This window comes from Triturus cristatus, chromosome 5_1 (assembly GCF_964204655.1).
Source record: "Triturus cristatus chromosome 5_1, aTriCri1.1, whole genome shotgun sequence".
NCBI lineage: Eukaryota > Metazoa > Chordata > Amphibia > Caudata > Salamandridae > Triturus > Triturus cristatus.
This window is the reverse complement of record NC_140587.1, coordinates 386,412,015-386,484,103: the sequence shown is the minus strand read 5'-3', so window position 1 is coordinate 386,484,103 and position 72,089 is coordinate 386,412,015. Positions and strand designations below refer to the sequence as shown.

At 44.1% G+C, this 72,089-nt stretch overlaps 1 protein-coding gene across 1 annotated transcript; it reads right to left on the bottom strand.

The window, feature by feature from the left end:
* Window positions 1-55,560: 55,560 nt before the first annotated feature.
* ABRA (actin binding Rho activating protein) lies at window positions 55,561-64,485 on the bottom strand. The gene is made up of 2 exons (XM_085605098.1): window positions 63,682-64,485; window positions 55,561-56,457 (listed from the first exon to the last, which is right to left on the bottom strand). Exons 1-2 carry the CDS (start codon window positions 64,392-64,394, stop codon window positions 55,983-55,985), a joined length of 1,188 nt encoding a protein of 395 aa, XP_085461224.1. The 5' UTR covers window positions 64,395-64,485; the 3' UTR covers window positions 55,561-55,982.
* Between the last annotated feature and the right edge of the window lie 7,604 nt (window positions 64,486-72,089).

The window sequence follows — 72,089 nt, the reverse complement described above, 5'->3', positions numbered from 1 at the left end:
GGAGATTGACGCTGCCCGGGCTAAAATCGCCCGCCGGGGACCGGAGTTGTGGACGACGGCGGATTGCGGCCTACCTCCGAGGGATGCCAGGAGCTCGCGTTGGGAAGATGCCCGGCCTCTAATTGAACAACAGCGGGCCTGTGGGGCGTGAACGGGCGGGTGGAGACCGCCGCACTTTCACTTTCACTTTCTCGCCCTATGTTGGCTCCGGCCTGAGAGCGCTTCCTGAGGCTCCACGGACATCTGGAGGACTTGCGCCTGACCCTGGTCGTTGAGTGACGGTCCGGCCTGTCTCATTTAGCTGGGTGAGGGACGTTTCTCCGTAACTGCCTACATCGAGTCTGCAATGTCGGCCAAAGCAGAGGCTGACAAGCCGAAATTCAAGGCTACCAGGCGGGGAGGCTATACCCAATCCAACAATATGGATCGATATGCCCAGCAGAAGGGGTCGCCTGGTGGATCGGGACAGTCGCTGGAAGTACAGAAAGCTGACTCGTCCCCGGCCTCGGAGCTGTCGTTGCAGGATGTCATGGGGGCTATTGAGGGGATGCAAACATCGATCGGGCGACAGTTTGATGCCTTGGCACAAAAAGTGGACACGATCTTGGTCGATGTTAACTTGATACGCGCGGATTTGGCCAAAACCAATGAGCAGGTCAAGTCCCTGGACTTCAAGACTACTGGCCTTGCGGATGATGTTTTGGGACTGCAGGCGAAGGTCGAGAAGCTGCGGACTGCTAGTGCCCTCTCCGCCTGTCGGCTGGAGGAATTTGAAGGTCGGGCCAGGCGCAACAACGTGCGCATTACTGGAGTCCCGGAATCCTCGGAAGAGCGCTCAGTGGACCTACTCGTTGAAGACTTGGTGGTGAACCATCTTGGGCCTAAGGGCCTTGGAAAGTTTTTTGCCGTAGAACGGGCTCACAGGGTGCCTGGCGGGAGGCCTAAGGCGGGAGCTCCCCCGAGACCGATTGTCACCCGGATCTTCCATTTTCGAGATCGGGACGCTATCCTACAAGCATCGAGGGTGACGGGCCCGGTTCCTTTTCAGAATGCCTCTGTGAGCTTCTATCCTGACTTCACCCAGATGGTGCAGAAGCAAAGGCAGTGTTTCCTGGGGGTTAAGAGACGCCTTAGGGAGATGGATTTGAAGTACGCCATGCTTTTCCCTGCCAGACTACGTGTGGTGTATGAGGATCGGACTTTCTTCTTCGACTCGCCTGAAATGGCCGGGGATTGGTTGGGCGCTCTGCCACGGAGACGGACCGGCGGGGACTGTGTCACGGGAGTGGACAGTGACCGGGCTGAGCAGGAGTGATGCCCGGGTGTTAGGTCATTTTATTTTGCCCCGGACAATGACTTGTGGCTAACTGCAGTAATGGGGGGGTGGCGGAGGGCCGCTCGGAGCTCTTTCCTCCCTCGGGGTTCTTTTTGTAGATTTGTTTTTGATAGGGCGACAGGCACACTGCAAGTTGGGGGGGCTTTGTAAGCTGACGCAGGGGTGCAGGGAGGGGGGAGGATTTGGGATGTTGGGGTGGTTGTTGGGGGAGTTTTTCTTGCAAGGCGTAGTAATGGTTGTCAGGATGGTTTGGTGGTGGCTTTTCGGGGGGGTGGAGGTCTCTTGGTGTTTGGGGATGTGGGGTAGGGGCCTAAATATAATTAGCTGGAATGTTAATGGCTTGGGTGATCGTATTAAGCGGGGGATCGTCTTACAATTCCTGAAGCGGGCCTCGCCTGATGTTGCCCTATTGCAGGAGACACATCTTATAGGGAATATGTGTTATGCACTTAATAGAAAGGGCTACAAATTCATTGCTCACTCTGGCTTTTCATCGGGCTCCAGGGGGGCGGGCATACTTGTTCGAGCCTCACTGCCACTCGAGGTTGATTCCACCATTGTTGACGATAGGGGGCGGTTCGTAGCTGTGGCGGGGAGATGGGAGGGTAGAAAGTTGGTATTGGTTTCTGTGTATGTTCCTCCGGCCCTGCAGGCCTCCACATTTGCGGATCTGGGCAGGGCATTGTTGGAACTCCCTGAGGGGCTGCTAGTGGTGGGGGGAGATTTCAATGCTGTTGGTTCTGGGCTGCTCGATAGGCACCCGCCCAGGGATACCCGGGGGGCTAAGAAGTGGCTTCCTGATTTCATAGACACCTTTGGTTTGGTGGACTGCTGGAGACTCCGGCACCCCACTCAGAGTCAGTATACCTTCCACTCCGGGGCACATGGTAGTCTCTCCCGGATTGATTACGTGCTCACCCTGGCTGCGCATGCCTCGCTAGTTTCTGAGGCTAGGCATATGGCACGTGGCATATCTGACCACTCGCCGGTGTGGGTCCGTTTCGACGTTGGCCGGGTAGGAGGGGGTAGGGTGGCTCCCATTAACCCCTGGTACTTTCGTGACCCCAAGACGCGCAGGGCGTTGCTGAAGGCAGTTGATCACTATTTCCAGGACAATCAGGATTCGGTTGATTCAGCGGTGTCTCTGTGGGAGGCGTTTAAGACCGTATTGAGAGGGGAGGCCCTCTCATTGGTGGTGGCCGCCAAGCGACGGAGAGACGCCGAGGTGATGCAGATTGAGGATGAGATCGCGGCTCTAGAGGTGACCCTGGAGGAGGAAGTTACAGCGAACACTCTGCATAATCTGAGTTTGAAGCAATCAGAGTACAGGGATCTGGCGGAGAATGCTGCCAAGACCCTTAGCAGGGAGCAGCAGGGCCGTCTGTATGATGTTGGGGATAAGGCCGGGAAACTGCTAGCTTGGTTGGACAAAAAAGAGCGGGTCAATAGAGTGGTGCCGGAGTTAACGATGGAGGAGGGAGAGGTTGTTACTGACCCCGAAGGTATAGTCCAGTGTTTCTCGGATTATTTCCGCGTAGTGTACACCTCGGTTTCGGACAGGCCGACTGCGGACTCGTGTGACCTTTTGCGTGATATTGCTCTGCCCTGCCTTTCTGTCGTAGATAGGGACGACCTAGATGGTGATATAACGGTTGATGAAGTAGCGGGTGCTATTCGGGCGTTGAACTCGGGTAAGGCCTCCGGTCCGAATGGTTTGCCTATCGAATTGTACAAGCTTTGTCCGGATAAGGTCGCTCCTCACCTGCGCGCCATGTTCGTGGAGGCGCAGGTGAATGGGTCTCTGCCGCTTGATCAACGACTGGCAACCATAGTGGTGATACACAAGGACGGTAAGCCTCGGGACAAGTGTAGTTCCTATCGGCCGATATTGCTTCTCAATGCTGAGCCGAAAATCCTCGCTAAGATCCTGGCGAACCGCTTGGTCCGAGTGCTTGAGGATTTGATCCACCCGGACCAATCGGGCTTCATTCCGCATCGTAACACTGCATTAAACCTTAGGCGTCTCCATGGGGTGATTGCTAGGGCGGGCACGCTGTGGGAGCCGGCTATTGTGGCGTCTCTTGACGCCACAATGGCGTTTGATACGGTGGAGTGGGCATACCTGTGGGCGGTGCTAGCCAAGTTCGGCTTCGGGGCTGGTTTTGTGGACTGGGTGAGGTTGCTTTACAAGGATCCCCTTGCTAGTGTTGTGGTGAACGGGAGGGCGTCCAAGCCGTTCAAGCTTGGGAGGGGCACCCGGCAGGGTTGCCCCCTGTTGCCTTTGTTGTTCGCCCTTGCTCTTGAACCGCTGGCAGCGTGGATACGGTGGCATCCGAGTATACGTGGCCGTCGATGGTCGCCCGACCACGAGGACCGTATCTCACTTTACGCCGACGATATCCTATTATACCTCGCCTCGCCCCAGAAGTCTCTCATAGTGGTTTGCGACGTCTTGACTTCTTTTGGTAGGAACTCGGGCCTTGTTATCAATTGGGGTAAGTCATATCTGTATGTTTTGTGTGGCGATGTCCCGCCTGTCCCCCGAAACTGTTCGATCCAGATCGCCCAGCAGGGCTTCCGGTATCTAGGGATTTACATCTCCACTGACTCCATCCAGCGATATGAGCAGAATCTGCTCCCCCCCCTGGCGCGTCTGCGGCGGGATGCGGCGGGCTGGAGGCGGTTGCCACTTTCCCTCCTCGGGCGCGCCGCGTTGTTTAAAATGATGTCTCTTCCCCGTTTCCTCTATGCCTTGCAGAATACCCTTGAATGGGTCCCGACTAGTTACTTTCGAGAGGTCGAGAACCTCCAGCGTTCGCTGTTGTGGGACGGGCGACCGCGCATAGCGATCGCTAAGTTGGCGCTCCCGTGGTACGATGGTGGTATTGCGCTTCCGGACATTCGAAGGTACTACTGGGCCACCCAGTTGTGCGCGATTAATCATGGCGTCTATGGCTCGGCGTTGAACCCCGGCTATGCCATGGATCGGTGGTTACTGCGTGGCGGTAATTACCACATAGCCTTGTACTCGAAGTCGTTGGACTCGTCCCTTACGGGGCCCACCGGGGTGGCGGTGCGGGTGTGGAGGTTGGCGACGGACTCTCTGGGTTGGAGGGGCAAGCTTACCCTCGCTACCCCGTTGTTTGATTCTGATATCCTGGGGAAGCTTTGGCATACAAAAGGGTTCGAGAAATGGGATTTGATCGGTATCTCCAGGGTCGGAGACTTGCTGGCTCAGGGCAGGGTGAAGTCCTTTGAGGAGCTGCAGAAGGAGTATGAGCTGGGGAGCACTGAGTTTTTCCGCTATGCCCAGGTGCGTCACGCCTTGCGGTCGGTCCTTGTAGAAGGTGAGAAGGTGCCTGCGTCCTCTCCGTTGGAGGACCGTCTTCTGGATGGCCATATGCCGGAGAGCGCGATCTCTCTCATCTATAAGAAGTTGATTAATGTCCGGGCTGACCTTCTTCGTGGGTTGCGGGATCAATGGACTAGGGATGGCCTCGAACTGGATGACGAAGACTGGCAATATGCAGTTTCTTCTCCTAGGGAGGTTGCGATTCCGTCGCGTCTGCGGCTGGTGCAGCTCAAAATACTCCATCGAGTCTACGTGACAGGTCCTAGGTTGGTCCGTATGGGTTTTTCTGAGGAGGGTTTATGTAAGCGAGGCTGCGGCATGGTGGGTACCTTCTTGCATATCATCTGGGAATGCGGCGTGATCGTGGAGTTTTGGAGGCGAGTCCATGCAGTGATGGGGGAGGTGACGGGCATTGTCATGCAGCCGGAGGCGCGGTGCTGCCTCTTGAACGTCTGGGGTCCTACCGATCTTGATGACGCGCAGACTCAGTGGGTGACCCTGGGGAACATGGTGGCTAAGCGGGACATCGCGCGCTTGTGGGGCTCGGCTGGGCCTCCTACGCTGGCAGCGTGGAAGGAAAATATGGATTGGAGCATGCTCAGGGAAAAGACAGTGTATTGTGCTAGAGGGCGCCCGTGGAAATGGCATGCAGTATGGGGGCGATGGAACCACTACAGGGGGGACATATGTCTGCCCCCTGATCCGGATCCGCCTGAGGAGCAACTTTCCCCTTGACATTCTTTCCGGCTATGTATTTACTGTTGATGACTGCTTGCCTTTTATGGGTCTCTGCTTTCCCCCTCCCTCCTCTCATTATAGTGTTGTCTCTGGTGGACGAAATGGGACTAGCTCCCCCTGATGGGCACCCCTCATGTGCATTCAAAGCTTATCGCCTTGCAAGTGTTCGGTTTGTGTTTGTGTTTATGTAAAACTGAACCTTTTTTGATTCTCCTTTCGGTGCAGTGCGAACGCTTTTCTGTGTTGCTCAACTTAAGCTGCCGAACCTCCGGGTTGTCGGCTGAATAGCTGTGTTCCGGATTTACTGAATAAAGGTTTTAAAAAAAAGAAAAAAAAAAAAAAAACCTCGATAAAACACCGCTGCTCTCTTACTCTCAGGCCAGTTGGTTTCCACCACTAGTTTATTGAATTGAGCCAAATAAGAGACCACATCGCAGTTCCCCTGTTTCAGGTCAAGTAGCTCGTTGTCTACGGCTTGGGATATCCGCCTTCTGTCAAATATTCGAAGGAACTCTTCTTTGAAGTTCTCATAATTCCGCAATATGGGATCGTCCTTTGAAATCAGAGGCAAAGACCAGGATGCTGCATCCCCACTTAAGTATGACAACACAAAGGCCACTCGAGACTGAGCATCTGGAAAAATGGAAGGGCGGCACATGAAGTGTAATGAGCACTTCGTAATGAATATTTGAGCCTTCTGCGGATCCCCACTAAAACGCTCGGGTGCCGCTAATGGAATGACAGGTGAGAGGGAGTGAATCACCTGAGTTGTCAACCTATTAGTCCCTTCTGTCAATGAAGCTTGAGCGTCCGACCCTGAACCAAAAGGTTGTCTAAGCCTTTGCGCCAATTCTGCGGTATCCGCCTTCTGTCAAATATTCGAAGGGACTCTTCTTTGAAGTTCTCATAATTCCGCAATATGGGATCGTCCTTTGAAATCAGAGGCAAAGACCAGGATGCTGCATCCCCACTTAAGTATGACAACACAAAGGCCACTCGAGACTGAGCATCTGGAAAAATGGAAGGGCGGCACATGAAGTGTAATGAGCACTGCGTAATGAATATTTGAGCCTTCTGCGGATCCCCACTAAAACGCTTGGGTGCCGCTAATGGAATGACAGGTGAGAGGGAGTGAATCACCTGAGTTGTCAACCTATTAGTCCCTTCTGTCAATGAAGCTTGAGCGTCCGACCCTGAACCAAAAGGTTGTCTAAGCCTTTGCGCCAATTCTGCGGTTTCTTTTCTAGAATTTACTACTTCTAATCTGAGGCTCTGGTTTTCCTCTCGGACTGCACTTAACTCTTTTTGTATGGTATCTAATATTGTTCCTAAACCTTGTACGTCTATTCCCTCAGCCATCTCTGTTCGGGTGTAAAATGCAACGTGGGCACTTCACTCTGTCAGACTCTAATTACGGTACTCAACTTACACAGGAACAGAGATGCTAGTTCCCAAATCCACCCCGACAGCCATCCAGAGCTTAGTGTGACAAGTCTCTAGAGTGGCTATTTAGGGGGAAGGGGGAAAATGGATAAAATAACAAAAGAGAGAAGAGACTGTTCTGCGGCTTCCTTCAGGAGTCCGTCCAGCAGACTTCTATTGCTGAAGAGATAACCTGTAGACAAGAGTTATTGTTATCATAAACTTTTAGTCCTTAACCCCTCTTATCTCTTAACCCCTATTGCCTTATTTCCTTACCATGCCAATGTCAGAACTCAGCTTCTCTTCTATTTCTTTTCTGTGTGTGCTTTTACTCCTTAACTATATTCTTCTTCTGCAATTAAAAAGGAAATAGCTAGAACCCAAGGTTTATCTGCCTCATATAAATCTTTCTCTCTGTGCTTCTTACTTACTTTCCTATTTTTCTTTTCACTCTCCTATGTTTTATCTTCCTTGGTATCTGCCTTAGTTCACAGTTTCTTTTTCTTTTTGCACACCTGCAATATATTTACATTTATCTGTTAAGAACTTCTGCTTTCTTTTTAACTAGGAGTTATCTATTTTAATTTGGTATTCTACTTACTGAGTTTGAGGTCTTTTCCTATTGGTAATTATTCATCTGTGTATTTAATGCTTTCTCTTCTTTTCGTGGTGGTATTTTACTCTCTGTACCTTGCTACTATTTGTCGACTTATTTCTGTGGTAAGTATGGTTTTATCTTATTCTATTATTTGTAGTTGCTCAAGCGTTCTAACCTGTATTGCAATTCTCTTTTCGTTTTTTCAGGACTTGCCGTTAAAACTCGTTACCTCTGTGAAGAATTACAGTACGGCCACTTGCCTCACAGTAAGTTCTATGACTCTATTGATATCAGTAATTTACTTCAGTTCTCTGACGTGACAAATATGCATTCGTTAACTTAGCTTTGTTTTTCTTTTTCGCTTCCTTCAGATGCTCCTGTTGACGCTGCTTCCTCTCCCTGACGACTCGGTGCGAAATCTTCACAAACTGAGATTTGCTGTTCTCCTCAAACGTCACCTTACTTCATGGAACTCGGATTTCGAACTTGTATCTACTGACTTCCGAAAGCCCTTCAGTTTAGATTCTGAAAAGCCTTCAAACGAAACCTGAAACACTTTTAGTCAGTGCGCTCTGAAGTGCGCACCTGACTCTCTAGAATTCTTGGTGAAGTGCGCAGTTCCTAAGCCTCACTTAGGATTCCAGCGCGTTCTCTGCTAAACACTAGAACGCTAACAGCTACTCGGTTCTGGTGGCCTCTTCTGGCGCCATTTCCGAGTCAGCTCCACCCATGTACCTTCCATTGCTCGGGGTGTACAAACTTTGAATCTTCGATGCGCAATTAAACCTATCTGTAATCTTGGGGTCCTGACAGCTTGATAGAACCTATATATGAACTATTAGGTAGGTTAAAACCGTCACTCCCGCTATCTGGAAACAAGAGTGAGGGTAATATAAGCACTAAAAAGGCGACTCAATCATAAGACCAAACATTAGGTGCGCCATGTAGCAGGGATTCTGCTCATGCACATTTAACTATGCACAGGAAACCAGGACCTCAGTGAATTGTGGTGTACCAGAAACTCACCTCAGTACCCAGAACCCCTATCTGACTAGCATCAGTGTCTCATTCGTTCTCCGTATCATCTCGAAGCTACCAATGATTAGACAACCCAGAACAAGCGACTTAGAGTACTCTCAGGAATGGTGGGAATCAGAAACACCTTTTCGTTATTATTCTCATATCAGTCAAAAACAAGAGTAATCAGAGACACAGTAAAGTTTAAAAAGTTTATTTTTAACTACGTGCCCTAAGATGCAGTACTTTGGCTAACATAAGAAGACAAATGATTAAAATTAAAACCATCAGCATTGTTACAATACCATAGAAAATGAAGGGAGAAATCATGTTATAAATGATAGTGGAATAAAGCCACCCTCCCTTCACAAGTAAGCTAGCATTATGAAACTAATAGAAGGTCTCTAGGTTTGAATGGGGAACACCATACCGTAAATATCAGCTTAGGTGAATCACATCACAGGATCAGCTCTGCTCTGTGTCTGGAAAAGGTCTTCTCCAAAGTGTCTGAATCATGCATGCAAAATGCATTATTAAAGGTACCCGAGTTTCAGATATTTGCAGCTGTGTGCGTGTTATGGCTAGAGCGTGGGCCGATCAACATGAATTCAAAAGCATACATTGTTATTTGACCTTGACAGTTTCTGCACACAGTGTTCAGACTAAGGTCGGGGTGCACGTCTAGGGTGTGAACAACAGACCGTTCTCATGTGAAGAAAAAGCAAGCACGCAGTTTTTCACATAACAGCTACCTGCGGTGTTGTGTGCAAAAGCAGCAAAAGTGACAAGATGGCGTTTTACATCTAAGACGCTTATGATAGCATAGCAATGTGTGTACATGGAACTCTGTCTCCACTACACAACAATACAACTGGAGGTCTGGTAAGCCCATGCCCCCTTGCAATAATTTGCGCCTAAGTTTTTTCCAGGACAATCTGATCCCTTTACCTGCCCAGATAAAGGAAGATATCTTGCCCTGGATTTTAAGAATATCGGCTTTTGCAAATTCTATGGGGATATTATTGAACAGATAGGTGTATTTTGGGAGGACACACATCTTAATTAAGTTAACCTGACCATAATGGGAGAGTGGGATGTTCTGCCATCTTTTTAATAAGACATCAACCTCTTTCGAGACTCTGTCTAAGTTAATTTTGGGAATTGGAGTAAGGTCCTGAGTTATTATAACTCGAAAGTATCTGAGCTCCCTAGCGAAGATCCCCTCCTTGTCAATGATATTCCATAACATAATGTCAATTTTACCGTTGCTTATTTCGTAACCCGATAATTTCCCAAAAATCTGGGCTTCAACAAGAAGCTCCGGGAGTGTAATGTTAACGTTAGAGGATAATAAGATCAAATCATCCGCGTATAGCGCTAATTTCCTTACAAACCCATTTACTTGAAAGGGAGCGATCTTCTGGTTTAGTCTTAAACTCTGGGCTAAAGGTTCTATGTATAAATCGAACAAAATGGGGGACAACGGGCATCCCTGTCTAGTGCCACGCCCTATTTTAATAACAGGAGAGAGGCTACCGTTAACCACAATCCGAGCCCGGGGGGGACTTATATATTTTTTTAAGGACTTCTCTAAAACCGTCGACGAAGCCAAATATCTTCAGAGTCCTATCCAGGAAACGCCAATTCATGCGGTCAAAGGCTTTGGCTGCGTCAACAGTAATAATTAAAAGAGGTAGACCCTGTGATGAGGCCAGATCGACCGCCCCGATTAAGGTATGTACCAGATCCAACATCTGCCGTCCCGGTAGAGAACCCTTTTGGTCCTCATGAATTATTGGCCCTATGATCTTACAGAGCCGATTATTCAAAATCCCAGCAAAGACTTTATAGTCAGCATTTAATAACGATATTGGCCGGTATGACTGGCACTGAGTTGGATCCTTACCTGGCTTCAGGATCAAACCAATAACTGCATTGCTCCAGGAGTCAGGCAGAGGGGATGTACCATCCAAGATCTCATTATACAATTTCAGCCAGACTGGGATAACCTCCTCCTTCAATATAGAGTAAACCTCTTTCGGGATCGCATCGGGGCCTGCCGCTTTCCCTTTCTTAGCTGTGTCTAAAACAGTTAATATCTCACACCCTGTTTTTTCTAGTGTGAGGATTCCCCGACTGGCCTCAGTTAATTTTGGAAGCTGTTTCTCTTTGAGCCACCCATCAATATGTTCCTCTACCACCTGAAAGTCTTCTCGGTATAACTCCTGAAAAAATTGCGCGAAGGCTTGTTCTATATTCCCTTTATCCTCTATGATTTGTGTACCAACTTTAATCCTAGTAATATAGTTGTTAGATCTATCAACCCTACTCTTCATAGCAAGAAGCTTGCCACAATTCTCCCCTTGCTCAAAGTCCCTCATTTTACTTGCCTCCCATTTTTGGAGTAAGATCTCTTCAGACTTAAGTCTAAACTTCAGCTGCAACTCTTAAACTCTCTTTATTAGGTTGTCGTTTTCTGTTTTGAGAGGACAGCTCGCCTTTAAATCTGTTTCTGCCCCTGCTATCTGTAGTTCTACGTTGGCCAGTTCTTTCCTCTCAGCCCTAGCCCACCCCAAAACCACCCCTTTTAGTATCCCTCTCAACCAGGCCTCAAAATATCCCAAACCACGTGCAAGGGGGCTGACCCCAGATTGTCCTGAAAGAAGCTAGCTGTTTCAGACTTCAGAAAGCCAGGAGTTGAAGATTGCTGAAGGAATCTCCTATTTAAAGTCCTCCTCCTCAGAGTAGGCTCTAGGGGGAGTTCCAGATTAAGAGCTATGGCACCATGGTCAGATAGATGACTTTATCGAGATCAGAGTACTCCATAAATATATAATCGATTCTGGAATAATGAGAATTCTTCTTGCTATAAAAGGAGTATTCCCTACTCGCTCCCATTTTTTTCCGCCATACATCACAGAGGTTAACATTTTTTAATATAGTCAAAAGTTGGTCTTTAACACGCGGAACTGCTACCTGCATTCTAGGGGAGGACCTATCTAGCTTGTTATTTAAAAACACATTGAAATCTCCTCCCAGAATCAGAGGAGCCTCACAGTCGGCCAAGGCAAGACAGAGATTATTCAGAGGGGTTATATCGTCCTCATTGGGCCCTTAGTAACTAGCAAGTGTGTATTTAGACTCCTGACATTTGATTTCCGCAATAACCCAGCGCCCTCTATCGTCTACCTGAGACTTAATGAGCTCGACTCACGAATTCACTTTAAGTATAACAGCAACCCCCTTCGAGCAGCATTGCTGATCTGTGGCAATGATCTTATCAACCCATCTTAGTTTTCCAAATAATGCCTTGCACTCTGATCGTAGAAGATGGGTCACCTGGATCATAAAGAGCCTAGCTGAACTGTTTTTTAGGTACTGAAGAATAAGGCTCTGTCTTCCTTTAACCCTTAAACCGTTAACATTCCAACTTAGGAATTCAAGATGCCGCTTCCCTCACCGAACAGGTCTATCCCCCATCATTATCCTGACTCCACCCTCTGCTATAACTAATGGAGGTTATTATGTCACATGATATTGTTGTTACGCTTTTTTTTTCTTTTTTTTTTCCCAATGCTCCCCACCAACAAACATGAAAACCCTCACTACCCCCCAAACTCCCCCAACCCACCCATGGGAACCCTCCCTGAGTACCCATTGGCAATAAACTATTGCCTTTCGAGCCGGAGCCCTCCAGCCTCCAAAAATAAAAAGAAACCAATAATAATAGGTGCTGAATTCCCTTAAACTGTAAACTATACGCTAGATTTAGTTTGTGCCAAGAAGCTATCTACTTCCTCCGGAAATCTAAAATTTTACATTTTGTTAGCCCATACAACTTACAGAAAGGCAGGAAATCGCAGCTGAACTTGAGCTCCCTGGTCCCTTAATGCATCCATTCTCTTACCCAGTTCCCATCTTCTATCTTCTGTGACCCGAGAGATATCGGACCGTATTCTAAAGGAGGCATCCTGAACCTGGATGGACTTAAGTTTAAGGGCCGCCCCCAATAGTTGCTCCTTAAGAAGATAGGATTGAATATAAACTAGGATTTTCCTGGGCTTTTTCCAGGTGGGATTCAACTGAAAGGGGTTCCTGTGGACTCGCTGGATCTCAGTTTCCAAAACATGGGCTGCAGCAATCTGGGGGAAGGCTTAAGTCAAAATGTCTATAACAGAGGCTATTAAATTATCACCTTCCAGTCCTTCTTTCAGGTCTAAGATCCTGATGTTGTTCCTTCTCGAAATATGCGAGTTTTGTAGTTAGTGCAGTGTTTTGGTTTGAAGCTTACTTACATTCTTTTGTGTAAAAGGAGTGGAACATGACTAGTACCAATATAGTTCTTTGATGGAAAGGTTTGAGTTGGATCCCTCGACTCAGTGGCTTAATGTTTTCTGTGGGATAGTTTGACCACTATTCTAGAACAATTAATGGATCTGTATTTTCATTGGCTCAATATTAGCAGTGTATCAGTATTATGAAAGGCACACTACCAGTAGTGACTCTGTATCATGAATGTCCTGGTAAATTGATCCCTGCATATATTCAGTGACTCATTGTTATTAATGACTCAGCAATACCACTTATTGCTATTATCAGTGTGTTAGACCTGACATCCTTTGCGATTTATTCCCCCAAGCTTTTTGCCTTCACCACTCCTTTGTGCTGATTTCGTTTTTGTTGGCTTTAGGACTCTGTGCACTTTACCACTGCTAACTGGTGCTAAAGTGCTTGCACTCTTTCCTTCAAGCATGGTAACTTAGGTCTACACCTAATTGGCACATATAATTTACTTGTAAGTCACTAGTAAAGGGCATTACATGTACTAAAGACCTGGTCTGATAGCAGTACATGACGGGACCTTTAAGTGAATTGATTTCCCCAGGGCTTAAATTGTGAATTGCCTTGACATTTATATGCACTGACGGAATTGATTTTTTTCCTACATCAGAGTAATCTTTTGTACATGTGATGATACAGAAACATTGTTTCCTCGAAACTATTAGACTTAGATGGGAGGGATTGCTTTGTTGTTATTTTGTTAATGTATTGGATTTTGCTTAGTATTGTCTGTTCTGAAAAGAATACCTTAAACTAAAAAAAAAACTTTTCATTTTGAAATAAGTTTTGTTTGGGTACCTTGGTTTTTGTCCTTTGTCTCCACATCTCTGGGTCTATTAAGTTAGTATATTTGGTTTTCTTTATAATGGTATCCCTGAACCATTGTGGTTGGTATATTAAACTTTCTAAAAGTGGCATTTCAGAAATGTAACTTAAATTTCGACGTCACCATTAAAGAGGAATTTAAATAACGCCATTTTTTACACTGTGACTCAGTAACCTTACCAGTGGCTGGTGTTAATAGTGGCACAGTCAAGACAGTGATTTTGTTTCTTAAGGGTTCAGCATTAACAGTGTTCCAGTAATTTTTTGTAGTCAGTATTGCTCATTGTTAGGCTATATTAAAGTACAATTATTTATATAGTGCCCAATTACTACAAAACGTCTTTGCATAGTGTTTCTGAATAATAGCATAAATACCCTTAATGCTTACAACAGAGTGACATTAGAGCCTAAACAGGTATTGGTTTGACATTTACTAAAATATAGGTAATGAGCTATAACTTTAAGCTGAAACAAAAATGCGTTCGAGGCCTGGGTTACTTGAACAGAAATGGGGTCTCTCCTAGTTATGTTATGTTATGTTGATTTGTATAGCACACTAATCACCCAAGAGGGTATTCAGGTGCGTGGGCAAGGTGTCTAGGTGTGTGGTCCCCAGGTGCTTATATGAAGAGCTAGGTCTTCAGCTTCTTGCTGAACTCAAGAAGTAATGAGAAGGTTCTGATGTGTTGAGAGTGGTTGTTCCATATCTTGGGTGCCATGTAGGAGTAAGAGTCACCTCCATATTTGCTTTTACGGATGCAGAGAGTGTGTGAGAGTGTGAGTGCAGCAGAGCATTGGTGTCTGGTAAGTTGGTGAAAGTGTATGCGTCCATTCAGGTATTCATGTCTTAATTTGTGTAGGGCTTTGTATGTGTGCGTGAGAAATTTGAATTGGCTGTGCTTGTGAATGGGGATCCATTGAAGATTCCGGAAGTGTTGTGTGATATCAGTGTGGCATAGGAGATCAAGAATGAGTCTTGCGTCTGCGTCCTGGATGATCTGGACTTGTGTAAGAGTTGCTTGGAGAGTCCGGCATAGAGAGTGTTGCCATAGTCCAGCCTGCTGGTGATGAGTGCTTGTGTGATGTTCTGTCTACAGTTCAGAGGCAACCATTTGAAGATCATTCACAGTCTCCCAAGCTACATTTATGAATATAAATCTGGCAACAGACACCTGGGTGCAAGGCTCTAGATGGAGCAAAAAGTCTCAGGTTCCTTCTCAGGAATGTAGAGCCATTCCAATGTAAAGTTTTATGCACTGTTCATAGTATCTTAAAGTATACCCTCTTCATTGGCAACCAATCTAGTTTGACAGGGAAGGAGTTTCCTTTTCTTGGGAACTGTCATTCCTCATGTTGCTGTATTTTGCATGAATTGCAATTGAAAAGATATATAGCTAGAAATATTGGTATACACTGCATTTATTTATTCACATAACTATTGTAGGCATTGCCTGTACCATGGGTGGAAAAAGAAGGAGAGGGCCATCTAATTAAACTCATTTGTGGAAGCCTGTGCTCATTATCTTTGAGATCTGTGGCTCTAAGACTATATTCAGTCTACCAGGAAACCTGAGTTCTTCACACTTGAAAAAGAGGCATAATACATATATGTGATCTGTTCTAGTGCATCACACATCATCTAATTCCCATTCATCAAAGACTGGAAGTAAGAAAGTTATGGTAGAAAGTTTTGAATGCTGTTGACATATGCAACAGTGAGAAGATCAAAAAGTGATGAATGAAATGCTTGAATTCATCTCAGCGCTAGTAATCACACTGCATGCTTTCCAGCCCATCTCAATTTTGCTCAGTGTACCACTAGAGATGGGAAACAACCATGTGCAAACTTTTATTTTTTTTGCCCTAAAAGGGACAGTCCAACCGACACTGCTAGGCCATATCCCCTCTTAATGTGATAACAAGCAACACAGGTCTAACGTCAGTGCTCCCACACTGCCACCATTTGATTCCAGTCTGAAATCATCAATGGAGACAATAACCAACTCGTGCTGTGGATAGATCTAAACCCATTTTGAACTTTGTCCAAGATGCTGTTCATTTTGTCAAATGGATGCAATTGTCTTCTTATTGCTTGCACTGAGAATCCGGCTGTGTATGGCATGTTGAGAACCCAGTGTAAGTTTGAGATGTCAAATTAGTTTTTTGGACTACAGCCCGTACAGAGAGAATTATTCAGTGTATGAATATACAGTTCGTGTCAGAAGTGGGGTCGGAGGAAGTGGAGGCAGTAGTTTCCAAAATGGCGTAGAGTCAGGAGAAATTAGGGAAAGTAATGAAGGAAATTCCCAGCTGTGGCCGAAAAAGGTAGAGGAAAGCTACATGAAGCCTAATCCGAGCAAACTCACACACAGGAGACTGTTAATGGAAAATTTGCAGAGGCTCTCAGCCAACAGAGGAGCCATGCAACCCTGCCCTCAGTGGTTATGCAGAAGGATGTCACCGGGGAGGATCCTGAATTTTTCTTCTCGAATTTCGAAAGAATGGCAAGAGCCGCAGCATGGCCCATGGACAGATGGGAACAATACTTAGGTCCACTCCTTTCCGGTGACCACCAGGCCACATATCAAGCTGTCAATCCTTTGGAAATTACCCCATACGAGGACATCAAGAAGAGTGTTTTGAAAAGAATGGGGGTGGATGAGGAAAGGTATTGAATAAGGCTCAGATAAATTAAGGATGGCCCTCAAGAAACTCCTAGAGTCCTATATTATAGACTAAGAGACATGACCGATTGGTGGCTAAAACTTCTCACATCTTCTAAAGAAGATATCATGGATAAGATTTATTTAGAACAATATCCTACATCATTCCCATTCCTCCCATTCAGAGGTGAGTTTGCCAGAATACTAATCTCTCCTTAGAAAGGGCCTTAGAGATAGCGAGCACTTTTAGTAGAGCTCAAGAATTACAAAAAGGTCAATAGGAAAGTACTTGGAAAAATACTTATGGAAATTTGTCAAAAACCCAGAAAACACTTCCCCCTAGAAAGACTGAAACAGTAACTTTAATGCCAGGACCCCTGCCTACACCTCCCTGTCCTCCTCCTACTCCGGGTTCCCAGTGATTTCAATGCGGCATGTTTGGACATATTCTTCAGATTTGTCCCCAAAAGGAAGAACCCATTGAGGTGGGACTTAACACATCTCTGTATTGTATGTGGTCAGGGGATAAGCCTTCTTATCATTGTCAACTATCGGTAAATGGGGAGCCCAGCACAGCATTAATCAACACAGGAGTTTATAGAGTGTTATAAGACCCCAAGCTGCTCCAGGAGGTGTAACACACACGTCAGGGGTTGTCAATATTCACTGTGTTAATGGAGACAGTAAACAGTATCCCACCACATAGGTGTATCCAACACCAATTGTCAATTCCACCTGTTCCTTTGCGTGTAGGATTTATTCCAAGGCTGCCTGAACTATTACTTGTGGGCAATGATTATCCCCACCTGGACAGCCTGGTTCATGATATGTGGAAAGAAGAAAAGGAATGGAGGGAAATGGAGAAGAGAAGCGAAGAAAAACTTGTTCCAAGTAGCTCTATCCAATTCTAAGAATGATACTATATGGGAATATGATAGGAGTTTTCATACAGCTCAGAGAGAGGACCAGACCCTACGTGAGGCGAGGAACAGAGCTAATGAAGCAGAAGATCCTAATCAAGTAGGTTCACAATTCTATATGCCAAAGGGTTTGTTATGTAGAAAAGGAGGGAAAAACTCAACCTTCACAACTATTAGTGCCACAGCAGTTCAGGGAAAAGGTTTTGTTTTTGGCCGATAACCACCTGTTAGGAGGTCACTTGGGGTTGAGAAAACAGAGAAGGCTATACTAGACAAATGTATTGACCTGGGTTTATCATCAGATCCAGAAGAATGCCCTTTTTTTGTAAAAGAAAACAGTCGATCCTTACCAGCATGAGTCCCCATGAGACCTTTCCCAGTAATTGATGAACCCTTCTCTCGTGTAGGCATAAACATAATTGGATCCCTTCTACCTTCTCGTAGTGGGTGCTGCTATGTATTAGTATTGTGGGGCTATTCCACCCAGTTCCCTGAGACAACTTAATACCACTCAAGTAGCTAAAACAATGACTAATATCTCTTCCAGAGTTTTTTTTTTAATGTGAAATCATAACTGATCTGGGGACTCCTTTAATTTCAAAATGAATTAAACAGATCTGCCAACAGCTTAAGATTAAACAGATTTGAACAGCTGCTTATCATCCACAAACAGATGGTTTGGTGGAAAGGAAAAACTTCACTTTAAAGACTACACTGAAAAGATTATTAGAGATAGAGACTAGAAAATGGGAGGAAATGTTGCCCTTAGCATAGTTTACCATATGATGCAGACAAAACACCACACTGAAAAAAATATTAGAATAAGACACTAGGAAATGGGAGGATATGTTGCCCTTAGTATTGTTTGCCATACGATGCAGACAACAAAAAAGTATGGGTTATTCTCCGTATGAGCGATTATATGGCAGACAATGCCGTACTTTATTAGTTATGGCAAAAGAGGAATGGGAGGAAGAGAAGGATCAGGCCAAACCCTTACTGGAGTACGTAACTAGTCAGAAATCACAATTGAATAAAGTCTGAAACATTCTGAAACATAATCTAGAGCAGGCTTAAGCCGCTCAGAAAAGACAATATGACAAGAAAGCCAAGGAACGATCCTTGGAGGTACGGGATTTAGTGCTATTGATGATGACTTCCTCTGATCACAAGTTGTTGGGCCAAGGGCAAGGGCACTTTAAAGTCATGTTATGTTATATGAATTTATTACGCGCACGGTGAAAGAAAGTAACCCCAGTGACTTATCGTTTAGAAATTGATCCAGAAAGAAAGAATACCCAGATATTCCACATTAATATACTGACAAAATGGGAAGGAGCTAGGCCAGCCTTGTTACGAAAAGTTGAGGTGTCCCCACCCTTGTATGAACAGACTATAGATTGAGAATTAAATTTTTCCCAAGAAAGCACCTAGAGATTCGCTCACAACTTATCCAGAACATTTTTTCATTAACATCTGGGAGAACGACAGTAATAGAACACGCAATACACACTCTTCCCAGACAAAATGTTCAGCTACATCCTTACCGCTTTCCAGAATCCCAAAGAGAGTCAATTGAAAAAGAAGTACAAACTTTTTTTAAATGGGAGTAATAGAACCTTCCACCAGTGAGTGGAATTCCCCCATTGTAATCGTCCCAAAACCCGATGAGTCCATTCGGTTTTGTATTGATTTTCAATTCATTTTCCACTTTGATTCCTACCCCCTTCCACGTCTAGATGAGATGCTAGAAAGGCTGGGAGAGGCACAATATATTAGCACTCTGGATTTGTGAAAAGGTTGCTGGCAAAACTGCCCTTACAACAACAAGATAAGGAAAATACAGCTTTCTCAACACCAGGGGGGTTTATATAATTATAAGGTGCTCCCTTTTGGATTACATGGAGGCCCAGCCACATTTCAAAGACTCATGAATTCTGTGCTCAAACCATGTGAGTCATTTGTGGCGGCCTATATCGACGATAACATCATCCGTAGTTCCTCCTGGGGCCACCCTTTAGACCACCTAACTAGGGTAATTCAAGTACTAGGAGAAAGTGGCTTAACATTTAACCCCACCAAAAGCTGTTTTGCTGCGAAGTATGTAAAATATCTGGGTTACCTTCTAGGAGAAGGGTGTATTAAACATCAAGAGGAAAAAGTATCTGCCATCTCACAAGTACCTTTTCCAAAAACCAAAAAAGATCTTGGAGCCTTTCTATGTATCCTAGGATATTATAGACGCTTTATCCCACAATTTTCACAAGTAGCAGCCCCATCGACAGATCTATTAAAGAAAAATGTACAGGCCGAAATAGAACTCCAGCAGTCCTACGGGCTTTTCAATAATTGAAGTAAATACTTACTGCTAAACCTGTCCTACTTAGCCCTGATTACATCAGCTCTTTTATCTTACAAACAGATGCCTCTGAAAGTGGGTTGGGGGCTGTTTTATCCCAATTGGACACCCAAGGGTAGGATAGACCCATCATTTATATCAGCTGCAAACTGTTTTCACACGAGAAAAATTACGCATGTGTGGAAAATGACTGCGCAAACAAATGATGGATGGAATGTTGAATAAATCATGCATTTACCCCAGTCAAAAGCTCTGTGCTAAATCCATCGTTCTTTTGTTTCTTTTTGCATTTGTCTCTCTAAGTGGGAAGGGTATTTCCCAGACGAGGCTTACGTGCTCACTGCGCCACTGGATTCAAGCTAGCCTGGCTGATGCGGGGTGATGCCCTGAACCGGTCACAGGATGCTTATTTCCAGTCCAGAGAGGACCTGGCTTGGCAGTTCGGCTGGACTGTTCCCATGAGGAACAAGGTAAAGACTGATTTGCATATGATTGGGTCAAAACTGGGATGGCGTGTTGAGCAAAAGAACAATGGATTAAACCCAGATCCTTGTGAGTGGGGGTGAATGTTTACATTGTTCAGCATTGCGTCCAGCCACTTGAAATCGGGCTTCTTACTCTCCGCGTCTTCCATGGTTTTCTTGCCACTCCTATGATCCTCGCCTTTTGTTCTCTCTCTTCTGTCATTAGTGGTCTTTTTTTCTCCTCCGCCAGTGCCTCTCAATTGGCTTCCTGAATCTTCTGCTCCTCCTTCCACCTGTGTAGGACAATAACAGTCCTTTTTTAGTTTTATGAACTTGGTTTCTTTTTTTCCCGATTCCAGCTACTTAAGGATTCTCTGGACAGCGTTGAATAAGACGGTGACAAATCCTCTGAGTCTTCCTGTTTCATTTCACAGACCCGCCAAATCTGATATGCTGCTCCAGGGAAGTTCAGAGAATGAGAATCCAGAATGTTCTACCTAGCAGAAATGCAGCATGGGTGAATCGATTTGGCAGGTTTGGTCCAGTTCCTCAGAGGTCTTGAAGTTGAAAAAAAATTCTAAGACCCACGTTTTCAAGGGTGCAGAAAAAGTCCAGCCAGATACAGCCAAGGGTTCAAGAAACTCAGGAACAGCACTTGGGGGTCAAGGCTCACTCCAGCAGAGGCCAATTGCCGGGTCAAGGGCAGGATCAGTTGCAGTAAAAGGCCTCTTGTTGCTTGTTGTGACCTTGTAGCTTTTAAGGTGGTAAGCCTTATGACCCTGAGAATCTACTTTTTTTCCTGGGTCCGACAGGGAGCAGGTTCAGTCCTTCAGGGCTCCTCTCATGTCACAGAAAGCAGGTTCAGTCCTCTTCTGATCTTTCTCAGTTCCAGAAAGTGTTGGGAGGAGAGTTCTAGGGAATGCAACATTTATGCTAAGCACTAGCTTGCAGGTGGGGGTGACTCCTGCCCCCTAACCAATGAGATAAATGTTCCAGGGGTAACCATACTCATTTTTGCAGCAGTTCCTAACAATCCCACAGTACCTCTTACTCCTAAAATCCAAAGTGGTGAAACCCTTCCCCTCTTGTGCAGAGCCTGTATGCCCACCCAGATGTGTCACCAATATAATGAGCTAAGGAGCAGCCGCTCCTCTGTGGCCACTCCAAACCAGTTCTGCAGTTATGCTTGTGGCAGAGGAGACCTCTCTGAAGTAAAGTAGGTTCCTGGGCATCGCCTAAATGGTCAACATGCTAGAAGAACAATAAGAACTCAAAACACCCAGCCCTTTCTCTCTGCACTGGGAGCAGTATTCGTACCTCAATCAGTACCATTCTCCAGCTGGGTGACAGTTGGAAGACTCATGTAAATTAACCATCTTGAGTTTCAGGCAGGAAAAATACAACTTTCTGAAAGTCCGTCCATTGAGTTGGGCCTTTAGTACATGATAAAAAGAGTTGTTGAATCCTATTTCTAGCTGCTCTCTAACTCGAGATAGCAAATTCAATATTTAACGTTGCTTCCCTGTGTTTCTGTATGAGCCAGCCAGCCTTCCTACAGTGAAAATCGTGTTTGGGTGCTATCACTCTAAGGGCATTTTAACATGTCCTACTTTGAAATACCATGCACTCTGACTTCTAGGCTCAAGGTCTACTTTCAAATGACTTATTAATATTTAAAAGGAAGGTTTAGATCTGTCAAAAGAGTTTATTTTGACAGGTCAAATTGCAGTATTTACACTGCTCCAGTCAGACAACAATGGAAGGCCTGAAGCCATGTTTGTATTGACACTGTAGTGGGTGGCACTATAGGTGCTGCAGTCCACTAGAGGCATTAAACTTCCATTCCCTGGGTACACTTTTTACCATATATTAGGGAATTATAAACAAATTAAATATGCCAACTTTGAGTATGCAAATTCAACCATGTTAAAATGGGGTGCACAGACACTTTGGGCCCGATTCACAGAACAAACTACTTTTGCTATTCACAGAATGGATTTAAGACTACTAACTTTACGTCCGCACTCGGGCCGGAAATTCCGGCCCGGAGGCGGAGCTTCCGGCCCGGAGGCAGAGCTTCCGGCCCGAAGGCGGAGCTTCCAGCCCGGAGGCGGAGCTTCTGGCCCAGAGGTGGAGCTTCCGGCCCAGAGGTGGAGATTTTAAATCTCCGCCACATAGTACCATTTTGGTATTCACAGAATGCACTTACTACTTCTGGTATTCACAGAATGAACTTACTACTTTTGCGATTCACAGAATAAACTTACTACTTTTGCTATTCACAGAATGGATTTAAAACTACTAACTTTACGTCCGCACTCGGGCCGGAAATTCCGGCCCGGAGGCGGAGCTTCCGGCCCGGAGGCGGAGCTTCCGGCCCGGAGGCGGAGCTTCCGGCCCGAAGGCGGAGCTTCCGGCCCAGAGGCAGAGCTTCCGGCCCAGAGGTGGAGATTTTAAATCTCCGCCACTGGCCGGAATCCCCGCCTCCGGGCCGGAAGCTCCGCCTTCGGGCCGGAAGCTCCGCCTCCGGGCCGGAAGCTCCGCCTCCGGGCCGGAATTTCCGGCCCGAGTGCGGACGTAAAGTTAGTAGTCTTACGGCCCAGAGGTGGAGATTTTAAATCTCCGCCACTGGCCGGAATCCCCGCCTCCGGGCCGGAAGCTCCGCCTCCGGGCCGGAAGCTCCGCCTCCGGGCCGGAAGCTCCGCCTCCGGGCCGGAAGCTCCGCCTCCGGGCCGGAATTTCCGGCCCGAGTGCGGACGTAAAGTTAGTAGTCTTAAATCCATTCTGTGAATAGCAAAAGTAGTAAGTGCATTCTGTGAATCGCAAAAGTAGTAAGTTCATTCTGTGAATACCAGAAGTAGTAAGTGCATTCTGTGAATACCAAAATGGTACTAAGTTTAGGATTTTGTCTTAAGTTTGTTCTGTGAATCGGGCCCTTTACTTTTAGTTAGCAAGGGTAATGTGCACAGTTCTACAGTCAGCAAAATCAGATTGGGCAAATATATAGGTGTACACCACACACAGGATGGTCTTTTCCTCCATTCAGTACTTCTCTCAATTCACAAGCAATTGGAATTATTAGAGCAGGTGATTTCCTTATATTTGGTGAGCATATATCTTTTTTGACATTGCGAGGGCTTGCCATTGCCTACTTAGGTGGAAAAATGTTATTTTAATATTGCCAATAACAAAATTATCACTATCTACTGCCTTAACTCTTTTACACCCTTATACCACATGTGATATGCTACCAGAAATGTGTTTTGGATATTCTGTATGGCTCGTTAAAATTTCTGTTGTGAAATATGATGCAATGACTTTGCACAATTCATGGGAATATTTTGATACATGTATGTTACAGATGTTTTTTTTAGCTCCCCCAGCACTTTCCAGAATTCTTTGTGCAGGGCCCTGGCATTCCTGATTCTGTTAAAGAAACACATTTTCTGCTTTAGTTGTAAATGTGTATCTTTTTACTCTGACATTTGTTTCTTCTAGTTATAGAGATTTGATAATGCTGGCAGCTACTGAACTGTAAGAGTGTGTGTGGGCAGCAAGTAGTATCAGAACAAAACCAGTTATAACCCGCACAACTACTGAGAAGATACTGCACATGCAGCCTGCAAAAGAGCTTTCTGAGAGCCAGTATTCTAATGTACTTAGACATGCATGATCACTGCACTTAACAGCTGTCAGTAAACTAATCAGTAGATAGCAATCATGCCGTTGTCCATAGTTTCCAAGAATGTAATTACTTTGTTGTTGGCCTTGTATTTGTCATATAGCATCTCACAGAAGGGTGTGGAAAAATAGAAAATGGAGACTGGAAGGAATACCTGAGTCCCTCGGATATTACAGCTATACATTCAACATCTAGCGCAAACATTCAGGATGTCCTGGGGCCCCTATACTGTGGAACCTCAAACTAGGGAGCTCTTTTAGCACTTTCCCTTCATTGTAGCGAGGCAGAGCAACCAAGGGCATACTCAGGGAGGAGCTATGACCTAGAAACACTGTATTTAGCAATGTATCAAATACCAATAAATACATGTCCAGTCAGTGATTTTTTTTTAGAAAGAAAAAATACTTTAATACATGCTAAACTGAGTACCACACGCAAAGTTACAAGTATGTTAAAATGGCAGATCGACAAAATGATGGCAAACACCCTCTAAAGGCCCTCAGAAACTACACTATGCTGATAAATCAAAGAAATAACACAGAAACCAGCTAACCCCTTAAATGTAGACCAAAGCCTATAGGTCTCACACACCTTTAATAGTTTTCTTGTTGCAGGGATTCTGCACTTACACAGAACTATGTGCAGGTAACCAGGACCTCGGTGTATTGTGGTGTACCAAAAAACCCACCTCGGTGCCCAGAACCCCAATCCGACTAGCTATAGTGTCTCATTCGTTCTCCGTACTACAGCAAAGCTACCAATGATTAGACATCATAGAACATGTTACTCCGACCATCTCAGGAATCGTGGGAACAAGAACACTCTTTTGTTCAAACACTCATAGTTGTCTACAACGTGAGAATACAGAGACACTGTATAGTTTAAAATGTTTATTTTAACTCACGTGTTCTATAATGCAGTACACAAGCCAATACTAGCAGCAAAATGCATAAGAACAATATAATCAGGATTGTTACAATTCCATAAAGCACAAAAGGGGAAACCATATTATAATGACAGTGGAAACAGGACTACAGCGCCTTACCACCCTACACGTGCTAAGAGCTAGTTTAGTATAATTATAGAAGACCTCTAGGCTTTGTCAGGGAGACCCCATACCTCCAAGTTTAGATGCAAAGATTTACATCCCCAGACAAACATAACTCTTCATCATTGGAATGATTTTCTCGAAGTGCTTCTACATGCATACAATGCCATATTAAAAGCACCCGAGTTTCAGTAGTGCAGCTATGTTATGTCTATGGGCGCGGGACTGACCAAAATGAATCAACAGCATACATTGTTTTTCGACCTTGAACACGGTGTGCAGACGGGGAACACAGTGTACAGCTAGATATGTGAAAAGCAGACAGTTATCATGTGAAAAAGCGCAAGCAGAGTATTTACGAGAACAGAGCCATGTAGTAACGTGTGCAAAAGCGGCAGAATGGCTGCCAAGCATCTACTAACTTACGCTAACTTTAGCAATGCCTGCAGTTAATCCCATGTCCTCACTACACCCTCCCCTGGTCAGGCCATCGGACAGAGGATTATGAAGAACACAGAGTTCAAGAAATGTGAGCAAGAATCAACAGCATCTATATAGATGTGACCTCAAATTTAATATATTACAGTCAATTTTGAAAAATTGCACAAAAGCCAAAAAAGAAATTAATCTTGTAGAGTGGTAATACACACAGAACAAAAAATAAATATCCGGCCGATGATGGGCTCCAGCCAAGTTAATCCATCAGAGTGTATGAGCATTAAGTTGCAACAGCCTCCAAGAGGAAGTCATTGTTATCGTCAGAAAAAAGAGACGCCATCCAATTAAGTAAAGAGAAGGAACATATATGTTCTTCAATTATGGGTGTCTCCAGCACCATCACAGGACAACTCGCGTGATACTTGATGTAACTCTGTTGGATGAAATCCTGTGCAGTGGCACAGAAATACCATCGTGCAAATACTCCAAGCGCAGCCGCGTAGGCCATAATCCCAACACCGTAACATTCATGCTCATGGGACACCAACAGACTCATTAGCAGATCAAAATTCGGTGCGGGAGATACCGTATTGGAGAGGCAAAGATCCAATGCCCATTCAAATGAACATTCCAAGCAGGTGAAGACTGGTTGCACACAAGTGTAGTATGCGAAACAAAAGGATAATCCATAAGGCACGCTGAGTGTGGCCAGGGGCAGAGTTACGAAGCATCTGCAGCCTGTCTGGGCTGTGTAGGGTAACAGGAGGAGCAGCCATTGCACAGAGAGCAAATCAACAGCAGAACTCCAGCAGCTAAGGCAAGTAACCGTGGCAACCCACCCAAGACGCTGGAAAAAATAGAATTAATAAATGCCGGTATCACACCAAATGTAGTTTGGAAAGAAGTCACAAGGCCAGAGCACACAACTTTTAAAAAAAATAGGCCAAGCCTGTTGTATGAGAGGCATTGAAAATGGTATGAATTAACGCACTGAAGTGCAGTGGGAGGTCAGTATTAAGAAGGGCTTGCACCTCTGTCCGGGTGTCAGCTACATGAAGGACGAATGTCTCCCGGGCAGATGTGAGCGGAACTTCTTATTGGGATAATTTTGCTCTTGTTCTGCTCAATTTATTGAAGTCTACCTTCAAGGTCGGAATGGAAGGCCAAATCGAGTTATCGAGCCTTCGGTGTGGGGGTGGAAAAAGTACATTTTTACAGCAAACCACACGTTGTGAGACTGTCACAATGTAAGGGATGCCGGCAAGCATGACACCGCATTCCTCATTATTTAAAAGCAGATAACTACCGTTTTCAAGCAGAGTGAAAGTAGTGTAATAACTGGCGCTGGAATACCCTTTAAAACACATGCCAGATTTGGGGCCGTAAGGTTACAACCTCCATGCAACTGTATATTTTTGCAAACCAGAGAATGACCTATAGTCGAATTGCATGATTCCCCAGTAGGGTAAACCTCTTTGTCAACCCGCAGGCATCTGTATGTGAATGGTAATGACCACACCTCATTAAGGAAAGCACTGCCTAAGGGTTCGAAGCGGCCTAATGGATAATGCTTCATGCATGAGCTAAACTTGAACAAGGAAAACGGCATAAATGAGCCAAACAGCAGAATCAGTTTCGGCCACAGAGAATGGTAAAGGATCTAACTCTTCACTATGTAAAAGAGTGTATGTAGCATCTTTCATGAACATAAATTGCTGTTTAACTAAACACGCAGGTAGGTCAACAGTGTGCGACCACTTGGATTTAATAAATTGCTGTTTGTCTGTCAACTTAAAAGGCAAAAATAAAGATGACGAGTTCAAATAATCCCAAGGAACTTTCCCCATTTTCAAAGTTTGTAAAGTCCATGCAAATTGCATAACTGAACGCAATTGATTTTGACCATGATACAAAACAGACATATCATTCTGTACAATTTCAACAACAGATTGAACAATATTATCCAATGTGTAAATGCAGGAAGAAAGTGTGTTAATACTATTATCAACAACTGCAAGTGCCTTTTCTAGATTAGCCTGGTCTATTGCCCTCAAACGTGAAGCAGCTTCAATTTGAGGCAGCTTTCAGATTTCATTGTAAGCTGCGTATATAAATCTTTTTGATCTAGGAACAGCAGGCCCTTTTATGAAATCTGTACAAATCAATGTCACCTGATAATAACGAAAAATGTTGTTTTACTGATGATAGTGTTGAATGTTGTAACCAATTTTGACATTACTTTCCCACTGAATAGGTGGTAACCGAATGGGAGTTTGAAAAACGTGGACCAGGCCCATCCTGTGTGTAGCCAGGGGCCTTGTCATGGAAATGGAGTTGGCAAGCATCCGAACTGGTCTGCCAAACCAACCAACCTAGGGGGCCTAGACTTGAAATATTAAAGGTATCATTTGTAAGCCATGATTGCAAGTCTTCTATGGAATAATCGGTATGACTGCTCCAGTTCTGATATGGAGCCAGAGCAGAAATCGTAGGGGTATTCATTTGCTTCGAAGTAGCCAATCCAAAACAAGTAGTCTGATAGACTGAATAATTTAAAAATAAAATCTGAGTTAGAATGAGGCACACGCGATGTAAAGCTTCTGTGCCCCGCACCTGCCAGGATTTAGAACCCCAGACAGATTTAAGATCTACTGTGGACTTCCACAGATCATAGCCACCCACCGAAAATGTATTAATAAAGGATGAGGAATACAATAATTTAGTGCGGGCAAGCATCACCTTAGGATTGGACTCCGGTTTTGACTTATCAAAATCTGTAAAATCTGTAAATTTTTTCAAAAGCGTTTTTGAGCTGCCTTCCAATGGAGTCGGGCAATGTTCCCATTGTGTGTAATTAAAAACATTTCTAAATGTATTAGCTTTATGCAGATAATGATGTCCATAATGCTGCTAGCAAAACAAATCAGCATAATTTGCAGTATTCAAATACAAATCTTCAGTATCAAATGCAGCATAATACTTCAAATCTGAGAACAACGATTGTATGGCTTGTATGTCCCAATCATCAGACCGTATGTTATATTTCACTACATCACCCATTGACACACGAAGTACATTTGGCACATTAATTATCTCGGTAGGACCATGAATTTAGAACTCCACTGCATCCCAAACTATTCCATCCGCAACTGGCCAGGTGGAGATGTTGACAAAAGTCTAGTCTCTTTTCATGATGTGAGAAAAAGAGTGCGGAGGAAAAGTTCCATCACCAGTTTTACAGCAGAGCGTTCAGATAGGTAGTGACCATTGATTAGAAGGAAAAAAAAGTCACAAATCCAATTGACATGAACAAAAATATGGCGATGGGCACCAACCAGATATATGTCCAAGGCGGAACCGAATAAGTCTGTTTAAACCAGGTGACAAAAATAGAGAATTTGGTAGGGGCTAATGATGATGTGGAGTGCGAGTCAAAAGAAAAACAAGACTGGTTAAGGGTATCCTGTTGCAAACCAGGCAATGACTCGGTAGTGGGATGAGCATATTCAGTTTCTTCATTATGACTGGAAGCAGGGGGGTTTAGCAAGGGATCAGTAACAGAGTTCATCTCTATGGCAGTGTCACACTGCGTGTTGTCCGAAGCACCCAACATCGGATTTCTGGATATTGCTGGACAGGATAGGCCAGATGTTGTAGCTTGACATTGTCTACTGAGATGTATCTGTTTTCTTTGCGACCAGGAAGTGGTGGTAAAATGACTGTACGAGTTCCCTTCACGCCAAGCACTGGGACAGGTGCACGATAAGAGGGGCCAAACTCTTTTTTGTTCTCCACCTTCTCTAGGACCAGGTCACCGACTTTGGGTAGCCAGCTGACTACCGGAATCTGCAGTGCTGTATCAGTGGCAGAGGGTAAATCTTCCTTTGCAAGACTGTCTTGGGTCTCTTGTAGGTTCTGTAGCATAGCAGAATGATTATCTACATCAAAGGATGCAGCTGCCTCCGTCATGTTTAGACTATCAAAGTCTGGCACAAACATTCAAACATTTTCATGTCAAAGAGCATTTCGTATGGGGTCCGCCCACCCTGAGATCTTCTTGAGAGATTATTAAGTGCACGTTGTACGCTATACAAATGGGCGAACCAATTCCTGCCAGTACCTATGACTCTAGCTGTCAAGGATTGCTTTAAGTCATGATTCATTCGCTCCACAACTGAGTTGCCCTCAGGCCTGTATGGAGATGAAAATTGGACCTGCACCCCCAAAGACCTCATGGCATCCCTGTACGCCTTAGAGGCAAATGCGGGATCGTGGTCTGAATGAAAGGTGCCACATGCAAAAATTCCCACAAAGACACGCAAATCCCTGATGTCAGTTCATGCGTCAGCACTGCGTTTTGGCCAGACCCAAAGAAAACGTGTGCACGAATCAACTGCAACTAAGACGAATTTATAGGCAGTATCTGAAGAAAACGGACCGCAGTGATCCAGATAAACACATCCAAAAGGTCTATTTGAAATGCACAGCTGCGTTTGTGGTGGCTGGGTTACCGTAGAGGGTTTAATTTGCTGACAAATGTCACAAGAAAGCACATAATTACGAGTTTGTTTATATAAACCACGCCACCAGTAATGCTGCTGCAAGATAGAAAGAGTCGCTGACACCCCAGCATGTGCCGAAGCCATGCCTTCGTGTGTGGCTGTTATCAGAGAAGGTCTGCGGTCTGCTTTGGGAATCAACCTGTCACCAACGTCATGAACTCTCACGTAAGGAACCTTATCGGGACTTAAATGATAAGAGTTTTTTTAAGGGAAACCCTGCGGGTAATTGCCACCCTTCTCTGTAGCAGCTATTGCTGCCAAGATGTCATTATCAATCTTATTCATGGATCTTGTAACTGCTGCAATTGGACACGTGGCTACTGCCGACTTAGCTGCTTCATCAGCTAAACCATTGCCTACCGTGTGTACTCCTACGCACTGGTGGCCAAGAGTATGAATCACATGTGTGAGAGGCAGACGTTCTTTAAGATCTGCGACTCGAACCCAAAGCACCTTATGCTTAATTGCGCTGCCTTTAGAATCACGATAGTCATTATGAGACCAAAAGAATAAATTGTCATTGAAAGACTGAACACAGTAGTATGAATCACTTACAATTAAAGTAGTCACAGTCGGATCTGCAAACTCTAGTGCGAGCACCAGAGCACGCAGCTCTGCTAATTGGGCAGTACAGTCACCTAGTGCCTGTGTGTATACAACACTGGACTTGAACTCTCCGTTCACTATGGCACCTGCCACAATCGCGCATGCTGCTGAATAAGAATGCTTCGACCCGGTCGCCGGTTGCGCGGAACCGTTGGTGTAAATGATACAATGGTACTCCTCCAACGTAAAAACTCCTGTGTTTGTAGTGAGGAGTTGAAGATAAAGGTGACATCCGGAGATGTCAATGAAGTAGCCCATTGTATCCAACGCGGATGCAAAGCCTTTGAGTTTGGTACACTTGCTTTCGTCACTGCTTCTAGAGCAGGATATGGTGTCACAACCAAATGCGTTTCCCCTGCGCCATTGAGCGTTCTTTCAGGATCGCCATCTGGACAGCAGTTAACACTTTTTCAACAGTGGAAAACCGCAGTTCAGCCGAAGTGTACAAATGTGATTTGTAAGCAATGGGCACTGTGTCACCTTCATTAAACGTCAAGTAGCTGAAACCCACCGCTCCTGGCACGATATGTATCACCAGGTTTGTGTGGTTATCACGTGTCAACAAGTATTTAGATTCAAGAAGATCAGACTGCAAAGATTGCAAGTTAGCAGAATGTTCCGGAAGCCAGTAGGCTTTTGAAAATTTAGGTTGTATCAAAGCATACAATGGCTTGATACGCTGGGCATATTCGGGAATGTAAGTTCAAACGAAATGTAAAAATCCTAGCAAAGACTGTCGTTTTTTCAGGGTTGTAGGAGGTCGCAAACATGTGCATTTCTCCATGAAGTGAGGTGCCAAGCCTCTACCTTCATTATTGATCTTGTAGCCCAAGAACAACACTGTGTACTCTGCAATATGTGATTTAGCAAAGTTAAATTTATAGCCGTAGTCCGCAAACAAAACTATGATGTGGTCCACGCGACAAAGATGCGGCCATAATTCGTCGTTCGTGAGATAAATATCATCAACATCAGGGTCTATGCCGTCTAACAAAGAGACGACTCGGGTGGCGAATACACCCGGGCTATTTTTATAGCCCATGGCCAAACGCCAGAATGTTTTTGTTTTCCGCCGGCGGTAAAAGCGGTCCATTGACTGCTTTCAGGGGACAGGTTGTGACTGAAAAAGCCTTTGGAAATATCAAGCATAGTTTTATATCTTTTACGAACAAGACTATCTACTAGAGCAGAACTATGGGTATTCGGAACGGCAAAGGTGCGACAATCAGAGTTCAAATGCCGGTAATCCAAAACTAAGTGGTACGACCCATCGGGTTTGGTCACGGTAAAAAGAGGGTTATTCATCGGTGACACACATGTCTCAATCACTCCTTGATACTCTAATTGCTCTAGAATGTCAGAAACGGGAGTCTTTGCTTCCCGCCAGAGGGGATACTGGGGTTGTGGCTGTGGCATAGACCGCAATGGTATCTCATGCGTGGGAGAATCCTTATACCAGCCCACCTGAGTATGGTATGGTACAGTGCTGGTGCAAGCACCAAAGCCCACTCTTCTGTAAAAGCCTTTGCTTGCTCCTTGGAGACGTTATGTGAAAAACTTGGGAGTATAACTTCCTCTTCCCGCGGAGCTGCCAGAACAAAAAGCGGGGGCAAATCTGCCTCTGCCAACAAAATGTCATAAGAAGAATTCAGATTTTCTCAAAAAATTCCTTTAATTACATGCTGTATGTCACCTTCAATCATAAGAACTATATCATATAATCTGTCAGGGGGAGCCACTTGGGTGTCAGCCGTTTCAACTGTAATGAAAGTTTCAGTTGCTGTCGCCTCCAGAAATGGACGCAGTGCTTGCCGCACTATGGTAACCTCCGCTGCGCTGTCTAGCAGCGTTAATGCCCATGATAGGTTCCGGAGCCATGTCCCCACCGTCTGTGGCATATCTCGCTGTTAAAACTGCAACTTTCTTTTTCTGAAACTGTGGGCGCTGACGAGGAAAATCGTCTCTCTTCCCTTTACTGTCAGTCTGACGAGGTGCCTCACGACCTTGCGGGGCACCTCGACCTCTGCCGCGCTCCTGCGTTCTCCACCACCGGCCTGTGAGCCTGATGTTTCCTATGAAGAATGGGGAGAATGCTGATTAGGAACCTGAAACCTGTCAGGAGACCTAATTCTCGCGCGGTCGCGCAAATCATAAGTGGGCTCAGAAGACTTGGGTACCGGTGACGCTGCACGTGACCCTTGTTTCTATTGTTGCTTCCCCTGCCATTTATTTTTCCAATTCTTTTTTGAAAAGATAGGACGGCCATTTTTAGTAGGCTGTGTTTGCTGTTGTGCTGGTATTCTAGCAAAAGGCTTAACACCCAAACTATTGCGTTCAATGGTCTTATAAGCATCTGCAATAATTTTTTGTAATTCGCGGGGCTTATCATCGTCTGGGACAAGGCGCAAAGCATTAGACACTTGAAAGTTAACTGCATATCCCTTGATGTTAGACGATTAGATCAGCAACTACGTCGAACACTCCAACCAACCTCATCCCCAACTCTACAGCCGCCTCCGGTCCGTGCTCATCTTGAACACGCTTAATCACGGAGGTGAGCACAGTCATAGAAGGTGTGCCAAAATACTTCGCATACACCGATGCAAACACTTTACCCCAATTTTCACAATCGGTTACTTTGGGTAATAAGTCTTTCTGCAAACTAATTGGTAACATTCTGTGTTTTTCCACACGAGTGGTATTTGGAAATACCGCTTCCAGCTGGTCAAATTCCTCAGCAAGCCAGTAAGGTAGATCATCCTTATTCTGTGGACGCTTGCCCATAACTGAGTTAACCATGACAGGACTAATAGTCAGTCCGCAAGGTCCAGCTGGTTGCGCAGCAACACAGATGGTCCCACCTGGAGATTGCGTGAGACGTATTGTACTAGAGCCCTATGCACCTCGATTAAGAAGGTGTCCAAGACACCCAGTTCGTCTACTGGGACTGCTAGATAACGTGGATGTGGTGGGTACCCGGCCAAAACTGGCCAAGTGGCCCCTAGAATTGATAAAGGGCCTAAACGGACCAGAGTCACTGAATGGGGTAGGGCGTCATTAAACCAAATACGGTGTTGCCATGCCGAAATCGGTACTTCAAGAGTTCTATAAGGCCGATATACATAAGGTGTTGCAGCGTGAGTGCATTCATGGAACAACTTATCATCTCCATTCACTGCAGGAAATGTTACCCAAGAGTAAAAAACCTCAAAGTGGAAAGCTGGATCAGCTCCTACTACAAAAATAAGTGTGATACCTGCGTCTGGCACTCCATATGCGTTCAAATGACGACGGAGTATCGACATCAGCCGTAAGGACTACGCAAGAAGAACAACTTAATGCGTGGCATCTCAATTGGGTAGTAACTCAAATGAATAAAATAAAAATTATATCAAGCTTGAAAAGCACCTATAAAAACATCAATATAGGTAGGTTATGCCGTCACAGCTGTTTTTCTGGAAAACAGAAGCGAGGGTATCGTAGACAAGAGCAAGTACTACTAAAATGCCTCATAAATAAGTACCAGACCGAACGTTAGGTGCGCCATGTTGCAGGGATTCTGCACATACACAGAACTATGCGCAGGAAACCAGGACCTCGGTGTATTGTGGTGTACCAAAAAACCCACCTCGGTGCCCAGAACCCCTATCCGACTAGCTATAATGTCTCATTTGTTCTACGTACTACAGCGAAGCTTCCAATGATTAGACATCCTAGAACATGTCACTCCGACCCTCTCAGGAATCGTGGGAACAAGAACACTCTTTCGTTCAAACACTCATACTTGTTCACAATGTGAGTATACAGAGACACTGTATAGTTTAAAATGTTTATTTTAACTAAAGTGCTCTATAATGCAGTACACAAGCCAATACTAGCAGCAAAATGCATAAGAACAATATAATCAGCATTGTTACAATTCCATAAAGCACAAAAGGGGAAACCATATTATAATGACAGTGGAAACAGGACTACAGCGCTTTACCACCCTCTCCATGCTAAGAGCTGGTTTAGTATAATTACAGAAGACCTCTAGGCTTTGTCAGGGGACCCCATACCTCCAAGTTTAGATGCAAGGATTTACATCCCCGCACAAACACAGCTCTTCATCGTTGAATGATTTTCTCCAAGTGCTTCTACACGCATACAATGCCATATTAAAAGCACCCGAGTTTCAGTTGTGCAGCTGTGTTCTATGTTATGTCTATGGGCCCGGACTGACCAAAGTGAATCAACAGCATACATTGTTTTCCGACCTTGAACACGGTGTGCAGACGGGGAATACAGTGTACTGCTAGATATGTGAAAAGCAGACAATTCTCATGTGAAAAAGTGTAAGCAGAGTATTTACGAGAACAGAGCCATGTAGTAACGCGTGCAAAAACGGCAGAATGGCTGCCATGCATCTACTAACTTACGCTAACTTTAGCAATGCCTGCAGTTAATCCCATGTCCTCACTACATTCCCGCCTGCACACCTTGTCTCCTAAAACCACATTTCCCCAAAATATGCCTACAGCAAATCAAATGGTTTTCAATTATAAAAAAGGTCTGGCCTACTGGCTGTGTCATAGGCTTTTCTCCATATATTCAAAAATGACAAAATGGACATTTCATTATGCACAAACATTTCAAGACGTTGCCACAATTATGAGCATATTTTGCTTTTTAATATTGTGCAAGCCATACTTTCAACAGTACCTATTGTAAAGCAGTGAACATTTCAATGTAACGTGTCTTATTTTATTGAGACAGGCTCCGCACCAAACTCTCAGGACCGAGAATAAAGTGGCTTTAATACAATCCCAGATCACATCAAAAGTTAAGTCCTGGGGGTGCTAAACAAATACCAAAACTTCTTCTGGGATGACCTAGTCATCCCTCTGGAGACTGACAGTGCCACTTCTACATACTAATGGGGCATTGGTGGGGGTGGATTATGCTTCTACTGACATCTACCTCCTACAGGACAACCGCATCTCTTTTGGTGGTGCCTCTTTCATTTTTTGGTATCACTGAAGATTATTCAAATCAATTCCCCTGAGGGATTTATTGCCCCTTGATGCAGCCATAAGTAATCAGGTGAATATTTACTTTTATTAAAAAAATGAAATGAAAAAAAACAGTTGGATGCACTCACCAGTGTGCCCTTCTTTCAATTGGGACTCTCCTCCCCCTACCTTGGGCCACTCACACATGTGGCATGTGGACTACGCGGCAAGCTCAAGAAGCAACACACTCTTGCTGACTAACCTGCTGACAAGACGCTCGTCCTCTAGTGGAGGTAGCCACTTCCCTCCTCACCTGCAGTGCAGGTAGATATGGTGTCTCTTAGATTTTAGGCATCTCGAAGGAACTCTTCACTGCAGTGTCTTGCTCCATCGTCCCCAGATTGTGGTGACCCAAAAGTGCGATTCCTACCTGTAACATTGCAAGCTGATTTTCAGCAATGGTGCTTCTGGTCCTCCTGTAGGAGCCAATGCAAAAGGGCTCCCTGAGGTGATTTCCTGATCCCGTATAAAGTCTAACGTTGCAGTGGGTGCCCCAAGTCTCAGGGCACCCACAGGTCTATTCTCAGTACTGCACCCAAACTCCTGCTGTTCCACACAATTTCTTGGTTCAATTAAGATGTGGTTTTCTTTCCAATTAAGTTTAGGATGTTAGTTTCTTGAGGCTTTTCATAAACCCTTGATACTGCTTCTCCATTCTTCAAAGAAGCAGCAACCTGTAAGAACCTGGACCTACCCCTCTTTCAAGGCCTTTGTACCCCTCTTCATGCAACAACATTCCACGGTCTTCAAGGCAGACCACTCTCTCTCTCTCCATGAACTTCTCTGATACTCAAGGCCTCATGGCTTTTGCAAGGTACCTGTGTGTCCAGCAGACACCTTTAGTACTCACTCCTAGGGCATCCACAACCAGGACCAGCCCACAAAAGTCCAAATGGAAAACCTTTTGTTAGTGTTTCCCGCAAGTCCCATCCTCTGCTGTCCTGTGAGGAAGCAGAGAGCTTGTGACTCAAGTTCTGGAAGCAAGGTCCATCAAATGTCCAAGGATTCCAATCCAGAGTGGGTCTTCCACACTCCAGGTAGGTGATCACCTGCAAGCTGATTTGTTTACCTCCATCTGGTGCTTCTCTTCTTATCAGCATCTCTTCCCTGGGCATGGTTATAAAAAAAAGAGATGGGAGTTCTAGAAGGTGGAAGTTGTTACCAAAGTCAGATGCCACATCATCACTCCAACCTGATTCACACTTTCAGAGAGCAGCCTCTTGGATTCTTCGAAGAATAAAAATGGTAGTTTTGAGGGAGACTGCAACAGATCCCACTTTCCCCCTGAGCCAAGCTCACTCCAGTAGGGTATGAATTCTTCCCTTCAAGCGTTAAATAAAACCTCTATACTGACTGGATCAAAATGTTCTGCATGTGCTCCTTGTGCCCAGTGTGCGAACATTCTGCCAGTGCTTGTCAGGGAGATTTGATTTAATTAGCTAATTTTGGATATTCATTCCATCCACTTTTTATGCCAGATGAAGGCTAATCTCCTTGCAAGGGTGTGTTGCTCCAGGTGGAGTTTAGATCTGACAACTGGGTATCAAAACAACTGGGCCAACAGGATAGCTCACACCATGAATTCCTTTAAGACCGGCTCATGGAATTATGATCTTTGTATGAATGCAAAAAACAAACACATATAGAGTAAAACTCACTCTGTATATATGTGTGCATTCCCCAGACACTGATAAATAAAGCCAGGTAAATAACTCTGTAATTAAAAGCATTTGTGACTGGCTGTATTTTGCGACAAATGACATCCTGAAAAAATTCTGCAGCTGATTACACTATTTCTAAATAAACCAACATGAGTTGAAAAGGTAATAATGTACATGTAATTTTCTTCCAGTTCAAGATGGTGATACCCTTTGTTCAAATCAAGGCGGCAAAAGGCATTAGCTCAATTTAGCTGTGTAATCATGTCAGCAATGTGTGGACCTGGATGTTACTCACTTTCAATTGCCTTGTTTGCTTGGTGCATATCAACGCAGATGCGCATGGGTCCTCCACTATCCTTCTGCGTTCAGCCCATCATCGTTCTTTAGCAAGCATTCTGGTCCCTTGCTCACTTTATAACTGGATTTAAGCTAGCCTGGCGGATGAGGGGTGTTACCCTGAAACCGGTCCCAGGATGCTTGTTTAAGTTCCAGGGAAGACATGGCTTGGGAGTTCGGGCTCGACTGTTTCCATGAGGAACAGGGTCAAGACTGATTTGCATATGGCTGGTTCTGAAATGGGGTGGCATAGTAAGCTAAAGAACGATTATGGATTCTACCCAAATCTGTGACTGGGGGAGAGTGTCTGAAAAGTTTCAGTGCTCCGTCCATCATATCCTTGTGTTTGTCATGCTATACATATAACAACTCCGCTATCCCTTTACTATGCTCATGATTTGGTATGTTTACACTTAGCATTAATGTTATTGGTAGTGGTCTTTACCCCTTTGGGTGCTCATGACTGAATGGTTCCGTCATGAGCACCAGTGCTCCTGTGCTCATGACGGAACCCTTCCGTCATGAGTAAAACCATTCCTTCATGAGTACAGGCATGGACAATCCCTCTGCTGCAGACAGCAGAGGGATTTCCCATTTTTTTTGCCTTGGGAGGTGGGGAAGAGCTTCCCCAACCTCCCGAGGCCTGTTAGGGGTTTTCATCGTAATGACGACCGCGCGCATGGCGCACTGTCGTCATTCAATGAAAACGAAACTGAAACTTAGTTCCAGTTTCACAGTTTCTGTGCTTGTGGGGCTATCTCAGCCCCCCCAGCACTGAAACACATGGGCGAGGTATCATCGGAAAGGGGAGAATCCCTGCTTGGGGATCACCACAGAAGGGCGAACCCCAAGCATGGATCCACCCACTAGCACCAGGAAGGGGGGAGCGGCCCCTTGAGCAAGAACCTTTGCTTCACCCATAGATGTTTCCACAGACAGTCTTTCCCCCCTCCAGGGGGGCAGAAAGCACCCTAGAGGCCAGGGATGATATTTTTATAGGCCAGGCTGCCCAGAATGGGAATCCCAATGCCCCCACCCTACCCCCCAAAGAATTCAAAAGACTTTATGCCCCCTAGGAGGTATATGAGGGCAATGGCCCCTGATCTGCCCCCAGCAGGGGGCAGAAAGCCCACTAGGCACCAGAGTTTTTTTTGTTTTCTTTATACGTAGGGGTGCGGGCTGCCCAGAATGGGCATGCCAATGCCCCCAATACCCAAAAACCTGGTACAGTCTTTCTGCCCCCTCCTGGGAGACAGCTGGGGCAATAGCCTCTAATCTGCCCCCGGGGGAGGGGGGCAGAAAGCCCACTAGGCACCAGGGAGTTTTCTTTTTCCAAAGTTCGGGGTGGAGGCTGCCCAGAATGGGCATGTCAATGCCCCATCCCCCCCAAAAAATGCCACCGTAAATGCCCAGCCAGGATGCAGATGGGGCAGTAGCCCCTGATCTGCTCCCCGGTGGGGGCAGAAAGCCCACAAGGCACCAGTGATTTTTTTTTAATATACATAGGGTTGAGGGCTGTTCAGAATGGGTATAGCAATGCCCCCACCCCCTCAAAATTTCCACAGTCTTTCTGCCCCCCGGAGGCAGATAGGGGCAAAAGCCCCTTATCTGCCTGCGGGAGGGGGGCAGAAATCCCAATAGGCAGCAGGGAATATTTTCTTTTTTTAATTCAGGGGTTTGGGCTGCACAGGATGAGCATGCCAATGTCCCCACCAAACCCCAAAAAATGCCACAGTCTTTCAGCCCCCCAGGAGACAGATGTGGGCAGTAGCCCCTGATCTGTCCCCAGGGGGCAGCAGAGAGCCAACTAGGCGCCAGCAATTACACTGGCTTTTTTTATGCGTGGGGGCTGGCCAGAGTCGGTATATCAATGCCCCCACTCCCCCCCCAAAAATGACCACAGTCTTTCTGCCCCCCCCCCCCCGATTCCTCCCCAGGGCGGCAGAAAGCCCACTAGTCACTGACTTATTTTTAGCAAAGTGCCTACCTGTGGATTTTGGGCCTTAGTGCAGCTGGCATATAGGGAAACCTAGCAAAACTGTAAATTTTTCAAAACTACACACTAAGGGGAATCCAGGATGGGGTGACTTGTGTGCCTCACAAGGTTCTCTTACCCAGCACCCCTTGCAAACCTCAAACGTCTTTAAGAAACACATTTTCCTCACATTTCTGTAATGGAAAGTTCTTGGATCTGTGTGGATTCGCCAAATACACCCCCCACACATTCCCCAATGTCTTCCAATAAAAATGGTACCTCACTAGTGTGGATAGGCCTTGTGCCCGCAACAGGAAATGGCCCAAAACGCAACGTGGACACACCACATTTTTACAGTGAAAACTGACCATTTTTTGCCTAGCTGTAGATTTTGAACCCTAGCTCTGATGGCACCTAGGGAAACCTAGCAAACCTATACATTTGTAAAAACTAGACACCCAGGGGAATCCAGGATGGGGTGACTTGTCTTTCTCTCACCAGGTTCTGTTACCCAGAATCCCTTGCAAACCTCAAAGTTTGTAAAAAAAAACATTTTCCTCACACTTCTGTGATGGAGAGTTCTGGAATCTGCATGGATCCACAAAATTGCACCCACCCCACATTTCCAAAAGTCTTCCAATGAAAATGGTACCTCTCTTGTGTGGGTAGGCTTTGTGCCCGCAACTGGAAACAGCCCAAAACGCAACGTGGACACCATATTTCTATAGTGAAAAACGGACCCTTTTTTTTGCAAAGTGCCTAGCTGTAGATTTTGAACCCTAGCTCTGCCAGCACCTAGGGAAACCTGGCAAACCTATACATTTTTTTAAAACTAGACACCCAGGGGAATCCAGGATTCTGTGATGGAAAGTTCTGGAATCTGCATGAATGCACAAAATTCCACCCACCCCGCATTCCCCAAAGTCTCCTGAGAAAAATTGTACTTCCCTTATGTGGGTAGGCCTAGTGCCTGCGACAGTCAAGGGCCCTAAACATATTGTGGAGACTTTAAAATTACCTATCACAAATCGGCCTGGTTTTACAAGGGGGGCACCTGAGTGTTTTGCCACGGGCTCAGCAGCCATCTAGGGAAACCTACCAAACCCACACATTTCTGAAAACTAGACACCCTGGGGAGACCAGTGAGGTCTGGCTTGCGTGGATCCCCCAAAGATTCCCTACCGAGAATCCCCTGCAACCCTCAAATTTAGCTGAAAAAAATCACATTTTCCTCACTTTTTTGTGTGGGAAAATTGTGGGATCACCGGGCTGACACAAATCTCCTACCACCTAGCGTTTCCCCAAGTCTACTGATAAAAATGGTACCTCACTTGTGTCGGTAGGCCTAGTGGCTGCAACAGGAAATGGCCCAAATCTTACTGTGGAGTCTTCAAAATTACCTACAATAATACTACCTGGTTTTGCAGGGGGGGGGGGGGCTGGTTGTTTGGCCCGGGCCCGTGAACATCATGGCAAACCTACCAAACCCACACATTTCTAAAAAAGTAGACACCCTATGGAGCCCAGTGAGGTATGGCTTGCGTGTATCCCCCAAAGTTTTCCTACCCACAATCCCAAGCAAACCTCAAATTTAGCTGACAAAAGCACGTTTTCCACACATTTTTGTGTGGGATCGCTGTGCCAGCACAAATGTCCTACCACGTAGCGTTCCCCTTGCTTTGCCGAGTAAAATGATACCTCACTTGTGTGGCTGTCCAATGCAGAACTCGCTAAAAACGTATTTTTAAAAAAAGGTAACGCTTAAAATTCACGGTGCTATAGTTTTAGTCCCTGTGTTTTTGGCTCTTCCCAGTCACAGGCCTTTGGCCAACCCACACAAGTGAGGTATAATTTTACTCGGGAGAACAAGTAGAATGCTGGGTGGTAGGATATTTGTGCCGGCATGGTGATCTCACACAAAAATTTATGGAAAAAGTGGGTTTTTTCAGCTAAATCTGAGGTTTGCAGGGGATTCTGGGTGCGGAAACGTTGGGGGATCCACACAAGCCATACCTCACTGGATTCCCCAGGGTGTCTAGTCTTCAAAAATGTAAGACTGACTAAACTAATCACCTCCTAGCCCTATATTTATGTATTAAGGTGCCAGACTCAGCACTTTTAAGAATTTTGAGGGAATGGGCATTGTCTGTTAAGTGCCGCATTTAGCAACCTGCCCTTGCCGGTATTTTAAACAGCTGCATTTATCAATAGTAGATAATCGGCTACTCAGACGAACATTATAATTACTAATAGATTGTTTAGTCAGTAAACGTATGAGCATGGGCGTTAGTGGGGTCTTTAAGCCATCATCAAGATGGTTACGGCTTAGAACCATATTGAATCAATAATAGAGTATGAACCATCCATAATTGCAAGAAAAATTGCATTTAACTATAACAGCCCGTCAGGATTTCAATGACCTTAAAAGTTAATACAATCAGGTACAATATTTAGCACTTATTAGTTCCACTGTGCCACGTATGCCTCCATAATGAGCTCCTATTTATTATTTTTGGGCGTTTGTAATATGATTAAGCCCATACACAATAACAATAGGGCCATGAGGCTTAATTTACCTACATTGTAAGCTATTCAACATAATAATTGGATGAAGAGGGAATATGAGGGCATTTTGTCACGTTTAAGTGCAGACTATTAACATTAGCTCCCTCTCATCTTTCTAGTTTTTTGGTCATGTAGGCCCCTCCATGGGTCCGTAGAAAGGTTGAATAAGCTGTTGGGACACTTAGGGGCTGATTTCGGTCGGAAGGGCTCCGACCGATTCGGATCGTGGCGGCCGGATTCCTTTCCGACCGAGCCATTCTGATGGGCTCGGTCGGAAAGGAATCCGACATGGATTTCCGGATTGCGGATGACAGGCTCGGAGAGCCTGTCCGCCGTCCGGAAATCCCTCTGTATTCCCCCGGCCGCCTCTTTGTGACCGAAGGAGTACGATGGCAGTTTTTCACTGCCTTTTCGTGCTGGTTTTTCGGGCATGAAAAGGTAGTCGGAAACTGTCTTTGGGGGCCCCCAGTAGGGACCCCATGGGTGCGAGGCTGCCGAATGGCAGCCTGGGGGCACCTATGGTGCCCCTCTGTGGATCCATGCACTCGGTGGCAGGCACCTTGGGCAGCCGTCCACAGGGTGCAGGGATGAACTGCACCCCTGCTTTCAAGGATGCAGCATGCATTCCACTCGGAATGCATGCCTGCATTGTCTTGTATACGAGTGCGACCGAACCCTGTATAACATCATACTAGCAGGGCCGTAACCGACAACAGCAGGTCGGTCGGTCATGGCTCCTGACCGATCTCGGATGGACCTGAGTCCGTCCGACATCGGAATCGGCCCCTATATCGTGTGTTATCCAAGTTCTGGAGAAATTTCAGCAGATGTTGGGCATACCGTTATATAAAAGAATTAACAGGTCAGTACTGGTATTATCATTACCATGGTTTAGGGCAGCTGTACTCAAAGTATGGCCCGCGGGCCAGTTGCGGCCCGCCAGGCCTTTCCATGCGGCCCTCGTGTAAAACAACAGACAGTTGGAATCAACTGCAATTCCGCCTGTTGTGATTCCTCGGGGGCCGCATTCACTGGGTAAAGGATGAAAGACGCATGCTCAAAATCAGTGTCTCGCAAACTCACCCGCAAAAGGTCATCCTACTGCAGCTTCCATTAAGAAACAAACTTGAAATACATCTGTTGGTAGGTATATAATATATCTTATTTTGGGCAAGAGCATGAGAAGGAGAAACTTTCTAACTGCCGCATTAAAAAGCCCCCTTGATTTGTTTGCTTTGATGCGGTGGTTAAAGCATACATGCCAACATTTCAAAAGAGCAAAGTGGGCGATTTAAAAAAAAAAAAAACAAATCGGGAGAATGGAGCCTTGAATCAGGTTACTGTCAGGTATGGGCTTTGGAAGTGTGCTGCTGCAGGATCGGACATTTGAAACGCAAATGCCCATGTTTTTCTTACCTTTCAGAAGCATGGAGCGCAATGGCAGGCAGAGAGGGTGATGCAAGTGTTTTGTATGGCCTGGCAGGTTGCTGGCAGTGCATACCCCCCCCCCCCCCCCCCACGTGCTGAAACAGCTTCCCGAGCGCCCTCGAGTACTTCACAGGTCTTTAAAAGACCATTCACTTGTTAGTGGGGCTCTGTTGGTTTTTCACCCCTTCTAGAACCCCTGCATGCCACTCTGACTATTGCTGGAAGAATTATCACGTTACACAATACCAAGCCCTGTCAGCTGAAATCCCCCCCCCTCCCCCCCCCCCCCTTCCCCAATCAGGTTTTTGCTTGCAGGAGTCGGGAGGCGGGAGCCTAGCCTTGAAATCGGTAGTCTCCCGCCTGAATCGGGAGGGTTGGCATGTCTGGTTGAGTCATTGTAAATAGATATTCCTTCTTGCCACATACTGCTCCAAACAAAATGTGAATAAACATGAGAAATGAAGCATAGTTTAATTGTCCACTGATGTTGCTGGACTGTGCTTGTTTTCCATAAATAAATGACAGTAAAATATTTTTAAAGTACGTTTGGCCCATATTCAGGGGGCTTGTATTTGTGGGCTGGCAACTGACAAAGATCACCGATGACGCCAGAAATCAGCACACAGAATCTAATCTTCAACCAGTTACCACTGACAGGTCAGCATGGCCTGTAGAACTTGGCGTGTTTTAGAATGGTTGCACGTTTAATTTTAGTCACAAGGACAATGAGTTCTCAGACAGAGACAGACAGAGCGGCAGAGAGACAGAGAGACAGAGAGGGAGATCGAGGGAGAGCGAGCGAGGGAGAGAGAGGCAGAGAGACGTAGAAGACGGAGGGAGATGGAGAGGGAGGGAGGGAGACAGGGAGCGAGACAGAGGGAGAGAGGGAGAGAGAGGGAGGGAGACAGCGAGAGGGAGAGAGACAGCGAGAGGGAGAGAGACAGAGAGGGAGACAGAGAGAGAGGAAGACAGAGAGGGAGGAAGACAGAGAGGGAGGGAGACAGAGAGGGAGGGAGACAGAGGTAGGGAGGGAAACAGGGAGAGAGAGAGGGAGACAGGAAGACCAGGAGAGAGAGAGAGGGAGACGGAGAGAGGGAGAGGGAGTCGGAGAGAGGGAGAGGGAGAGGGAGATGGAGAGAGAGGGAGACGGAGAGAGAGGGAGACCGAGAGAGAGAGAGGGAGACCGAGAGAGAGAGAGGGAGACCGAGAGAGAGAGAGAGAGACCGAGAGAGAGGGAGAGCGAGAGAGAGGGAGACCGAGAGAGAGACAGAGAGGGAGAGAGGGGAAGACAGAGGGGGAGGGAGACAGAGGGGGAGGGAGACAGAGGGACACAGAGGGAGACAGGGAGAGAGAGAGAGGGAGACAGGGATTGATCGAGGGAGACAGGGAGAGAGAGAGGGAGACAGAGAGAGAGAGAGAGAGGGAGACAAAGGGAGGGAGACAGAGGGAGACAAAGGGAGGGAGACAGGGAGACAGAGAGCGAGACAGAGAGAGGGGGAGACAGAGAGAGGGAGAGACAGAGAGAGGGGGAGACGGAGAGAGAGGGAGACAGAGAGAAGGAGACAGAGAGGGAGGGAGACAGAGAGGGAGGGAGACAGAGAGGGAGGGAGACAGAGGGAGAGAGACAAAGGGACACAGAGGGAGACATACAGAGGGAGACAGACAGAGGGAGACAGACAGAGGGAGACAGACAGAGAGTGGGAGACCGGGAGAGAGAGAGTCCCTGTTTGGCAGTATATCGTATGCCCAAATGGGCTGCTCTATATGAGACAGCACGTTGCGTACGATATACTGCCAAACAAGGACTCGGGGAACTTTCATTCGCATACTCCTGACTGTGTGAGCCTCTGAGGAAGAGAGTCATCGAAACGCGTTGGGCTCAGTCAGGTGTGAATAATTACAGGCAAGCGCGACGAGCCATACCTAATAAAAGCTTATGGGGAAAAGCAGCTTGTGTTCGAGTGCGGTTTTTCTGATGGACAAATCCCCAATGAACTGTATAGATATGTGTGTGTGTATGCCGGGTCTGGTGGCTCAGTGGATAAATGCGTACGATGCAGGGGCCTGTGTTCAACATCATGGTCAGTTTTTTTTGTTGCTCTAGCCCCGCCCCCCCTCCACCACTGACCCTGCCCCCACCGGTGCGGCCCTCGGCCACAAACCACACTGTAAATTTGGGCCCCGAGAGAAAGTTTGTGAGTACCCCTGGTTTAGGGGCTATATATCTAGATAGTATCTACATTGATATTTCATTATTCATTACAGGGAATAGCCGCTCATCTTCTTTTTCTATAATCAAGAATTATCCTCTGCAGTCAGCTATACCCTTGATATCCATCTTCTTCATTCCTTGCAGGTAATGATTTATACCCATGTAATGAGATTACCACGAAGATGAAGCATAGCTATAGGGCCTTATTATCATCATACATTTATTTTCCTTTTTCATTTCAAAGTGTCTAAACGATTATCCTACCTCACCTAGTTCACTTTAAGTCAGTGGGTCTCTGACTTTCAACATTTATTTATCGGCCTTCAAGATAATTCAATCTGTATTTCCGGATTCTGTTACTATACAGATGTTTATATTACTTGATATTGATACATGTCTTTATATTCGGATCTAGGTTCGTGATCCCCTTTAAGTTAATTGCAGTTAACCTATTGCGTGCAGCCAATTTTATCACTTCTTGCTGCATTATATGTGTGCCATATGTTTTAGGTATGTGCCTGCCTTGTTTGATTCATCAGTCCACTATCTGGCAATTAGTGACACATCTTTTCTATCTGAGCATTGTTTGAATCTACATTAAGATACTGCTAGCTGGAATTCTATTACTGCACATACAGTTACTGCTTGGTCTATCATTCTGGAATTGTCCAGTATGCCTCACCACCCTCTTTCTTCGGGTCTCATGGATTTGTTAAAGAAGCCATGTATCACTGTATTTCATGTATTCACTGAGAAGTATGACAACATACAAACTTTTTAAACAAAATTCAAAAAAATTATTCATATGTATAAAAAATATATTTATTCATATAAAAGTAACGTCTTTGATAAATTTGAGAAAAAAATGAAAAATAAATAATTTTTTTTTATTAGTTAGTTATGGTAAAAACGGTTTGCTTCTTTTTACATAAATTGTTTTCAATATGCTCTAGATTTTTGTGCCCGCACAATGTGTAAAATACCCTGCCCAGGTGTGTTTTTTCACATTTTGTATATTCCTTGTTATCGGCTACTCTATCCTATAAACAGGGGCCCCAGTATTTTTCCAGAGATAATTAGAAGTTACAGCTGAAAACGTTGGCACAAATGGCTGGTTTTTTCAACTCATTTTCAATTTTTCCTATTTTCAACTGTTAGTTTCTATAAAGAAATCCTGAAGGTTCTACACAAATGACCCCTTGTTCAATTCAGAATTGTGTCTTCTTTTCTAAACTGTATAGCTTTCCAGGATCCATTATTGCTTTCGTACCCATTTCTACCATTAACTGAAAGATGGTTAAAAGCACAAAAAAGCAAAAATAGGCTATGTCCCAGTAAAATGCCAAAACTGTGTAAAAAATGTTGGTTTTCTGATAAAAGTCTGTCAGTCTCTGAAAGCAGGGAAAATGGTGATTTCAGCCCCACAAACCCTTTGCTGATACCATTTGCAGGGAAAAAAACAGGCGCTTTCATTTGCAGCACTTTTTCCCATTTTTCCCCACAAAAAACAAACATTTGCTGTATTTTGGCTAATTTCTGGGTCCCCTCCAGGGGAATCCACAAACCCTGGGTACCTTTAGAATCCCCGTGATGTTGGAAGAAAAGGAAGCAAATTTGGCGTGGATACCTTATGTGGTCAAAAAGTTACAGGGGCCTAAGCGCGAACTACCCCAAATAGCCAAAAAAGGCATAGTACAGAGGGGTAAAAGACCTAGCAGCGAAGGGGTTAACTAATTTTGTTTGCAGCTGTTTGATGGATATAAAAATATTTGCATTCATTAATCTGTATGATATAGAGTTAGGGGCAAAAACATTAATTTGATTTAAATAATGTGATTTGCATATAATTAAGTATAAGTAAATAGATATTTATCATAGCTCAATGGTAGAAATGAGATTTAAATAAGCTTCAGGTAAGGTTATTTCATTTAATTTTTATTACAAATACCTTAATACTAAAATAATGTGATATTTAATATTGGTAAGAGATAGGGTTTCAGTTATGATTAGACACCGGTGATAAAGCAAAGGTTAAAACAAGGGGATGGTGTCAAAGTAATGCTTGTTTTAATGATTACTGGTGAAGTGAAGGCAAATGAGACAAAGTGTGGAGTTATTGGTAGCTGAGGTGATAGTAGGAGAGGAAATGGCACATATCCTTCCCAAATATAATGTGGGCATTATTACATGAAGGAGTCTTGGGGAGTAAATTGTGGGCGAAATGTCACTAGTAGTTTGAATTGCTGATCTGGGACTGCACGTGGCATTCTGCACATGGTCTAATCACATTCATAATCTGAAAGACAGTGGCTATGAACTTTATGTTCCTAAAGAATAGTTTTAATTGAATGTATGAGTATTACTCACTCTTCATTCACAACAGAACAGAACTCATTGTAAGGTCTGCCTAAATTGTGCCAAATCATAACTTTAGCCATGCCATTATTGTATTATCTATGGCCTAAAACTGAAAACTCCTTGAAAACAAATAGGAATGTTATTGGGAAAATATTGGTCCAAATTAAAGCTCCAACTATGGCTTATTTCATGCCCCTAATTGAGAGTGCCATTTAGCTTGTATGTTTTTATGGGAATGATTTGTTTAGTAAACCTATGTATCCATGTTAATGGATTCATTGTTAGCTAAAGATTGTATCAACTAATTTTCGATGCATCCCCACTTGGGGACTTCTGCAAAGCTGCATATTGATGGTATCTTCTTGGCACTTTACCGACTCCTGGTGCCAAGTTTGGTTGATCCCCTTTGATCAGTAGTTTACTAACCTCACAGTCCTACCTATAACAGGGTGATGGTAAATGAAGTTACATTTGACTCTTTGCTTTCTCTACAGGGTAGTCTAGTTGTATCCTTTTGGAAACAAGCGATTGTTAGGCCTTTATTAAAAAAAAAACCTGAAAGTTATAGGCCACTATTCTTGCTGCCTCGGGTAGGCAAGGTTCTGGAAAAGCATGTCAATCAACAGTTATTGTAATTTCTGGAAAATTGTGACAGGTTCCATCCTACTCAAATAGGCTTCTGGCCTGGACATGGCACAGAGACCGCACTTTTAGCTGTTGTGGAAGAACTTTAAAAAAACCTTGACCGGGTGGCTTGGCTGAAGCAATATTGTTGGATCTGAGTGTGGCCTTTGACACCATATCGCACTCAGTTTTCCTACAGAGGTTGGCGCATGCAGGTGTTGTAAATTTAGAATTGAAATGGCTTTCAGTGTTTTTAATGGGAAAGAGCTTTCGGGTTTACGAGAAGCTGCTCTACTCAGAGTCTTAACCTTTGAAGTGTGGAGTGTCCCAGGATTCCTCTTCGAGCCCCACACTATTTAACTTGTACGTACATCCTCTGGATGAGATTGTTCAATCTTATGGCCTTTTAAGAATATCAAATGCTGATGACATCCAGGTAGTTGTCTCTCTACCTCCTAAATCTTGTTCAAACTTTGACCTGGTAAATTCTTTGTCTTGAAGGATGTAGCAGAATGGGTGGCAATTAGTTGCTTGAAGCTTAATGGGGACAAAACCAAAATGACGGTGGTTGGTAATGATTTTATTCTCTGGTCTGTTGTGTGCTGGCTTGATTCCTTAGGGAGCTATCCCATACCTAAAACAACAATAATAAAATCTGGGCATTTGGCCGGACAATAAACTCTCCTTAGATGTTCAGATGCAAAAATTAGCAGTTAGTTGTTTTGGCATATAGATGGTTTGGCATCCTGAGAATGCTTAGAAAACTTGTAGAGTTCCTACCTTTCCCTTCATGCAGGGTCGTGGTTTAGGCCCTAGTTCTGTTGCACTTGGTCTATGGCAACTTTCTCTATTTTGGAAGTCCTCAATATGTAATAAGATGATGCAGGTGGTGCAAAATGCAGTGATACAGATTCTTTTAAGGATCCCAAGGCACCACTCTATTGCAAGCTCGTTGGTCTACCTGCACTATCTATCTGTCAAAGAGAGGATTCAGCCTAAAGTCTTCTGTATGGCCCTTCAAGCTTTTAAGAAGAAGGACTCTCGGCTGTTGCAACACCTGATGCGACCTTACATTCTTAGCACGACTTGGAGATCTGCTGCCTCATGTCGGCTAGTGACCCCTAAGGTCCAAGAGCAGAAAAGTGGTAGTCGATCCTTTGCTTATATGGGGCAATATTACCAGAGTGCCTTGGGAGCACAATAGGTGTTTGCACCTGCTTTGCCTGCCCCGGGGCACTTTGGTATTACAGAAGGGGCCACAGACACTTGTGCGTCCCCTTCTGCAATACCGATAGCGCTGGTGCACATAAAGCGCCAGCGCTATCATAAGAAGATGTTACCCCATTTGCATGGGGGTGTGGCCCCATGTAAATGTGGGAATCCCTTTATTTTCACGTCGGTGCCATATTACAGACGTGGAAGCAAAGGCAAAGAAGCAGTCAGGAGGTGCACTAACAGTGTACCACCTAAAAGAGGGCACACTGTAACTGTGCCCCCTGATTGCAGCCCTTTGAAGGGGGAAAAGTGTGTCCATGGACCCCCCCCAGACATCTCTCACTGCATCTGCCAGCAATGGGATCTCTAATCCCCCTTCAAAGGTCAGGGGCGTTTCAGCCTGCACTGTGAAACACGGAGTGGCTTCAAAGCAGCTGCTCCATTTTTCACCTGAAAGCGTGGCCCCCAGGGAAGCACAAGTTTGCGCTGCCTTGGGGGCAGCGCATTCACTGTATTGTGGCACATTTTCATGATTAGAAAGGTTTGTCCAGCGCTAACCAGGAGAATGTGCCAAATACCTAATATGGCCCATGGCCCCCAGACTATGGAATTAATTGCCTGTTAGGATACTCAAGACAGAAGGAGAACTGAGTTTCAGGAAGCAATAGAAACCTTGCTATTTGTCTAATCCTGGGTGATATATAGCCTGGACATCTGCTCAGTGCTGGGAGGGCCCGTAAGGTTAGTCATCTGCTGTAGAAATTCCAAGAATAGATAGAATATTTATATGCAGTATGTAATATAGCACGATAGGATACCCCAACTGAATGTGTTGCTATTTTCAGTGAGCTATATCAATTTATCTACTTGTCTATCAGATTTTTGAAGTTGTCTTTTAAAAAACAAAATAATCTTCAAACAAATTAACAGCATTCATGCATAACTACGCAAAACCATTTACTTTAATAACGAGTGCACAGATGAAAATATTGCATGCCATATGTTTCAAAGATGTTTTATTACGCACTTTTTCAACAGTTTTCAACACCATATAAAAATAGTTTACATAAACAGGAACATTTAAATTAATTATTTTAATGATTGCCATAAGCATATGACATGGAGGAAAGCAAATTCTATGGTATCTTATTAGATAGTCTTACTGTGAGCTTTCCAAAGTGTGTTCCAAATGTTTTCCATATTATAATATCGCACATCTTTAATTAAACCCTCAATGTATATTACTTGTGAGGATGAATGGCTGAGTCTATGTTGTTGGTTTTACAATCTCATATTAAAGAAGCATTGCAATTGGTGTATTCATATTATGTTGTGCTTTTTGGACTTCTTTAACGGAAGCTATTTTGAACATTACTGTACAGACAGATTAGAATTATGGGAGTACCAAAGTTATCCTTCTAATGGGCATGTGTACATATTTGTACATTTTAGAAGTCAACTGCACTGTTTTTCACCAATAGCTAATTTAGCTGTAAAGTCACTTAAAATGTTTCTTTTCCTATCTAAAATTAAATTTCCGTTTGGCGATAATTTGGTATTTGCTGGCATGAATGCATCAATTACACAGGATTTGATTAAAATAACAGATCTAATGAACATTGAAACACATTTCTGAGAAGTCTTTCTTGCTTTTATGAAGTTGTTCACAAAGTTTAGTTGCTAAAAGCAGACAGTATGTTTTAGTTATAAACCATCTATTTGGTAATATGCAAAAAAAATATATGCCTCTTGGTACAACTCTATGGGAAAGCAAAATTGCATTATTTACTAGAGCACATAAAAACTTTATTGAAAATATGTTACACTTTTCTTCTCTAAGAAGATTTAGAGTACTGAGTACCTTTCAGTTTGAAAGAAAATAATTCTGTGCTGAACTAGTCAGTGGTAGTTTGCTCCTTAACCTAAAAATGGCTCTTTAAATCTCAAAGTATTCTTTGGTGGTAAGACAATTTGGGAACAATGAGAAAATAATGGTGAAGGCATGGTGGAGGAGGTATTTCCCTTACTGATTGGCTGATTAAAACCCCATTTTCAGGTTCATTGTTGCAGGTTTTACTTAGACAATTGCCCTTGCAGCATAATGAGGATATTGATGTAACATATTAAGCCATGCTAAGTAATTCACACTACAAGACAGTATATTTGGACTTAACTTTGTTTCTTAATTCAAATATTTTCTTTTACATTTCTTTATAACCATAAGCAATGACAAACCAGAGATGCCATTACAAGAATAAGGATTACTAAAGAGAGGTGGTTTAAGATTATAGCCAACCTCAAGAAAATGACATTGAACAAATCCAGCCAATAAAATTCAGGTATGAAAATAAAAAAGCCTTATTTTCATCAGAGACAAGCACGGCGATTACTATGTATGAAGAATTGCTACTAATTTATAAACAACTGAATTCATACTTCCATTTCAGTATCAATTTGTTTTGTTTTTTCTATAAATGTAGATATTCTCTAGGAAGAGGGGCCACCCAGGATGCCAGTTTGTTACTCGGTATATAGATCCACACTCACCATGCACATGTCAGTTACTTAAATACATCCTTTACCTCTTGGCTGTAGCTAGCAGTTTTAAAGTGAAACACGCTCAAATAATATATTTGGATCAAAGATTTGATAAAATTGACCTAAATGGATGAACATTAGTCTGTGAGCATAATAGACGAATCTGACATTGTCCTTCTTTCAAGTGATTTATCATGTGTTGAATTCATAAATCCACATTTAGGTTTGAAAAGTTGTAGTCTTGCCATTCGTCTGAGCATTGCATGGAGTCATATCAGAGTCTGGTGATAGGCTTTAAAGCAGCAGCATTATGTAGCATAGCTAATGCTAGGCTTATACAACGTATTAAACCAAGGAGCCAAAAAGGACAACGCAGAGGAAGCAATGCCTTAAAACTGGAGATTTTTTTCAACTATAAGCAAGATATTGTCATGCACAATTTTTGTCTAATTTTTCACAAATCGTGTGATTATATTATCTGTGATGAGCTATAAAGCTGCAGTATTAGATTACAGTGTGGGAAGTGTTGGTTACAGATGAAAAGTGGTTCTAGGATCCCGGTTTATAATTTAAGTTGTGGAAGCCTGACAGCCCATGCTTTTGTGAACTTTGTGAAGTTTGTTTAGAACTTTGACTTCCTCAGGAACTTGACAAAGTTGGCTTTTAAAAAAAACTAGTCGAAATAAAGTATAATGGCAAGAAAAGAAACACAAAAAACTTTTGGGAAAAATAAGAGTTTACAGGAAGAATTTCAAGCCAAGTGGTAGGAAGTCAACAAAGATTGCATATTCATAATGTTTTGGAACTGTTAACTTGAAACAACTCTACTGGCTGAATTTGAATGCAACGCACCTCTGCTTAAAACGAATACTGATGGGAAATGAGACTGCTATGATTGGTTTTGCTAAGTATTTACAAATTGTTTTTATACAGCAGGGTAAAATGAATTCAGTGTGCCTCTTCCAGACATGTATTTTTTAACTGAGGTGGTTTGATGTACATTCTCTTCAATACTGTTAAACGGTGGTGGAAGTTTGGTTTACCCTGTGTATTTAAAAGAATGTATTTGTTCTGTAAGAATGGGCAGTGATGTGATATCAGTACTGGAATATTTCAGCGCTTTAACTTCTGGTTTGAAGATGCATTGGAGTGAATATCTGCCTAATAAATTAATTAGTATTATCTGCACTGGTACACAGAAGTTGAGATTGAGTCCTTGCCCTATAGTTATACAGTGGAAAAACACCACCAAACATTTTGAGATAAATGGAGAATATGTTGTCTTGATTATCACTGTATTTGGTTTACTTGCACAATAATATAAATTGTCTTCTCCAAAGAAAAGTGTGGGGGGGAATTACATAAAGTACCTTTTCTGATCAGAACAGGTATCTGCTATGAAGAGATATAGAGAAAATATATATAATTGTATTTTTGTGGCTTTTAATTTCTTGCACCTATTTGAATTCAGAGGGATTTTGTGCTTGAAAACAAATTGTTTGGGATTCAGAGCATATCCTCAGTTTGCAGTCCTATATCAAACTAGCAAACCTTTCTCGCCAAGACACATACGGGAGTGGTGGTTTGGCACTTGCGTTTGTCACATTTACTACCTTATAGATTCCGTTTGTCAACCATTTAATGTAAAGAATAGTACATAACTAAAGGAATGTGTGCACACCTGTGCAATACCCATGTTTAACTATATGTCTCTGGTGCATGTTTACTCAGCAGAAGAAAATAATGGATTGGCTTGTTCAGGGTATACACTGACAGGAAAGAAAAGTCGTTGGCCTTAGAAATGAGATTTTAAAAATCTAGAACTAATTTAAAAGTGAAGATTGTAATGTGAACACGACCATAGTTCGATGCGGGCACTTGCAAAATGTTGCATATTAACTTCTTTGAGGTTCATGGAAAAATCTGTCGACATCCACTGTGAAGTCAGACACAGGGTGATGATGGTGTTTACTTGAAAACAAAAGAAGTTAAAGCTATAGGTTAAACATGTATTTAATAAAGGAAGATACCAGAGAACCATAGTATCTTTCCATCTAGTCTTAAAACAGAATTAAGAATATTGATAATAGATGTTGTGCTTATTTAGCTTGGTGATTTTGCAACTAAAATGTATGTTAGGACAAGGTGGGAGTTATGAATGAAGTAGCATTATTTACTGCCTAGAACACTGTTCACTAAATTATGAATTCTATTTTAAATGGAAGTTTCATAGAAGGCTTATGTATTTTGGATATTTCATAAAAGGCTTATGTATTTTGAGGGATCTAAGGTTTAATTTGCAGGTCTCTGCATTATTCATAGTAGTTGTGCACTCTGGATATTGACACCAGATTATTGAGGGAGGCAAATATCGAGAACAACATTTTGAATCCAAAATATTGAAAGGTAAGTATAGATTTTCTACGCCAACCTAGACATATGTGTACTTTGATGATACAGATATATCTTCAAAGTATGTGAATGTGGAGTTAGGAATATTACATCTATTATTCCTCTGTATGCACTTACCTTTCAATATTTTGGTTGTTAATATTTTGTCTATTATATTCGTGTACCATGATACCCAGTATAACAATTCTATTGCTCCACAATTTTAAAAAATAAAATATGGTACTTGGGATTTGTTTGGAAATAATGTAGTTGAATGAGTTGGAATTGCCAATCGCCCAAAAAAGTCTGCCGCTATGTTTCTGATACTGATGTCTATGATTTCTTGGTATGCTTTCTGACAATCATAAATAAATACATAAATAAGATAAATAAATAATATGAGAGTTTTGGTAAGGCCTAAAGATACAATCTCGGTTAATCTACAGATGGCAAACCCAGGTTGTTCCTGTTCCACATAAAAGCATGTTACATTGGTTCTAGAGCAGAAATTGATGGGAAAAGCCACTCACCCAGACCAAACATAACAAGAACAATGTTTAAAGGAGTCGTGATAGGATTACACCCTCTTTATGTGTCATTTCACCTTAATATTGACTACAGAATATCGTACTACCAGGATACCTTGGACAAAATATCAACGACCAAAATATACCCAAGATAGGTGTATATAAGTCAGTAAAGGGAGGCAACTTTACTCAACCTTAACTCTTTCTCTCGCTCTCTCGCTCTCTCAATATATATATAGATATACACACACACACATATCTAGACACACATATATACACACACACACACACATATATTTTTTTAATATATTTATTTATTTATTTAAGTTATGTAGATGTGGATTGAAGAAGAGTAAATCTGTATTTACCTTTATGGAATTACCTTTTTAATATTTTGGTCCTCAATATGTGATTATGATATTTTGGTAGCACCATGTTTCTGTAGTCGATATTCGGACATAGAGCCCTCTAAATGTATGGGCTTTTGCAGAAGTGTCTTTAGTTTCTTTTTTTGTTATGCATTTCACCTATTAACAAATTTCCAGATTTCTAAACAGTACATGTACTTTTCCACATAAAATATTTATATGGTAAAGATAGTGCGCTTGGCGGGCCTTGAGCTGGTATCATCTGTGCTCACTTTCCCAATGTTTAAGTTTTAAAAAAAAGTGTATTCCAGTAGCTAGAAGACGTAAGAGGTTCACAAATGTCCATGAGAAAATAACTCAGTTTAGTCTAATAAAGTTATTATGACATGATCATCTCTTCCTTGCCATAACATTTCCCCTTCAAAATGCAGCAGTCCATGTTTCCTGGCTCTCATAAGAATACCAACAACTTTGTCTGAGATGCGCACATATCTGACAAAAAGCTCCCCAAACGTGACCTGGCACTTGCCGTTGACTCCCGGGTCAGCCATTGTTGAAATGATGAAGCACATATCTTCAATCTCGCGGTGGATGTGGGCCTCCGCTCTCTTGGCCCTCTCTGCAGTTTTTGATCCCTCTTTTGGCCGGCCATAGCCCTCATCCCCCTTGCGCAGACGTGTACTCATTGCCAGTTCTGGGTCAAACTCATCACTGAAAGGATTCAGCTTCTGGTTTATGATGTGATGGTCTGCCCATTTCTGCCACTTGCCTTTTATGCTGCCCACTTGGCTGTGCTTCTGGTGGACTCGGCTGATAGGTTTCCGCTCACTTGTACTCCTGTTTGCACCAAAAAGTCATACATAAACATGATTACCAGAGTTCATAAAGTGAACTATACATTTTCACTGAAATTCAGACATGTTTCGGCTACAAACGAATATGTGCTGGATTCCTCTTCATCATGTTACAGTTTGCATGCACGTTCCCACTGCTTCAAACATGCGACTTCTGAAGCCATGTAATGATTGTTCATCTTTTTTATGTAAATTAGCCTTACTACAGTGACGCTCAAGGCCAGTTACTCTTTTATTGGTCCCACCATTCCATTATCTATCTTCGCAGCCTTGCTCATCTCTAGAAACAAATGAAGCCCAAACCACTTTTTTATCTTCATTATCACCTTTCAGAAGGTAAGTACTCAGTATGTCAGTACCTTTATGGCCTGCAATACTAGTGTTTCCTTGTTTTCACTTTGAATCACTTTCATATAGCACAAATGCAAGGTAGATAACTTCATTCAAACTACTGAAGTGAACATGTGTTCCTAAGTTTCTACTTCTCTCATAAACATTTTTAGGCTCCCAAGTTAGTCCTCTTGTTTTACTTGAAAGCACTGTGTATGGGATCCGGCGGATGTTGGCAAATCATTGATTGTATGGAATATAAAGAATAATATATGGGAGCTATTAGAGTACACTCTGATCACTCAGTGGGGATTGCTTTCTGGTTTGACTTTTTTTCTACAAAGTTTACAGCAGTTTAGCTGGTTGACTTGTAAATGATGGCACACCCATTTAGGTTGCCATTTGTCTCAGAACCTGCATTTTCTGTTACTGTCAGATCCTCAGGGATACATTATGGAGTAATAAAATAAAAGGGATTCATTTCACTGTCAATCTCTCTATATACCCTATTTATATCCTGGTAGAGGACAAGATTCCCTTGCTTTCAGACAGATTTTTCACTGCACAAGAATTGTTTTTTCCTGGGAAGTTACATTCATCGTTCATTACATTACATGAACACCCAGAATGCTCAGGTTTGCACCTCTAAGAAAATTATTTTTTTCTCATGCTCACTCTCCAAATGCACAATGGAGCCCAACACATACTTCTCCTGCTTTACCTCAGTGTTTGATGTCTTGAACCAGGCTCTCTGTCGTTATTCATAAGCTCACATACATTGCCATCGACCTGCTATACGCATTGTACTCCAGGATGGCTCCACAATTTCCATTTAATGCCTCTAAATTGCCTCACATTTGAGTGGCGCTTCTAATGAGTCCATGGATGATTTTCCTTGTGTAATGATGGACATGTATAACCTAGGTTTGTGTCCTCCTGGTTTGGGTGGGTCTCATGGGCAAGGCTCTGGGTTGTTGATTAAAAATATAATACTTTATTTCCCCTTCTCCACAAGAGAGGTCATTTCAAGTTCTCTATACAATGGTGATTTTTGTGTTGTAATTAGCCAGGGTGGTGATGTGTATATTCTGAGATATTAGGCTTCCCTCTACCCCTATCCCTGCAGGATGCAGCTCCTGAATGTGACCTGTCCAGGGTCCTCCTGGCAATCTCCTCTTTAGAGTGACTTCACAGCTCACTAAGGCCCCTCTCCCACATATGCCAGTCACACCTGGAGCATATTGGCATTCCCAGAGTAACCACCACACCCTACCTGTGCATCCACGCAGTATGTCAGTATTTTGAATGTTGTCTCTCGTTTTTTTTATGAGTGCTCCACCAGAACCACTCAGGCTCGGCATGCAGGCTGTCCGGGGTTCAGCTCCATTTTACTGCAATGTCTCAGGTCAGGGAGGGGGAAGGATCTCCATACAATGCTGACTATATAGTGTCACCAACCCTATATGAGCCCTTGTAATCAGTTGCCCTGTTATTTTAGCTCACTACCCCTTTGCTTCCTTCCAGGGTTGGACTGGCTGTAGCGGGCATCGGGCATTTCCCTGGGAGGCTGGAAGGGTGGGGGCAGGGGCGCAACACAGGCCCCCGCATCCCCCCGCAGTGCGGGGGGGGCCCGAGCTGCAGGGGGCCTCCTCCACCCACTACTCGGGCCTTAGAGCTCCGGATTAAATCCGGAATGGGGGCCCCTCCGTGTACCTTGCCGGGGGGGCCCCTAAGCTTTCCTAACGCCAGTGGGTGGGGGCTGGTTTTGTAGCAGTGAGGGTACGGTTTTGCAGCAGTGCTGCAATATCCTTCCTTGCTGCCAAGCTCTCTGTACCCTCTGCTTCCAAGCAGGGTCTAGGAGATCAGGGCGAGGAACAAAAGTAGAGTAGCCATCCACAGGCTTGTAAGAAATATATACATTGATGTATATCCCAGATGTATCTTACTTTTTGCTGTTATAATATCTTTGATGGGGATGATCCAGACCTTGTTATTGCCACCAGCTGAGGAGCAGTACTATTTAGAGAAGGGTGCCGGGAATAGTAATAGTGTACGGGAAACTTTTGATACAGAAGCCCCCTCTGATTAAGATCAAATGTATGACCCCCAATTTCACTAGAAATGCCACAGTTATTGGTCTAACTTGAGCATTCAGTAGAATTGTGACCTTCACTCTTGGATGTTTCTGGTGTAATACAGAGAATTCAACATGTTTGGGGTCCTCTCAAGTTCTCGTAAAATACAATTCCAAAAACAATACAACTATATAGGAATCCAATGGTTCTGAACATATCAAGCTCCTTCTGTTTCTCATACTGTTCAGAAAAGAGCCAATGACCACCTCATCAAGGAGCTCCTTGTCAATCATTTTCACCACAAGCGAATATAACTAAAAGCTATACACAGTTGAAGCTGCTTAAAAAGCTCTCCTCATCCTTTGTTCATGCTCAACCTAGCTCAGCCACTCAACTTTGTCTTTCTCCTAAATCTCAATACATCTTTATTTTCACTGTAAAATAGGCTTTCTCCTATTTACTGACCCAAGGTTTCTAGCCTCATCACTTCTAGACTGGCTGGCTGGATTCAGCCAGCCATCTAGTTCTGATTATTTCCAGCATTCACTTTTAAGAGATGGCAGTGTTACCTCCTCACATGCTTCATGCATGCTTTGTTGATTCCCACCAATACTATCCCTATTAATCCTATGCTCACAATACCTTTCATGCTCTAAATCCCCCTTTCTCCTTATGTCCACGTCCTTCCACGCTGTCTCGCTCTGGGGTTATGTGTTCCATTTGCCCAGCCCACTGTATGGTCCAGGATGCTAGCTGCCCTCCTGTTTCTTCTCCCTCCTGTAGTTAACTGGTTGAGTTGGGGGAGTTCCTATAGTATAGACCCACCTGCCATTTGCTCTGTTCAGTGGGTAGTGGAGGCTAAGGCACTCGGCACAGGAAACAACTAGGGAAATGTCTAACGGTTACTAATTGTAAAAAAACTAAACTGTGCAAATCAAAATGTGTCTTATAACTCTTCAGTGCTGCAGAACAAAAATGAAAGTTAGGCAAGTGATAATGTTGAGTTTATATAATTTAGGAAATCTTAGACTGACATTGATAATAGTATTTTTTTTTAATTGAAAGGTGTTGGGCTTGGCACTTTCTGCAGGCGTACCCCAGATTTGTGCCTTCCTTTGCTGAACCCATGTTTGCTGGCATTTGGGACTCTGTGCACTTTTTACCTGCCAACCACTGCTAAAGTGTTTGTGCTCTCTCCTTAAAACATGGTAAAATTGATCTACACCAAATTGGCACATTTAATTTACTTTTAAGTACCTAGTAAATGGTGCTACCTATACCCATGAACTGTAAATGAATTGCTACTAGTGGGCAGAAGCACATATTATGCGACACACAAACGTTGCCTTTTAAAACATGTCTCTGGCCTGCCACTGCAGCCTATAGTGAAGTTTTAAGCTGCCATTTGAACATGGCAAAATAAACCTTTTACCAGGCGTAAACCTTCCTTTTTAGAATTTAGAAGTCATCCCTAAGGTAAGCACTAAATGATCATAGGGCAGGGTACATGGGATTTAAAAACATGCATGCTTAATTTTTACTTGTCCCGGCAGGCAAAACCTTCTAAAGTTGTTTTTCACTGTTGTAAGGCCTATCTCTCCCACTGACTTACACTGGGTTACCTTATTACACTTCACTTTAGATTGGGAGCAGATAGAAAAATACTGTTCACACTCAAATGAATTGTCATTATAAATCTTCTTTAATGGCGATGTCGGATTTCCAGTTACAATTCTGAAAATGCCACTTTTAGAAAGTTGCCATTTTCTTGTCCGGACTAACTGAGCAATTGTCCTGGGCCACAAGATTGTGAATAGCTCTGCCAGTGGGGCTTGTGTATTGCTTTCAGACAGTGAGACAAATGGGGCTTAGGTGTGGACAGTATGTGGGCCATGCTGACAGGATGGCTGGGCAGGGGCTGTTTCCAGCCTCACTTACACTTCATATGGCTTTGCCTCCAGAACACAGAAATGAACATGACACGAGTCCTGCCCTTCCTTTTGTCGCCCCAGACAATCTTGACCCTCACCAGACAAAGGGTAAGAATTGACCGGATCCACTCTTCCCCCACACAAAGGCTGGCATCAGGGATAGGAGATTCAGAACCACCCTTCAGAACACTCCTGGACCTGTGGAAAATTCAGCAGAAGGACTGCCCTGCTGCTAGGTGGACTGCCCTGGTGCTTGAAAGAGTGCCTTGCTTTCTGAAGAAGGAAGAGTGGACCTGCTTGCTTAGATCTCAGGCTATGCAGAGTGACTCCAGGGGTCAATTATCTGACCTCCTGTGTGAGCTACAGGGTCACAACAGTCTTCCAGAGGCCTTCCTGCAACTGCCTAGCTGACCAGCTTTAACTGATCCTGACTGGATCTGCCTATGCCCTGCGCTGGCATCTGCTGGAGTGAGTCCTGATTCCCAAGAGATGCCCCCAGGTCCTGGACCCTTGGCTAGCACCAGTGGAAGCTCTTCCAAGAAGAAAAAAGGTGGAAATCCATTCTGAAGTTTAGCTCCTCGCAATCATGAACAGGCCTGTCTGCACCGAAACTCTGCTGCCCTGATGACTGCCAATGCGAAGCTCTGGTGAGACCTGCACTTCGTACCGCCAGCGACTGGCCGCATCAACCAGCAGAGCGACACCTGCACTTTGCACTGACAGCGAGGGTCCACAACGATCAACCAAAGCCAAGCTCCAGTGACACACGACTCTTCACACGACAGCAATGATCATCCACAACGCTCAACCTGCTCTTCCTCATTGTGGCCCCCTCCAGCGTGAATGGGCCTATACGCGCTGGACTTAAGAAGGTAACTTTTCAGCAGAACTAACATGGTTCCTGTATTTGGTCCTTTCTCCATCACAGGCGTCCTGAACTTGTGACTAACACTACAATCCCCCCCCCCCCCCCCGTTCTAGCGTGACCAGAATACTGAGAGTGATGCTTTGTGCTATTAGGCATCATTTTCACTCAAAATTATGACAATTAAATCTTTTTGTGGTTCTGGTATCACTTTTTTTATTTTTTACTCTATTTGCCTAAACTGGTTTGGCATTTTTCATGTGATGTGTTTTCCCTTTACTACGGTTTATATTTTGTATAACGACTTTACACATTGCCACTAAGTTAAGCCTGACTGCTTCTGTGCAAAGCTACCAGAGGGTTAGGCAGAGGTTCATTTAGTGACTTTTGTGGGTTACCCAGACAAGGACTGTGGTTATTCACTGAGTGGATCGACCAAACCCCTATCCCTGTCCTTCATGTGAAAATGCTGTCCTTCCCACAGCCACCCCCCCGACCCCCCCCCCACCACCACCACCACCATTCACCTTCGTAGCAAGTGCATTAGGCATAACAATTTGCTCCGAAATTCCTTTAAGTGCTGAGCTTTTGTATGGACTAAAGAGTGCCAAAGTACGTTTGTGCTAGACTTTGTTTCAAAATATGCTATAGTCCAAGAGAATATCCAAAGCACCCATTCCCCGTTTGCAAGTTAACATAGGACCCAGAAGTAGAATAGAATTACTGTTTTAAATTATTTACTTATAAGCTTAAGTTTTTCTTCAGAATATATTATCATAATAAATGATGCATATTTTGTCTTTGGCTCTTTTTGATTTACCAAATTCGGAAAAGCAGCGTGCAGCGGTCCCCGTTAACATGACGGGCTTTATCCCACTCGCCGTCCCCGTCTGGTTATATTTCGCGTTAGGTTCAGTAATGCGACTGAGGGCTCTTTATCCACGTAAGTTACTTTATGGTACACTGCCAGCTGTTGGTAATTGGCGCTCTCGTTTATTTTTAGGAAATGGTTCCCAGGGATAAGCTCGCACTTGTGCCCTTGCATACACCGCCACCATTTATACCAGCAAGAGCTGTTCAAAGTGCTGTGAAGCGTATGTCTCGCAGCGCCTCTGTTCAGTCTTCAAGCTCCCCATCTGTCAGTGCCGCAGTCTCTGGTGCGCACTGCGCATGCGGAACTTCACACATGCACGGACAAGCCGGTGCTTTCAATCTCCTCATGTTGGGGCAGCAAAACTCACAAACCAAAACCGTCTCCAACTATTCGAGGACTGCATTTAAAAAGGTAAATTATATAGTCGTCCAATATTCGGGGTATTTCTGTGCCACTTTTCTGAGTGTCACAGGAAGCATAAAAATACAAGAACTTCCGGGAGGCCTGGACAGACGATCAGCTTTGTTGATTTGAACACCAACACTGACTGTCACATGATGTTGGTTGTTGGAACATACGAATGCGGCATTTTGAGGTGGTTGAGACACATTAGAGCTCAATCAAACCACAACCAAAATGCCTCATTTGTGCAAAGCTTTTTTTGTTTAGTTCAGTAAAGATTAAATAAATGACATCGTTCTCACATATCATGTATTTCATGAATGACTGTACTGTTAATTTCCACATTGCTGTTTCAAATATTTGCCTGCTTATGCAACTATTTACATTTCTTCCATATTTTCATAAATTAAGGTGAAGAATAACTGACTCAGAGAAAGGAATTGTTCTCTCTATAATTCTGAGAATGTTTCTTCACACTTAAACTAAATAAATGACACAGTAAATCTATCAGTAAATAAGCAGATTTTTGTCGAGAAAATGTAAAAGTCAAAACGTTTTCTGATGCCTCCAGGTGCATTACAAAATGCTCAGCGCACATGCATGTTTAAGTAGATTGGGTAAACCGGAGATCAGGACGTTTTTCAGGACAACTCACTCCAGAGAAACTGATTATTAAAGGGAGTCCTTGAACGGGGCGACCCTATGAACAAACCCCGGCATAGATACTCACAGCGATGCCCTGGGAGTTTTAATCCGGATGGTGGTTTCCTCTGCTCTCTCCGCCAGTTCCCGCTCTTTGGCTGTCTCTCCTTGACACTTGTCCTCGCCATCTCCTTCTCCATAGCCACTGTCCTCCGTCTCGAGGCTGTCGCTTCGGCACTGCTGGAGTGCTGGCCCTGAAGGCTTGACGCTTTCCTGCTCTATCTCCTTCCAGCCTTTGGTCAGCTGCTTCACCAAGTTGGAGCACTTTCTCCTTCGACAAGGGGACAATTTGCCCTCAATGATTTTATCAATCTCCTGGAGGTTCTTCTCTGCATTGCTCTGATCCTTTTCATACCTGTCGGTGAGCGAGCTGATGTCCCCTCCTCTCTCCTGAACTTTGCTAACTATTGTTTTGGTCACCTCTTTACTCTTAATTTGGAACCCAGACAAGTCTCCATCAGGATGCTCTTGGTGCTGAGAGCCATCTGGTTTTGCCGCAGGTTTCCTGGCAGGAATTGGCTGCGGCACCTCTTCTGTCCTAATGTGCTTTGCCTTGGGGAAACTTTGAGGATCATTTTCCTCATTGGGCACCCATCCAGAAGGTTCTTGGGCATGTCTGACTGTGTTCTCCGTTGCCCACTGCTGCCACCCTTTAGCTAAGCTGGAAACCAAGGAAGCTGTTCGAATCTTTTTAATGGCGCGTTGGGCAGGCTTAGTCCTCGAACTCTCTTCTGGAGACATGGTGTCACCTTATCCCTTGGCTGTATGAGCCGCACAGTCAGCGAAGAGATGTGGTGGCCAAGACAGCGAGTCGCGGTGCAATGGAAGCCCAGTGCTGGGGAACTGTATTTAAACGGAGGCTGCATACTTGATAGATTTGGAAACTATGTCAAGCATGTGCGCCAATGTCACGCCCCGTGTGACGCTGTTCTTTTTTTAAAACCACAGGGGTAGTATTTCATCACAGCTGCAGATGACAAATACAGACGGTAAACAGGGGAAATCTACTGTAGTGGCCACCTGATCTCCCGAAATTCCCAAGAGGTTTGTCAAGTTCCTGAGGTCACTCACCTGAAAGAAATCCAGCAGCCAGTATTTTAACGAATAGTCTAATTCTTGTCCAAAATATGATTGCTTTTTTGGGTGGTTGTTGTTAGTTTTTAATTAAATCACCTAGGTATCTGTTTTGTTTTATCTTTTGTGGTGGAGAGCCACTGTTTTTCATTTAAAGTAATATATTCATTATTATCATATATTAATTTTTCTACAGGCTCACGTGTAATGTTTGTGCACTTGTGTGCATGGGAGGGTATGTGGAGGAAGAACACTATTTCATTTTGCTCTCTATGGTTCTGAGTGTGAGATATCTTTCCAAGCACCTGGCCTGGCGGGAACAGCAACACTTTTTCCATTGTACCACTCAGGCTTCTTACACACAGTGTACTTTATGAGGTCAAGGAACTTACTGGTGACTTACCTTTTAATTTTAGCATAGGCAGAGCACCACAGCCATGAGCCTAAGAATACTACTTTGATTGGGTAATGGTCATAATTGTGCTAGCAGCGTTGGATTAAATTCGAAAGTAGTGCGTGCTCATGCGATGCTGGTGGTTAGCTTTCACAATAGTTCCTTCCTACTTGTACGAAAGATTGTCTTTTTTAGGCAGGTGTGTATTTTCGTCAATGACTATTTACATCGCAGTCACTCCTCTATATTGCAAATATCCGCGAAGCACGGGCCAGCCGCCATTTTAGTTTGATGGGGAATATTCCCGCGCGTCCTGCCTGGCCGTCAGCATTATATTTACATTGCACTGCCTCATGGCTAATGAATAAGTGACAAGTGCACCTGCGGGGGGCGCACGATTAATCTGTAGGCAAACAGGAACATCTGTGATATACTAAAACAAATGTAAATTGATTAGCTCGAGCAGGCTGATTAATGTGCATGTATGTAGCTTCTAATGGTGAGAAATGTAAGCAGAATCTAAACATATTCTTAAAACCAGATGGTTTTAAAGGTCAGTTATCTGTAATTACCTAAAGCTCTACTGTATAATGCACACAGTGACATACATCCAGGTGCAGTGCCAATGTATGCCAGTATGTGTATGTAGTACACACATTACAAAAAAGTGCAGTGCAACCCATTTGAAATGGCATTATGCATAAGCGGACTGCACATGTTGTGTGAGTAGAAACTCTTATTAGCGTGTGGTACCACCAAATGTAAACTAGCTACCTGCAACTCTTGCGACTTCTCACTCTAGATTGAAAGCACTTCCTCCCCCACCATCCACAGTTCTTGACCCACTCAGGGGTCGTCTTCTATGTGCACCGTGGCGAGAGATGTGTTTGCAGGGCGGTCTTTAAGACCCCCACTCTTTGTTTGGGGAATGAAATGTACCCTTCCACTTTGATGATGGACTCATCCAGGGATGCTGCTGGTTAATGTGCCAGATATGGGTGCCCAAGGATATGATAAGTAATACAGTGCCATGCACATTCACGCATGAGGTTCAGGAATGTTTATAGTCGCGTTTACCCAAAAGAGATCAACATTGCTAATGGTTCCATTTGGAAATATGGCCTGTTTTGTACATTTCGCTAGTGATAGACATTGTGTTGTCGTCACTGGCATTGGGACAGACTGTGGGAGGGGGCTTTCTTGTGCTTGCCATATTTTGAACTTTACTGCTAGATTCTCTGTCCTATTATAGATATCTGTTGGAACTATGTGAGGCTTCCCTGCTCTGATCACCCAGGTCTATTACTGAACATAAGGGAAAGAATTCAACCAGCTTCTGAAACAGAAGTGGTCATTCCTCGCCCACCTTGGATGGATGGCGGAGACAATTGGTGTTCTATCATAGAACATTCATTGACTGATCTAAGGATTCTGTAGGCTCAATATCCCAAGGCAGTGACTCATTCTTGTAATGATTTCCCTTTGACAGAAAAGTGTGTGTTTTTGCAGGGTGCATCTGTCCACTCCAGAGGTAGCTTGGTCCACAGAGCATTTGGGAAAAGTCCTTACAGTCAATCTCCTCTAAAACAATACCTGTGTTCAGGGCAGTCTTAGCAGCATTATAGGCCCCTGGGCAAAGCAGTGTACTGGGCCCTGCCCTCCTCCTGAGCTGTGGAGTGCGTGTTTTTAATGGGTAGTTATAAAAAATGGAATGTGCACTAGGTGCAGTCTACATATTACCCATATCTATATTTTGGAAGCACTTTTTGTATTTAACCTGAATCGTTTTGTGCACTTTGTGGCAGCCTATATTATCTTGTATGTAATGCAAGTTTAATATAATAACATACATATTCACAGTGCTTTCTGCCCCAGACTGGGACCGTGTAACACTAAAAACACACAAGCCACTATTTCCTACAGCACCAACCCAGAATTCAGTTCTTTGACTCTCTGGTTACACACATAGATATCTGCAGTGATTGCATTAACCAATAGAGGTTTCACAACATACAATAGTGCATCTTTCTATGATAAATTGAACACATTTATTTTTTAATTTAAGGTGTATGTTATTCTTGAAGGTGAAAGACCAACAAAATAGTTACAGAATATTTTGTTAATTTTAACCTTTGATCCCATGCTCACTGATCCCACTCCATTGAACTCAGGATCACAGTTCCCAAACTTTTTTAATGGCTGCTGCATTTAAGTGAATATTCTGCAGCCCAGTCAAATGGTTAGAAACTTTGGACAGCATGGCTTAGGTAAACTGAGGAAGGGGGTGGGGGATGTTGAAGGCGATCATAAGATGAGTGCAAAAAGAACAAACCGGTCCTAGGATGCTTGTTTCCGGTGATGGAGCAAGGTTTCGTATAAAAGAGACTTGCTTGTATGCAATCCTCTCAAATAACATGTAATCACATAACCAATCTGTTTTGTAAATACTAATATTGCATTACACACGACATACTGTATCTAGGGGAAGCTTACATATGTGTATTACTAACAAGTAACCCGAGTGACTTAAAATGGCGGCCGAAAACGCGGGATTTTCAATGCGCATTCTTCTACTGCATCTATGTAGTATGACATCTCCTATGCTTGGCAGGAAAACTTTGCAGCTGCGCAATGGCTCTTAAAATGGCCACTTGAAACTCACATGGTAATGCACATGCTATTGCTTAAACTAAACCTTATAAGTTCTACTAAACACTAATGCGAAAGATTTAAATAAGTAAATGGGGATAGAGTAAAGATAGGTGGTATACAGTGAAATCATTAATCTCCGTATTCTAATGTGTTTTTTTTACTTTATATGAACTTTAGTAATAGTTCATTTTTGGGCCTCGGAGGGTGACTGAAATCCCTACCCCACCTAACTCGCGCAGGCGCACAGAAACCTGCCGGAAACCATGATGACACAGTTGAAACACAGCCAAGGCCACACTGGAGAGAGACGCCTGAGAACTCAACCTATTGACCCGTCCAAAGGAAGAAACTTAAAATAATGTTTCAAAATGTATTGACTATAACGTGAAATGCGGGTGGGAATAAAGCTTGGGAAATGAATTAAAGGGCTGGGAATATTGGACAAAGACCCTTACAAAGTTATTATATTTGGTATAGTGAGATGAACTCACCTCCTTGCCCTGTCCAATCAGAAATAGGAGATTGACGATATTTGAACATTTGGGAGTGGTACACAAACCAGAATAGTATAATTGAGGTAAGTTTGCTAGAGACCAATGTCAGACCTGTCAGATCCATCATTCCGACTCATCACAGACCCGACTCGTATGCTGCCACAGACTCTGTCAGAGACGCTGTCTCAGACCCTGCTTGAGAGACCGAAGTACTGATCGATAATCCAATCATCTAGAAGGGGAATCGTGGAAGAGAATTCGAGGAGAGTAGTGCCAGAGAGGGGTGCGATGCTGGTGTTGCACTTAGAAGAGGTCACCTTTTCGATCCTGAATCTGTGCTGAGCCTTTGTCTTCCACCTGTCCCGGTGGACTCCATCCGACTCATCTTCAAGGAGTTGGGTTCATCTATCGTCTTAGGTAAATATAATTCTGAGTAGTATGTCCTTGTACTGCTCTCTTCCTTGCTCTCCTTCTTCAAGTTCCGTCATCATTGATCTTTAATTGTGACTTTGTTTTCTTGACTTAAATCTTCCTGAAGGAAGAAGGTGTTGACTGTATTGTATTTTGCCTCACAAAATTATAATTAGATAAAGATTTTAAACTTTTTGAGTTTGTGGTTATTTTCGAAGTTAATGTCATTTCTACTTTAAACTAACTCAGCAACCTGATTCATTGATTGAAGGAAAATTATTGACAAGGTGATCGAGTTGGTAAGATTTGGTAAAGGTGAATATCAATTTATAGGTAAACCCAAAATTGATGGCAGCGGGTTTTACTAGCTCAAGTGTGTGAGTGTTATGGGCCCAGGTGAGTATATGGTGGGTGTGTGCATAGCTCGAGCTGGTAACCCGCGCCATCACCGGTCCAGGGAGGACCTGGCTTGGCAGTTCGGGCTGGACTGTTTCCATGATGCACAGGGTCAAGGTTGATTTGCATATGGTCATGTCTAAACTGGGGTGGCATGGTGAGCAAAAGATGATGGATTTAACCCAGATCTCTTGACTGGGGGTGAATGTTTTGATTTGTTCTGCATTCCATCCATCAATTGTGTGTCTTTTGCTTTCTCGCCATATGTGCGCAAGTTATGCCCAAACATGGTATACAGTGTAGAGTAAACAAAACACCCATAAGACAACTGGTCTTTTGAGCTATGCTCAACAATCCAATTCACAGAAATCAACATGTGGTCAATAGCTCATATTTTTTGACAAGGCAACAGAAATAAGTTAATCACTAGAGAAAGTACATAAGGTGTTATGCGTAGCAGCACAACCAAACAACAATATAGTTAAACAAGCATTGGCATAGCCAATAGGTCTCGCCTTTGGGACCTTATAAGTGTTTAGCCATGCAACACTTGATGTTGTTGCACCAAGGACATTGTGCTGGATAGCTTCAGCACAATATCCTTGGTGCAACAACATCAACTGTTGCATGGCTAAACACTTATAAGGTACAAGGTTTATCCATGCAACAGGTGATGTTGTTGCACCAAGGAGATTGTGCTGCAAAACTAAATACTCATAAGGTCCCAAAAGCGAGACCTATTGGCTATGCCAATGTTTGTTATCTAACAGCACCCAGAGTTGCTGACAGTGGTTTATTTTGAAGGCAACGTTTTTCTGCTGACTAATCTGTCATGTATTCATATGTACCTTCCATATTTTTAAACGTATGATTGCTACAAATCAGTAAAAATGTTCAGACCTTATTGCCAACAAAGCGAATAATGGATCCTGTTCATAAGCCAAATAGGCACACACTGTGGGCACAGCGCTGAGAAGCCCTATCATTGTTTGACTGCGCAGGAGCTATAGAACTTTGCTTCCTGGTGGCAAGTCAGACTGCAATAATAACACAGTAAAAAACCTATGGATGCATTTACAGTAAAAGTACAAGAACCATAGATGCATCATAACTGTGTGTTCAGTGCAAACAAGTGTGACGCCAGTTGTTGGGCTGCAAGGGAAGGTCAACAAATTCACCAAGCAGCAGCTGTCGGCTACTTACCAAATTGCCCAAATATGACATGCAACTGCGAGGGCCTATTTGTCTAGTCTGAAAGATCCCGCCTGCCATATTTCTTATTTAGTCAACAGTGAAGAGTGTGTAGATTGAGAGGGTGTCAACAGTACGCCACACTCCGGAAGTGCGTGTCTGGTGCGCTCTCCTCAGAAGGGGGAAGGGAGCGCACTGCCAGGGACTTTTGCAATGATGACCGTGGCCCAGAGCCCTCTGCAGTCGTAATTAGCTTTGCCAGGCGCGAGCATTAAAACGCCTTCTTTGTGTTTTGCAGGACATCCAAAGCCATGAATTAGTATTTTAAATATGCGAGCCAATTTGCAGCAGTGCTTTGGGGGAGGGGCAGTTGGAAGCGTGGTTACAGCGAGGGACGTCTCTAGTTTAGGATCTGCGTGATGGCTTGGGGCGTGTGTCAAAAACAATACAACTGCGTTATCTCCATTAATAAAATAGCTCCATTATTGTTTAAGTTCACGTCTTAGATTGTTGACATTGTACATGGAGTGGATGGAATCTACAAATATTTTTCTGTGTGTATTTTCCTCTTAAACCAGTCTTCAGTGTGAATTACTTCTGAATGTGTGCACCTAATTTAGGAAACATACTCTGGGAGTAGTTGTGCCTTACTCCGGGCTCAGGGGTGGTTTATTTATGATTTTCTAGGGGTAGGACATGCTGAATCGATGAAAGAATGTGCTCACAACTCCCCAGATGCAAGCATTGGTGGCGGGAGGGGGGGGGGGAGTGGAGGCCAGCAGAGTGACGCGATCTGTGGTGGGGGAGGAGGAGGGAATTGAAGCGCGGAGAGAGGCACACAAGGCTTAATGAGCCTTGACAGAAACCCACATGGCGGCTGCGCGCATGCACGTGCACGCAAGGTTGAGGCCAGCAAAAGCCTCTGGTAGCACTTTCAAAAAGCCACTCACTAAATTTCTCGCAGAGTAGCGCTTGCGCTGGCTCAGCGAGACCTAAAAATAAAGGGGCAGATTTATAAGCCCTGTGCGCCACTTTTGCGCCGCCGTTGCGTCACTTTTGTGACGCAGCGGCGGCGCAAAGCCAGCGCCATGCTGCGGCAGATTTACAACGTGACGCATCTAGGGAGATGCGTCACGTTGTAAAGCCCTGCACCACATTAAACCTGTGTCAGGTTTAATGTATGCAGGGTGGGCGTTATGTCGGAAAAAGTCTCGGAAAAGTGACGCAGTGAAATCTACAAGATGTCACGCAGTCACTTTTCCGATGCTGGTGCGTCAAATTCTTACGCCTGCTTCAAGCAGGCGTAAGGCGTGACGCACCATGTTAGGGATAGGGCAGGTTGGAACAGTGCTGGAGTTGCGTCGCACTTGCGACACAACTTCAGCACTGCGCCAACCTTACGCCGGCAGATGCGTCACGCATCTGCTTGTCCTTGCGCCACGATGCACCGCATTGTAAATGCGGCGCATCTGCAGTGGCGCAAGGGCAAACTTGCGTGACGCATCTTCCCTGGCACGTCCCTGCTGATTTGCAGGGATGCGCCAGGGAACGTAAATCTGCCCCAAAGAGCTTAAAGGTTCAAGGGAAATGGAAGTATATGGATAAAAATGTACTATGGCAAATACATGGATACATTATAATGCCCCATGAATTTCAAAATATAAAAGGAAAATGGCATTAATAAATTGGTGCAAAGCCTATATAAAAGAGGCAAGTCAGAAAAGCCACCAGAAACAGGATAGTCCTTAAGTATGGGTTTTTAGGGATAACTGGTGCCAGTGTTGTATTTTCATACCTGCAAGGCTTTCCGCATGAATCAAATCT

Coding starts and splice junctions, on each gene's coding strand:
- ABRA (XM_085605098.1), bottom strand. CDS start 64,394: ATGTCTCCAGAAGAGAGTTCGAGGACTAAGCCTGCCCAACGCGCCATT. Junction 56,458..63,681: donor AAAACTCCCAGGGCATCGCT/GTGAGTATCTAT, acceptor TGGTGCAAACAG/GAGTACAAGTGAGCGGAAAC.